At 35.1% G+C, this 72,089-nt stretch overlaps 1 protein-coding gene and 3 non-coding genes across 6 annotated transcripts; 3 read left to right on the top strand and 1 right to left on the bottom strand.

Annotated features, from left to right (window-relative positions):
- The first annotated feature begins 17,373 nt into the window (after positions 1-17,373).
- On the top strand, positions 17,374-17,479 carry LOC121213362 (small nucleolar RNA R71). The gene has a single exon (XR_005908744.1). It is a non-coding gene; the product is annotated as a small nucleolar RNA R71 (small nucleolar RNA).
- An 8,483-nt stretch (positions 17,480-25,962) lies between these two features.
- Positions 25,963-26,069, bottom strand: LOC121213196 (small nucleolar RNA R71). The gene has a single exon (XR_005908567.1). It is a non-coding gene; the product is annotated as a small nucleolar RNA R71 (small nucleolar RNA).
- A 16,905-nt stretch (positions 26,070-42,974) lies between these two features.
- On the top strand, positions 42,975-43,081 carry LOC121213401 (small nucleolar RNA R71). The gene has a single exon (XR_005908783.1). It is a non-coding gene; the product is annotated as a small nucleolar RNA R71 (small nucleolar RNA).
- A 15,649-nt stretch (positions 43,082-58,730) lies between these two features.
- On the top strand, positions 58,731-64,593 carry LOC107894076 (WRKY transcription factor 72A). Of its 3 annotated transcripts, none has more exons than XM_016819281.2 (5): positions 58,731-58,896; positions 59,427-59,513; positions 61,482-62,075; positions 62,494-62,607; positions 63,622-64,593. In XM_016819281.2, exons 1-5 carry the CDS (start codon positions 58,798-58,800, stop codon positions 64,402-64,404), a joined length of 1,677 nt encoding a protein of 558 aa, XP_016674770.1. In that variant the 5' UTR covers positions 58,731-58,797; the 3' UTR covers positions 64,405-64,593. The 3 variants fall into 3 exon arrangements, with proteins under 3 accessions (XP_016674770.1, XP_016674771.1, XP_040940932.1); XM_016819282.2 differs by having other exon boundaries at positions 61,485-62,075; XM_041084998.1 differs by lacking the exon at positions 58,731-58,896 and having other exon boundaries at positions 59,498-59,513; positions 61,417-62,075.
- Positions 64,594-72,089: the final 7,496 nt, after the last annotated feature.

The raw sequence follows: 72,089 nt of genomic DNA on the forward strand, positions 1-72,089 counted from the left end.
TCCTAGCCCTGTTTTTAATGTTCTTTGTATTTTTGAAGTTGTTATCAACCGATCTTGCCATTTCTACCATTTATTTGAGCTAGGGTTCATGTTTGGAATTTGACCCATGTGTGACATACTTGTATTTTGATGTAAAGAATATGCAAGTTTGATGTGAGTGTAGCATCTTTTACTAAGTGATTTTTAGTGAAAACACTTAGAAAGGACTTATTTGTAAAAGATGTAGAAATGGGGAGTAGAAATGTGATTTAATGAGTATATGGGCTGATATGAGTTAGAATATGAGTTAGCTAGGCTTGGGTAACCAAGAAACTGCATGCATTTCATTTTACGAGCCTAGGGACTAAAATGTAAATAAGTGAAAACTTAGGGGTAAAAACGTAATTTTACCAAAGTATGAAGTATGGGTTAATTATGAATTATGGGTCATTTCAAATAGTGTGTGTATTGAACAAGCTAAATTTTGTATTATAGATCAAGAAAAACGTGATTCGGGTCTTGATCGGGGGAAAAACAAGGTTTACGAGGATTAGGCTCATTTCTATCATTTTGTATCGAGGTAAGTTCATATGCAAATTATGCAATATGTACCACATTTTAAATGCTTTAATATTGCATGTATGGTAAGTACATATATAATTAATGTGATGTTGTATCATGTGTTTAATGCTTAAATTTTATTATGAATTATGCTTTGATTATTTCATGAGTTTGATTGGTGTTCTGGATATTGAAATCAACATTACGAGCAAGTTCGACGGAAATATGGTATCGAAGAATCCCGTTTGAATTCGCCACACGGCTTAAACACATGGGCGTATGACTTAGCTATGTGATCTTATTTGGGTGATGACGTCATAGTCAGAGAGTTACAATGGTTGAGGACACGGGCGTGTCCCAAGCCACACGGGCGTGTGTGGCCACACGGCCTATCCACACGGGCGTGTGACTCTCCAAAGTAGGAAAATTTTCTAAGTTTTTCCAAAGTTTTCTAAAGTTCTTTGTTTAGTCCCGAACCTCCCTAAAAACATGTTTTGAGCCTTGTAAGCTCTTATTAGGGACTTTATGAGTATTTGCAAAATTTTAATTTGGACGGAAATTTGTGACTCAAAAATGTACATTTGCTCATGTTTAAGTCCAATAATGCCTCATATCTTGTTCCAGCGTCGAATATGGGTAAGGAGTGTTACATTTTGTGGTATTAGAGCTACGGTTTAGTTGGTTCTCGGACTAACGTAGCATGTGTACGAGTCTAGCTATACATGTCATACATATATTATGATAGTGTGACGGTTCCTAATGATTTAAAAAATGTGTTTCATATAGTAAATGGATCCCGATAGAGTAGTGGTGGATAATGTTGAAAGTAACACACCTGCTCTCGCTGAAGGAGCAGTGCCGTTTGATAGTAGACCCACAACTGTTAGGAGATGAGAAGGAGGTAGGGAAGCCTTTCTCCATATGATGGATGCCTGGTACACGAAGCTCATTCGAATAAACCCGAACGCTCAACCTCCTCCACCCCCTCAAAATCCTCAACCCGTACACCAAGTGCCTCAAGGTATGGATTTTATGAGATTTCATAAAACCCCAGATGATAAAATTCGAAAGCAAGGAGCCAAGGAGTTTAGGGCCAATGTCGATGATGACCCCGAGAAAGCAAAATTTTGGCTTCAGAATTCTATTCGAGTATTCAATGAACTATCATGCACACTTGAAGAATCTTTGAAGTGTGTTATTTCCTTGTTGAGAGATGCGACATATCATTGGTTGAAGACACTAGTTTCGGTTGTTCTGAAAAAAAGGATTATATGGGAATTCTTTCAAGAGGAGTTCCAAAAGAAATACATTAGTGAACGATTTGTCGATTAAAAGTGTAAGGAATTTCTTGACTTGAAACAAAGCCGCATGTCAGCTACTGAGTACGAAAGAGAGTTTGTCTGGCTTCGCAAATATGCTCGGAAGTGTGTATCTTCTAAAGCTAAAATGTGTAGAAGGTTTGAAGATGGACTTAATGAGGATATTAGAGTGTTAATGGGTATTCTTGAGTTGAAGGAATTTGTTGTGCTCATTAATCTGGCTTGTAAAGCTGAGGAACTGATCAAGGAAAAGAGAAAAGCTGAGGCTGATGCTAAAGATATAAGAAAGAGGCTGATGAGCAAGTCATTTCCATCTCATTCTAAGAAATCTAGAGATATGTATTCTTGTTCTCGTGTTTCGGCTGGGCATTCTTACAGAAATCGTAAGAAGCAAAATTCGGGTTTTAAATCTCAGGCTACCTCTGTGGCTAGTGTGGGTAGTGCTAGACCTTCAAAACCCGAGTGCCAACAATATGGTAGAAGTCATTTTGGTATGTGTAGGATGAATAATGGATCTTGTTTCCGATGTGGTTCTCAAGACCACTATATCAAAGACTATCCTAAAATGATTGAGAAAGAAAAATTTCAGGGTGCAAGACCGAGTAGTATGGCTACAAAAGGGAGACCCCTAAGAAATGCTGATAATGGGGCTAGTAGAAAAAATGTAACGAGGGATACAACTGTGAGATCGGAAGTTGGAGCTCCTACTAGAGCCTATGCCATACGTGCACATGAGGACGTATCTTCTCCCGATGTGATCACTGGTACTTTTTCTCTTTATGATACTACTGTTATTGCCTTGATTAACCCTAGTTCTACTCATTCATATGTGTGCATGAAATTGGTATCTAGCATGAATATGTCCGTTGAGTCTACGAAATTTATGATTAAGGTGTCAAATCCATTAGACAAGCATGTTTTAGTTGATAAAGTATGTAAGAAATGTCCCTTGATGATTAGAGGTTATTGTTTTCTGGCTGACTTGATGTTGTTGCCATTTGATGAATTTGATGTTATACTAGGTATGGATTGGTTGACATTTCATGATGCTGTAGTAAATTATAGAAGGAAAATTATTGAATTGAAATGTGAAAATGGTGAAATTCTTCGGGTTGAATTACATGAGTCAGATAGGTTGCCAATCATTGTTTCTTTGATGTTTGCTCAGAAATGTATGAGAAAAGGGTGTGAAACTTATTTGGCTTATGTGTTGAAAACCAAAGAGTCTGAATCAAAAATTGAATCAGTGTCTGTCATATGTGAGTATTCGGATGTATTCTCGGAAGAATTACCAGGTTTACCTCCAGCTAGAGAAGTAGAGTTTGGTATTGATGTCATGCCAAGGACAACACCTATTTCAATTGCTCTATACAGGATGGCCCAATTGAGTTGAAAGAATTGAAGTCACAGTTGCAAGAATTGACCGACAAGGGTTTTGTGAGACCAAGCATTTCACCGTGGGGTGCTTCGGTATTATTCATGAAAAAGAAAGATGTGAGATTGTGTGTAGACTACCGACAGCTTAATAAAGTAACAATCAAGAACAAGTATCCTTTACCAAGGATTGATAACTTGTTTGATCAATTGAAAGGAGCGACATGGTTTTCTAAAATAGACTTGAGGTCCGGCTACTATCAATTGTGAGTTAAAGAGTCAGATGTGCCTAAAACTGCTTTTAGAATGAGGTATGGCCACTATGATTTTCTTGTTATGCCATTTGGGTTAACGAATGCTCCTGCTGTGTTTATGGATTTAATGAATCGAATATTTCGGCCATATTTGGACAAGTTTGTTGTGTTTATTGACTATATTTTGCTTTATTTGAGAGATGAGACAGAGCATACCGAGCATTTGAGAATTGTTTTGCAAACTTTAAGAGACAAACAATTGTATGCTAAGTTTAGTAAAAATGAGTTTTGGCTTCAAGAAGTTGGATTCTTGGGCCACATTGTTTCATGTGATGATATTCGAGTTGATCCTAGTAAGATTTTTGCTCTCGTTGAATGGGAACAGCTAAGGAATGTATTTGAGGTTAGAAGTTTTTTTGGGCTTAGTCGGTTATTACCGACAGTTTGTGAAAGGGTTTTCTATGATCGCCACTCCTATGACAAGATTGCTTCAAAAGGATGTTAAGTTCAACTGGTCGGAAAAGTGTCAGCAAAGCTTCGAGAAACTGAAGATGTTATTGACTGAAGCACAAATTTTGGTACAACCTGAGTTAGGTAAATAATTTTTTATTTATAGTGATGCTTCCTTAAATGGTTTGGGATGTGTACTTATGCAGAAGGGTAAAGTCTTAGCTTACGCTTCGAGGTAGTTGAAGCCTCACAAGAAGAACTATCCGACACATGACTTAGAGTTGGTCACCATAGTGTTTGCTTTGAAGATTTGGCGACATTATTTATCTGGTAAGAAATGCCATGTCTATACCGATCACAAAAGTCTTAAGTACTTGATGACTCAAAAGGACTTGAACTTGTGGCAACGAAGATGGTTAGAACTGTTAAAAGATTATGAGCTTGTGATTGATTATCATCCGGGTTAGGCGAATGTGGTCGCCGACCCTTTGAGTAGGAAGTCATTGTTTACCTTGAAGGCTATGAATACACAGCTAAATTTTTTAGATGATGGTTCGATTCTAGCCAAGTTGAGAGTTAGACCGACTTTTTTTCAACAGATTTGTGATGCTCAAAAAGTTGATAAAGAGTTACAAGGTAAGAGAGTTCAGTGTGAGTCCAGAGGTGAACTGGATTTTCTGAGTGACTCCGATGGTTGTTTGAGATTTCGTGGTAGGATTTGTGTTCCAAAGGACATTGAGTTGATTCAGAATATTTTACATGAGGGACACAACGGTTGTTTGTTAGTTCACCTAGGCAGCACAAAAATGTATAATGATTTGAAGAAAATGTATTGTGGAATGGTATGAAAAGAGATATCTTAGAGTTTGTATCGAAATGCTTAGTTTTTCAGCAAGTAAAGGCTGAACACCAAGTACCATTAGGTTTACTTTAGCCCATCATGGCTTCCGATTGGAAATGGGACCGGATTGCTATGGATTTTGTGACAGGTTTGCCTTTAACTCTGAAAAAGAAAGATGCCATATGGGTTATTGTCGATAGACTGACTAAATCGGCTCATTTTATCCTAGAGAGTACCAATTATTCGCTTGATAAGTTAGCTGAATTATACATTGGTGAAATTGTTAAGCTTCATGGAGTACCTATAACGATTGTATCGGATAGAGATCCGAGGTTCGCTTCATGGTTTTGGAAAAAGTTACAAGAAGCTTTGGGTACAAAGCTAAATTTTAGCACTACTTTCCATCTACAGACTGATGGTCAGTTTGAGCGAGTAATTCAAATTTTGGAAGACATGCTCCGATATTGTGTATTGGAATTCCAAGGTAGTTGGGAAAAGTACTTAGCATTGGTGGAGTTTGCTTATAAAAACAATTTTCAGCCGAGTTTGAAAATGGCACCTTATGAGGCATTATATGGACATAAGTGCAGAACACCCTTATATTAGACTAAACTTATTGAAAATCAGATTATGGAATCTATTTGGTTAAGGAATCCGAAAAAAAGTTAGAAGTGATTCAAATTTGTTTGAAAGCTACTTCGGATAGACAAAAATCTTATGCAGATTTGAAAAGAAAAGAAATTGAGTATCAAGTCGGTGATAAGGTATTTTTGAAAGTATCTCCGTGGAAAAAAGGTTTTGAGATTTAGTAGAAAAGGAAACCTGAGTCCCCATTTTATAGGGCCGTATGAGATCATTGAGAGAATAAGGGCGATTGCCTATCGGTTGGCTTTACCATCCGAATTGGAAAAGAATAATGATGTGTTCCATGTGTCTATGTTGTGCCACTACCGATCTGATTATTCACATGTGATTTCACTGACAGAGGTTGAGATTCGACCAGATATGACTTATGGTGAGGAACAGATGAAAATTCTAGCATGAGAAGTCAAACAATTGAGAAATAAAAGCATTGCCTTGGTGAAAGTGTTTTGACAGAGACATGGGGATGAAGAGGCTACATGGGAGCCCAAGGAGGCCATGAGAAAACAATACCTAAACCTTTTTACTAGTAAGATTTTTAGGGAAAAAAATACTAAAGGGGGGAGAGTTGTAACATCCTGAATTATGGTCTAGTCAGAACAGTGGTTCCGAGACCACAAATCTGAAATAGAAATAATTATTTGAAATTTTTATGAAGAAATTTTATGCCTAAAGTGTCCAATTTGAAGTTAGGGACTAAATTGAATAAGTTGCAAAATATGAGTTCTAGAAGCTTTTAGCATGAAATTGCTATGGATTATAAATTAGAAGGTCTTAAATAGAAATTTGATCAGTTTCTATAAATTTGGACAAAAATGGACATGCATGGGAAAAAAATTTAAAGTTTAGTAAAAAGGGCATTTTGGTCATTTGGTTAATAAAAGAATAAAAAGGGAAAAATAAGTCAAAATTTGCTCATCTTCTCAAGGTGATAGCCGAATTTTGCAAAGGTTCCCTAGCTAAGGTTTTCCAACTTTTCAAATTCAATAGTAAGTGCATCCTAGCCCTGTTTTTAATGTTCTTTGTATTTTTGAAGTTGTTATCAACCGATCTAGCCATTTCTACCATTTATTTGAGCTAGGGTTCATGTTTGGAATTTGACCCATGTGTGACATACTTGTATTTTGATGTAAAGAATATGCAAGTTTGATGTGAGTGTAACATCTTTTACTAAGTGATTTTTAGTGAAAACACTTAGAAAGGACTTATTTGTAAAAGATGTAGAAATGGGGAGTAGAAATGTGATTTAATGAGTATATGGGCTGATATGAGTTAGAATATGAGTCAGCTAGGCTTGGGTAACCAAGAAACTGCATACATTTCATTTTACGAGCCTAGGGACTAAAGTGTAAATAAGTAAAAACTTAGGGGTAAAAAAGTAATTTTGCCAAAGTATGAATTATGGGTTAATTATGAATTATGGGTCATTTCAAACAGTGTGTGTATTGAACAAGCTAAATTTGGCATTATAGATTAAGAAAAACGTGATTCGGGTCTTGATCAGGGGAAAAACAAGGTTTACGAGGATTAGGCTCGTTTCTATCATTTTGTACCGAGGTAAGTTCATATGCAAATTATGCAATATGTACTACATTTTAAATGCTTTAATATTGCATGTATGGTAAGTACATATATAATTAATGTGATGTTGTATCATGTGTTTATTGCTTAAATTTTATTATGAATTATGCTTTGATTATTTCATGAGTATGCAATTGGTGTTATGGATATTGAAATCGACATACGAGCAAGTTCAACGGAAATGTGGTATTGAAGAATCCCATTTGAACCTTAGGAATAGTTTAGGATGAAAGTGACATGTCACTATGGACTATGAGATCTGAGCTCATGAGTTATGTGGTCTGAGCTCATAATATATGTGACACATGTTATGGGGTTCTGGGTGCTGGTCTTGTATGTTCTAACGGTGGCTGGGTAATCCAGCATGTGTTGCAGATACTTGAAGCTTGTGTGAGCAGCCCGTGTAGCTACATCTTGACTGAAAGCTCTAGTGAACAGACCTGTGAGTAGTTCGAAAGTAAGCAACATGTGATATGTGATATGTGATATGAGGTAGCGTTGGCTACATATAGGGCACTTAGGTGCAAGATTCCGATGTATCTGATGGTATTCCAAGTGTTCAACGGGTAGTCCAAAAAGAAGTTTAATGGGTAATCTCACTGAATACGTCTAAGATGAGAAAGTAAGTTATTATGTGCAAGTGGGCACAGGTATGTACATCGAACTCATGAGAATACCATGGGATATGATGAACTTGTGCTAAGAATATATTTATGAAGAATAAATTTAAGTGATTTGATAATAAAATGCAAGATTATGTTCATTATGTTAATTGTATGATTAATTCTTGTTTAAATTGCATTTTATTTGCATGTAAGCTTACTAAGGTTTAAAGCTTACCCCCATTTTCTTTCCCTTTTCTTATAGTGCCGGTAAGCTAGCTCGGGGATTGGAGGACGTCAGAGTTTTCAATCACACTATCAATTGGAAAATTAGGTATAGTTAGTCTCAACATTTTGAGTATGGCATGTATAGGGACTTGATCTTTTTGTTATATGTCATATTGGTTTAGCCAAATGTGTTGGCTTATGGTAATATTTGGTTCATTTTGTATATGGCCATGTGATATGGTTCATATTGATTATTTGGGTTGTAACCCTAATTAATTATGCATGCATGCAATGTGTTATACTTGATGTGGTTGCTTGTGGATGATATGTGAGATGAATGGCATATGTGCTTAATGAATGAATTGTGGCTAATAAGTATGACCAAAGCTATAGTATAATTGAGTAAATTGAAAGTAGGTTTATCATGATGAATAAATATGAATTGGTGTGGAATGCCATATGAAAGCATGATGGTTTGGATATGTGATATGTTAACATTACAAAGTCACAGATTAATCATGTTTATGAGTATTTGAGTGACTAAATATTCTATGTTGCATGCCATAAAAAAATGTATGAGTGAGTGAGCATTTAATGGTGACAAATAGCTTGGAAAATAGCCTCAAAGTTGTCCATATGGGTAGACACCCATGTGTGACACACGGACTGCCCCATGGGCGTGTGATTTGAAGGTGTGTCCCCTGCACCCTAATTAGGTGAAATAGAATGCTCAGTAGTAAACACATGGGTAGAGACACAGCCGTGTGTCTTAACTGTGTGGAGGACACGGCCTTAGAACCTGGGCGTGTGCCAAGACTGTGTGAAGGCTGCACTTAATTTTGAATTTTAATTTGCCACACGGCTTAACCACACGGGCGTGTGACTTAGCCGTATGATCTTATTTGGGTGATGACGTCATAGTTAGAGAGTTACACGGGCTGAGGACACGGGCGTATCCCAAGCCACACGGGCTTGTGTTGCCGCACGGCCTACCCACACGGGCGTGTGACTCCCCAAAGTAGGAAAATTTTCTAAGTTTTTCCAAAGTTTTCTAATGTTCTCAGTTTAGTGCCGAACCGCCCCAAAAGCATGTTTTGAGCCTTGTAGGCTCGTATTAGGGACTTTATGAGTATTTGCAAAAATTTTAGTTTGGACAAAAATTTATGACTCGAAAATGTATGTTTGCTCATGTTTATGTCCGATAATGCCTCGTACCCTGTTCTGGCATCGAATACAGGTAAGGGGTGTTACACCAACTGCCTCCAAAGCATGTTTTGGGCCTCATAGGCTCTATTGTTGAAAAGTTTTAATTTGGATGCAAAATTTATGAATCAGAATTATATGCTTGCTTGTGTATAAGTCCGGTAATGTCTCCTACCCTATTCCGTTGTTGAATACTACTAAGGGGTGTTACACTTAAAGATGCAACTTGACTTTGAATGATAGCATCATTTTTGGCCATGTATTCCTTTAATAGATCTTGATCGCGTGATTTGTAACAAGTAATAAATATTTATAATGAAGATCAGACCTAGACTAACTATTATCACGACGAAAAGGAAAGCGCACCTATCGAACAATAGTATAGTAACGGCAAGACTGGGATATCGTACCCAAGGGAACCAAAAGTACTAGTAACAACTATCTTTTTATTATCTAGCCTAAGAATAAAAGGGGTTTGTTTTAATTAACTAATTATTTAAACTAAGAACGCACAGAGAAAAGAATTGGGGAATTGCTTTTGGGAAAATCAATTGACTTGAGACAATACCTAAGGAAAAATCCACCTAGACTTTACTTGTTATTCTGGCTCCGAATCAGACGATTTATTCATTCAACTTATTTCGTAGAGATCCCTAAGTTATATTATTATCCCTATTCAAGACTAATAACGTATAATCCTTAGATTGAATAACCGAGACTTTTCTCTAATTAACACTCTAGGGTTGCATTAACTCGATCTATGGCTCCCCTTACTAGGTTTCACCCAAATCCGGCAAAATCTTGTCACCCTATTTCTAGGTGCGCAATCAACTCCTCTTAATTATGGCAAATGTACACTTAGACAGGGTCTATTCCTCCTCTGAATAAGAGCGTGTCTTGAATGAGTATCCTGGGATATCAAAACAAGAATTAAGAACACATAATTAAGAACAAGTTAAATATTTATCATACGATTCAAAAAATAATAACAAGATTCATCTTAGGTTTCATTCCCCTTAGGTATTTAGGGGATTTAGTTCATAACTAAATAAGAAAACATCTCAGAAGAATAAAGAATACAAACATAAAGAAAACCCAAAACTCCTAAAGGGGAATTGAGGAGAGATCTTCAGTCTTGATGGTGAATCCGGCTTCTGAGATGGAGCAATCAGCTTCCTTAGGGTAATTCCTTACCCCTCTTCCCTGTCTCTCCTTTTCTCCTCCTCTACTGCGTATTTATAGGCTTTGCAATGCCTAAAAACCTCAAAATGGGCTTTTTTCGAATTGGACTCAACTTGGGCTCGGTAGGGACACGTCCGTGTGACACACCCGTGTTCAATTACTTCAGGTCGTGTTCGAGCCTACCAAATTGACACGGTCGTGTGGTCTGCCTGTGTGAGGAGGTCCAGGCCATGTTGATTTCGTACTTTGGCCCATTTCTCCATTTTTGGCCCGTTTCTTGTTCCTTTCGCTCTCCTATGCTCTCCTAAGTATAAATACGAAATTAAAGCATTAGAAGCATCGAATTCACTAATTCTAATGAGAAATCATCCATAAAATGCATTAAACATGGGGTAAAAATATGTATAATTTACAGTTTATCAAATACCCCCACACTTAAGCATTTTCTTGTCCTCAAGCAAAATCCTCAACTCATAATAAAAATAAATTCTTCTCAACTTATAATTCTTATCGATAATATCTCAAAATAATCCATAGGTAATCATGCATTGAGAGTTCAACTAAAAGAACATAAAAGTTTCAAACATTCCAAGTTGAGTATTTAATCATGCAAACTTAGGTGTCTCTTCACATCTAAGTAATTACCTTTGATTCAGAATATCATAGAGTTTCACATCCTCACTAAAGATTCACTCAAATCGTTCGAGATGTTTAAGGACAATAAATGAAGCATTCAATAGTCAATAATGAAAAGTCATTACCATAAGCTTGCAAGAAAATCAAATCTCCACCACTATAATTTAAGATGATACATCAATCAAAAGGTCTTTGGAGGGTTGTAGTGCAGCTTGGTTAGGGGGTGTGGTCACAAGCTGAAAGAAAGGGTTAGAATCGAGATTGAATTGAAAAATTGCCTAACTAGAAAAAGAGTTAACCTTCACTTGCGTACAACAGAGCTTCTTCTCAGAATATGGAATTACTACTATGTATACATAGTTTTTTTTTAAGAACAAGTTAGATAAATAAGAAAAACATAGCTAAGCAACTTTTCCAACTCAGATCACGACAAAAATAGGGATCAAATTAATTTGGGGGATTTCAACAATAATGGGTTAATGGTTAATATTAAGGGTAATACAAGGAATGGCTTGTTAGGCTCAAGGGGGTTTACTAGGGGTTAATCGTGGAGGTAGGCTTTTCATGGCATGAGTGGGTTAATCCTAAGTACCTTAATCATTTTGACATATCAAATCAAACGGTGTGGTCTAGACGTGCATAATCAAGCAAGTTCTAGAATAACAGTTCAATACTGACGCACTCAAAGCAATAATAAAAGTGAGCATGAAAGGAAGAATAGATGCTCAAAAGGCTCAAAAATCTCACAATCATTATGGCTTTTTGATGTTTAGACTCATGAATTCTAATTCAAAGTAATATCTAGACTTGGGGAAACAACCTATAATTTTAATTTCTTAAAAATCAACTTATCATGCTTGATTCTCTAATGTCTGAAAGTTTAAACAATCAACGCATAAATCCCTATGTTTTAATTCAAGATATATCAATCAAAATCATAAACCAATCAAAATTTAAATAAGATATGAGAGGTTTTTCAAGAGAACAAGGTAATCATTAATAAATACCCCCCACACTTAAGATGTACATTGCCCTCAGTGTACAAAGATGGATATTAGAGTACAAAAATAAGATAGGGGAGGCGTGAAACTTCCTGTATTAAGAACGGATAATATCCCTGGATTGTCGAGATCGAGTATTGGAGATAACTCTGGATGGCAAGCTTGACTCTGAAGGAAAGCCTTTTTTTTTGAAAAGGAAAACAAATGAATCTAAAAAATGATTGAGTCTTAAAAAAACTTAATAAAATAAGATAAGATAATTATTCTAATTTTTAAAGTGGCATGGCCGAGGCACACGCCAGTGTGTACCGTGGCTCGGCCGTGTTTGTCGCAAATTAAGATGTCACCACACGATCTTATCGCACGCCCATGTGTTTAGGCCGTGTCGCTACGTGATCGTATCGCACAGCCGTGTCTGGCTTTGTTCGCTTCTCCTACGCCCATGTGTTAGGGTACCACGCCCATGTATTGTTGTCCATGGCTTATCGACACGGGCGTGAGACACGCCCGTGTCGAAGAAACAAAATTGAGCCTTGTCCCTGGCACGTCCGTGGGTTTCTATTCCCATGCCCGTGTGTGTATCAAATTCACCCACGGCCATGTCAAACGGCCGTGGGGATTTATCGCATTCTGTGTTTTGGAGAAATCATTTACCCTGTTTTCACACAGCTGTATCGCATAGCCGTGTTTCCCTCCGTGCTGGTACACACGGCCGTGCTTACGGCCGTGTTACAGGCCGTGTGGTGCTGGGAACCTATGCTTCAAATACTTTTTTAGTGACCTAAATGTTTAAAATTTGAATTTAAAATAATTTAAAATGGTTAGCACTCGGGTTTCCTCTCGAGAAGCGCTTGTTTATAGTCTATGCTCGACTGTTACCTTGTTAGTATGCTCAGGGCGATTTTTGGAGTCGTAGCTCCTCTCCATCGACTTTAAAATCCTCACCATTATAGAGTTTAAGATATTATCCGTTTACTTTGAAAATACCATATGATGGGTGACCTACCTCTATCATGCCATATGGATGAACAGATTGAATTACGAAGGGTCCTGACCATTGTGATTTTAGTTTTCCGGGAAACAATTTGAGTCTTGAGTTGTATAGTAAGACAAGATCCCCAACTTCAAATTGTTTCTGTTGTTTTAAACGAACGTCATTGCGCCGCTTTGTTGCTTCCTTGTATAGGCGTGAATTTTTGTATGCTTTGGCTCGCCATTCACCTAGTTCGTTCAGCTGCATCAACCTATTTTTTCCTGCAAGTTCGGGATCAAGGTTTAGAAATTTAATAGCCTAAAAAGCTTTATGCTCTAGTTCGAATGGGAGATGACAACTTTTTCCATAAACAAGTCTGTAAGGTGATGTCCCTATAGGAGTCTTAAAAGCGGTTCTGTAAGCCCATAAGGCATCGTCAATTTTTGTTGCCCAGTATTTTTTGTTTGATTCTACTGTCTTTTCAAGGATCCGTTTGAGTTCTCGGTTTGCTACTTCAGCTTGTCCATTAGATTGAGGATGGTATGGGGTGGCTGTTCTATGATGAACTCCGTATTTCTTAAGGGCTTTTTCAAATTGGGTATTACAAAAATGAGTGCCCCTGTCGCTGATAATTGCTGGTGTTCCAAATCTCGAAAAGAGTTTTTTAAGGAAACGTACTACCACTCTAGCATCATTAGTAGGTAGAGTTTGAGCTTCTACCCATTTGGATATGTAGTCATCTGCTACTAAGATATATTTATTTCCAAATGAACTGGGGAATGGGCCCATGAAATTGATACCCCACAAGTCAAATATTTCATAAGAAAACATATAGTTTTGAGGCATTTCATCACGTTTAGATATGTTACCTGTCCGTTGGCATTTGTCACATAAAGTAACATACCTGATAGCGTTTTTGAATAATGAAGGCTAATAAAAACCTGATTCAAGTATTTTGTGTGCAGTCTTTGTTCCACTATAGTGTCCTCCGATTGACCTTGAGTGGCAGTGTTCCAATAATTTTGATATTTCTGATCCTATAACGCATCTTCTGATGACTTGATCTGCACATCTGCGAAATAGAAATGGATCGTCCTAAAAGTAGTTTTTTACATCATTAAAGAATCGCTTCTTTTGCTGGTGTGTTAACCCTTTTGGGATAATGTTAGTAGCTAAAAAATTCGTGATGTCTACAAACCAAGGTACCTCGGAGTCAAATATAGCGAAAAATTGTTCTTCAGGGAATGAATCATTTATTTCCACGTCATCTAGTTCTCTGGTATTGGTTTTCTCGAGCCTGGACAGATGATCAGCCGCTTGATTTTCAGCTCCTTTCTTGTCCTAAATTTCCAAGTCAAATTCCCGCAAAAAGAGAATCCATTGGATGAGTCGAGGTTTTGCATCAGTTTTAGTTAAAAGATAGTGAAGGGCGGAATGGTCAGTGTAAACAACAACTTTAGACAATATGAGATATGATCGAAATTTATCAAAAGAAAAAACCACAACTAGCAACTCTTTTTCCGTGGTAGTATAGTTTTCTTGTGCACCCGTTAAGGTTTCGCTGGCGTAATAGATAGGTTGAAAATGCTTATCTCTTCACTGTCCCAATATTGCACCTACTACAAAATCACTCACATCACACATTAGTTCAAATGGCCAGTTCCAATTAGGTGCAATTATAATTGGAGCATTAATTAATTTATCCTTTAAAGTATTAAATGCTTCTAAACATTCCTGATCGAAGTTAATTGGTATATCTTTTTCTAGCAATTTAGTTAAAGGCTTAGCTATTTTAGAAAAATTCTTAATGAATCTTCTATAAAAACAAGCATGTCCTAAAAAGCTTTTAATAGACTTAACTGAACTAGGAGGTGGTAATTTCTCGATTGTTTCTACTTTAGATTTGTCCACCTCAATCCCTTTACTAGAAATTTTATGCCCTAGTACAATACCTTCTTGATCCATGAAGTGGCATTTCTCCTAGTTAAGCACAAGGTTTGTTTCTTCACATCTTATTAAAACTCATTTTAAATTTTTAAGGCGGAGATGGAAAGAGTTACCGAATACCGAAAAATCATCCATGAAGACTTCCATGATATCTTCCACGAGTTCGTCGAATATAGCTTTCATGCAGCGCTGAAAAGTAGCAGGGGCATTACATAATCCAAAAGGCATTCTACGATAAGCGAACGTACCATATGGGCATGTGAATGTCGTATTTTCTTGATCTTCAGGAGCTATTGGGATTTGGAAGTAACCAGAGAGTCCGTCTAGGAAGCAGTAATACATGTGTCCGGATAATCTTTCTAACATTTGGTCAATGAATGGCAAGGGAAAGTGATCTTTTCTTTTGGTGTCATTTAGTTTCCTGTAGTCTATGCAAACTCTCCATCCTATAACTGTTCTTGTTGGGATTAGCTCATTCTTCTCGTTGGTTACAACCGTCATGCCTCCTTTCTTGGGGACAACCTGCACTGGACTTACCGAAGAACTGTCAGAAATAGGATAAATAATTCCAGCATGTAGAAGTTTAATTACCTCGGCTTTTACAACTTCCTTCATGTTAAGGTTCAGATGTCTTTGAGCTTGCACACATGGTTTGTATTCATCTTCCATTAAAATTTTGTGGGTGCAAAAAGAAGGACCGATTCCTTTAATGTCAGAAATTTTCCATGCTATGGCCTTCTTATGTTCTTTTAATACTTGGATTAATTCCTCTTTCTCCTTGGGTTGCAAATTAGAAGCAATAATAACTGGTAATGTAGAATTATTTTCAAGGAATGCATATTCTAAATGGTTTGGTAATTGTTTAAGTTCCAGTTTGGGAGGCTCCTCAATCGAAGGTTTTTGCTTAAGTTCATCGTTGATCTTAATACCCTCGTATTCTACTTGCATTGGCAGATGGTTATTAGGTTTCTCACCTATCTCCTCGTCTTAAGCTGGACATGGTTCTCTCGTCTCCTCTTGTACAATTTCCTGAAAAGAGTCTTGAGTAATATGATCAATAGAGTCAATGAAATAACATGAATCATCTTGTTCTCTAGAGAATCTCATCACATCATAAATTTTAAAGATCATTTCCTCGTCACCTACTCTAAGTACCAATTTACCATCACCCACGTCAATCACGGCTCTAGCAGTGGCTAGGAATGGGCGCCCTAAAATTAAGGGTACTTCCACATCTTCATCCATGTCAAGCACAACAAAATCAACAGGGAATATAAATTTACCTAATTTTACAAGTACGTCTTCTATAATACCCTTGGGATATTTAACAGATCTATCGGCTAATTGAATACTCATCCTAGTGGGTTTAGGTTCCCCAAGACCAAGCTGTTTGAACATTTTATAGGGCGTCAAATTAATACTAGCGCCTAAATCGGCTAGTGCTTTTTCAATATTCAAATTACCAATTAAGCGAGGGATAGTAAAACTTCCTGGATCTTTTAGTTTTGTTGGAAGCTTATTTTGGAGTATGGCAGAGCACTCCTCGTTGAGTTCTACTGTAGATAAGTCCTCAAACTTCCTTTTATTTGTTAAAAGCTCTTTTAAAAATTTTACGTATGTAGGCATCTACAAAATAGCTTCAACAAAAGGTAAGTTGATATGTAATTGCTTAAAAAGTTCAAGAAACTTATCGAATTGTGCATCAATGCGATCTCTTTTTAATTTTGCTGGATATGAAACCAGTGGTGAATATTCATCCGGTACTAGTTTATCACTATTTTCAAGTTTTTCTTCCCTCCTTTCGCTTTCCACGGCTTCTTGTGCTAACTTTTTTTCATATTCCGCTAACACTTTCCCACTCTTTAGTGTAACTGCTTTGACATGCTCTCTAGATTTGGTATTACTAAATAAATTTTTTGATGGTCTTTCCGAGATTAGTTTAGACAGCTGGCTTATCTAAGTTTCGAGTCCTTGGATCGATGCTTGTTGATTCTTAAGTGCTGTCTCGGTATTTTGGAAACGGGTTTCTAACACCGAGATGAATTTAGAAGGCATCTCTTCAAGGTTTGGTTTCTTCTCTTGTTGATAAGGTGGCTGTTGAAATCCTTGAGGATTTTGTGGCTTTTGATTCCCTTGACCACCCCAGGAAAATTTGGGTGGTTCCTTCAACCTGCATTATAAGTATTACTGTATGGGTTATTTTGAGATCTAAAGTTATTGTTACCCATATAGTTGACTTGTTCCTCTTCGGTTGTGGGATTGAAGGATTGGTATTCTGTATGCACACTTCCTCCGCTTGAGTCACACCTCATTACTGGATGTACCTGCGTAGAACCAAAAAACTATCAATCTTTTTATTGAGAAGTTCTACCTGATTTGAAAACATAATAACTGAGTCGACGTTATAAACGCTGATTGTTTTCGTTGGCTTTGTCCTCATAACTTTCCACTGATAGTTATTTAGTGACATCTCCTCTATAAATTCATAGGCATCTTCTGGTGTTTTATTGTTGATGGTTCCACCAGCAGCTGCGTCAATCATTTGTCTTGTCGAGGAATTCACACCATTATAGAACGTTTGAACTTGTAGCCAAAGCGGTAACCCATGGTGAGGGCACCATCTCAGTAAGTCCTTCTATCTCTCCCATGCATCGTAAAGTGTTTCTAAATCCATCTACACAAAAGAAGAGATATCATTATGCAATTTAGCTGTTTTAGCCTGTAGAAAATATTTTAGTAAAATTTTCTCGGTCATTTGTTCCCAAGTATTGATAGACCCTCGTGGTAACGAGTTCAACCACTGTTTAGCTTTGTTTCTCAGTGGAAAAGGAAATAAACGAAGACGAATGGCATCATCAGAAACGCCATTGATTTTGAATGTATCGCAAAATTCAAGAAAATTTGCCAAGTGCGTGTTGGGATCCTCATCCTGCAAACCATCAAACTGAACAAACTGCTGTGTCATCTGAATTGTGTTAGGTTTTAGCTCGAAATTATTTGCAGCAATAGCAGGTCTAACTATACTAGACTCAGTTCCTATTAAAGAAGGTTTAGCATAGTCATACATAGTACGTGGAGCAGGATTTGGATTAGCTACAATTGCAGGAGGCAGCTGATCGCTTGGATTTTTGGCCATCTCTTCGGTTGGGGTTTGAGTATTCTCTTTGATTTTTTCGAACTGTACGATTGATTTCTTCATCAAAAAGTAGTGGTCCTGATGGGTTTCTTCTAGTCGTAAACTATAAAAACCTGCCAAGAGAGAAAAAGAGTAAATTAATAAATAATAAAATAAAATAAAATTGCAAGAAAAATAAATGGTTGTAATAAAAATTTAGTGCTCCTAATATTTCAGTTCCCCAGCAACGGCGCCAAAAACTTGATCGCGTGATTTGTAACAAGTAATAAATATTTATAATGAAGATCAGCCCTAGACTAACTATTATCACGACGAAAAGGCAAGCGCACCTATCGAAAAATAGTATAGTAACGGCAAGACCGGGATATCGTACCCAACGGAACCAAAAGTACTAGTAATAACTATCTTTTTATTATCTAGCCTAAGAATAAAAGGGGTTTGTTTTAATTAACAAATTATTTAAACTAAGAACGCACAGAAAAAAGAATTGGGGAATTGCTTTTGGGAAAATCGATTGACTTGAGACAATACCTAAGGAAAAATCCACCTAGACTTGTTATTCTGGCTCTAAATCGGATGATTTATTCATTCAACTTGCTCCGTAGAGATCCCTAAGTTATGTAATTATCCCTATTCAAGACTAATAACGTCTAATCCCTAGATTGAATAACCGAGACTTTTCTCTAATTAACACTCTAGGGTTGCATTAACTCGATCTATGGCTCCCTTTATTAGGTTTCACCCTAATCTGACAAAATCTTGTCACCCTATTTCTAGGCTCGCAATCAACTCCGCTTAATTACGGTAAATGTACTTTTAGACAGGGTTTATTCCTCCTCTAAATAGGAGCGTGTCTTGAATTAGTATCCTGGGATATCAAAATAAGAATTAAGAACACATAATTAAGAACAAGTTAAATATTTATCATACGATTCAGAAAGTAATAACAAGATTCGTCTTAGGTTTCATTCCTCTTAGGTATTTAGGGGATTTAGTTCATAACTAAATAAGAAAACATCTCAGAAGAATAAAAAATACAAAACATAAAGAAAACCCAAAACTCCTAAAGGGAAATTGAGGAGAGATCTTCAGTCTTGATGGTGAATCCAGTTTCTGAGATAGATCAATCAGCTTCCGTAGGGTAATTCCTTACCCCTCTTCTCCGTCTCTCCTTTTCTTCTCCTCTAGTGCATATTTATAGGCTTTGGAATACCTAAAAACCCTCAAAATTGGCTTTTTCCGAATTGGACTCAACTTAGGCTTGGCAGGGACATGCCCGTGTTTGATTACTTCAGGCTGTGTTTGAGCCTGCCAAATTGACACGGCCGTGTGGTCTACCCGCGTGAGGAGGTCCAGGCCGTGTTGATTTCGTACTTTGGCCCATTTTCTCCGTTTTTGGCCCGTTTCTTGTTCCTTTCACTCTTCTATACCCTCCTAAGTATAAAATATGAAATTAAAGCATTAGAAGCATCGAATTCACTAATTCTAATGAGAAATCTTCCATAAAATGCATTAAACATGGGGTAAAAATATGTATAATTTACGGTTTATCAGATCTTCCATAGGTGAAGAACTCGAAGTTGAATTTTTCTGAGCATTTTGCCATGGCAAGGGTTAATTATATCCAGATGGTGCACTTGCAACATTCTGTCGAATAGTATTACTAGAATTTCCCACCCCTTGACTACTCCAACTGAAATTGGGATGTTTCCACCTCGGATTATATATTTTAGAATATAGGTTGTTGTTGAGACTAAAATTCCCCCATATAATAAACTGAGGTTGGATTCGATAAACATTCATAAAAAAACATGATCTTCTCCACAATAAACACATGCTAACTCAAATACTTTCATTTCTTGTACTGCAATTGGTCTTTTTAATGTTTTAATCATATTCGTTAAAGATGATACCTGAGCTCTTAGGGAAGTAATTGTAAAACCCCCCAAAAAAATCTCTCTTATATATTTATTTATGTGTGTTTGTGACACAACAGTGTATTTGCTTAGGTGGTTATGTGTTCTAGGAGTGTCTAAGAAGTCTTGGGTTCAAGCCTTGTCTTGAGCTAATTTTTTTGTTTTAATTGAATAAAGCCTTGCTTTTGTGTGGGAGGCTTATAGTTAAGAGTTGGTAAAAATATGTCAGAATGGGCCTATTGGTATAGTGGTTAAGAGGAGTGTCAGTGTACTGGGAGTCTTGAGTTCAAATTCCTGTACGTGTAAGGGGGATTTTTTTTGTACTTGTATCGTGAAAGAGTTTGAAATATGGTAAAATACTGAGCGTTTGAGATGTGTGGGAGGTGGTGGATGGTTTTGGTGGTGTTTGAGTTGTAGTAGGGGAGTGTGGGAACAAATTTAGGGATAAAGGGGGAGAGATTTTAGGAATTGTAATCAGATTGTGTAACTTCCTGAAAACTTTTTCTTTTCTTTTGTTCTATTCTCAAAATATCGATTTTTCTTTAGGGTATTCTGACGTTTCCTCCTTTCCATCATTCTTACTGCCGAATTTTTCGTCTTCTCCTTATTGTTATTTCTATTTTTCCACCCCTTTCTCTTCTTCAATTCTGTTTTCAATCCACTTTGATTGCACAATGTAGTTCTGCCCATTCGGTAATTTGGGCATTTTTTCTTCTTTTTCTTAACTATTTTCTTGATTTGATTAAGAGGGGTTCAGCTGGTTTTAGGTGTTAATTGAGAGGCTGAACAGTGGTCTTCGACAATTTAAGTGTATAGTTTATCGACCGAAGGTAAGGGATTTTTATGATTATAGTTGGTATACCTCGCTGAATTTTGATAAATTATCGATTAAAAGTGACTGATTGGAGGTTACTATCGTCTTGATAGCAAGGAATCATTGGAACGAGATCCCTCTTCAGTGGAGTTTTAGTTTATTCGTTCAGGGTTTTAAGGTAGGTATCGTGCGATTAAGTTGGAAGTATATTCGGCTTTATGTTGTTGTGCTAATCATGAGTTAAGTGTAACGATTAAGTTAAAATGTTCAATTTCAAGGTACTACTGGTCTCGGAAGTGTTTTTGTTGCGGAACCATAAAAGTGTGTAACCATAACACTGTAGATGGAAATCAGCGAAAAGCTGAAAGGTGTGGTAGGCTGTGTGACGGAATACAGGCGTGTGATCGACAAGGTAGGCCGTATGCGGCACATGGGCCGAATCGAACTTGGCCATGTGGGCCCACACGAGTGTGTGGAATTGTTGGGCTAGGCCATGTATCCACACGACCAAGGCCATTTTGGGCCATGTGGGCCCACACGGGCAGACAACATTGGCTTGTGGGCCCATTTCCACTGTTTAATTAACTAAAATGATTGTATGATTGATAAAATTATGCATGTTATTAAGCATGATGATGCCCCACTAATTTGATATTGTATGCACTGATTCTATACTTGATATTATGTGATAGCATGTCATAATTGTATATTGCATTACATTGGGTTGGGGGTTGATATTGTTCGGATGAAGTGCATTGAAAAGGCCTCAAGCCTACTCGCAGCTTAGCTGTAAACTACTGTCTAGTGCCACATTCGGTACTTTTTAGAGTGTAGGGATGAGTGGGTTGATTATATCCCCAAATAGAGTGTAGGGTTGGACGGAGATGGTATGTAGAGGTTGGTTGGGTAGGATTTGTGACTGCATAATCGTACTGTTTGCTATTACTACAATGGGCCAAGGCCTCACTGATTACTGATATTGTGATGGGCAAATGCCCTACTGCATGACTGGTTATGTTTTGAAATGGGCTAAAGCCCAAACTGGTATTGCTTCTAAAAAGGACTTAGGCCCAGACTATTAATATTTGCATACTGACTAATTGCTGGTGTGGGGATTACACACTGAGTTTTTGTAAACACACCCTTTTGATTTATTTGTACAGGTAATCCCCAAACTTTGGCAGATCGGAGTGGCGGAGGACTCAGCGATGGCCACACGCCCCTTTTTTACACTGTTTTCGTACTTAAGTAGATTTTTTAAAGTTTTATTTGGGGTATTTTAATGTAATAATGGCCTCTATGGATTTTTTCTTTAAATTTGGATTTTATACTTCTTTATTTTTATATCTGCTAGAGGTAGGTAATACATAGGTTTTTTTTTTAAGAAATGCATATGTTTCAGCAAAATACCTACAAGGACACAAACTGTTTTAAAAAGTTTCCGCACCGTATAATATTTTGAAAACTAACAACTGAGTAAAAACCTTGACTTTGGAATTAATAAAAGATAATGACGAGTTCTAAACGGAAAATGTTTTAAGCAGAGTTACGAGTTTTTAACACAAGTTACAGTTTTCAAACACACTACCATGTGACATCACCAGATTCGACCATAACATTCAGGTTGGGTTTGGGGTGTTACATTTAGTGGTATCAGAGCCAGGCTGGAAAATTTGGCTTTTAGTTTGGGTTTTAAGATTTGATTTTCTAAGAACTATTTTCCAGTTTTGAAATATTTTTACCAAATGTATGGTACACTGAGTCTTCGGTGCCGATCCTGTAAGTCCTCTGAACTGTTATCTGTTTAAAAACTGAAAATACTATAGATAATATGTACTGAGACTACTATAGATAGACTGTACTCAAAACACTTAAAGTAGTGTATACTGAGACTGTAGTAAAACTAATAAACATTAATTGATATTGCAATGAACGAAACAAACTACACTTCTGATACTGTTTTGATAAAATATCTATTAATAAACACTGGAACTGTAAACTGATACATAAAATTATTAATACAGATAAAACGCAATTAGACAATGAGCACCAGAGGTACTCGCGGACGGGGTACAAGAGGTCGTGGTAGAGGCCGTAGAAGTGCTCGAGTAGGGTCTTCATCATCTAGCAATCTGCTTAATTTGGATACTGGCGAGACATCGGCTTCACTTGTGACTAGACTGGGTCCCATGATCGAGCAGCTGAGGACGACGCATTGTCCCAGGCCATGTTGCAGAATTTAGAGAGGGTTGTTGGGCCCAATACTAGAGCTGGAGGCTGCGGGTCAATTACAGAACGACTCTGGTCTAACAGAGCTGAGCTTTTTAGGGGTATTGCTAGAGTTTCCCCTAATGCCGCTGAGTACTAGATAGAGGCTAGAGATAGGATTATGGACAATCTGGACTGCACTCCCGAGCATAAATTAGAAGGTGCTGTATTGTGCTACGTGATGAGGCATATCAGTAGTGGTTCACTGTTAAGGAGGGCATTCAGCCCAATCGACTGACCTGGGAGTTCTTTAAGACTGCCTTCCAAGGGAAATATATGGGGGCCAGTTATGTGGATGCATGTAGGAAAGAGTTCCTAAATTTGACTCAGGGAGATAAATCGGTGGTCGAGTATAAGGCCAAATTTTTAAGACAGAGCCGCTCTGCATGAGGTACAGTGGCAACTGAGTACAAGTGATGTGTTCGCCTCGAAGATGGCCTCAGGGATAATCTAAGGGTTCTGATAGCTCCACAGAGGGAGTGGGACTTTGCTGCACTAGTTGATAAGGCGAAGATCGCCGAGGAAGTGAAGCTGTAAACTAAAAAATATATAGGATTTTTTCCTATATAATTCATCACCTTTTTACTTAAATTTGTTGTTAAAACCAAGTAATTGCTTAATGAATTAATGAAATATAGAAAATATGAAATTGGGACATGGAAATTATTAAAATGTGATTTTATGCTTTATTATATAGTTTTCATGCAGAAAATGGCTTCTTTTATATTAATTTGAGCATATTATATTTTCAAGCTATAAAGTGGGCCATGCATGATGAAATTAAATAATAAAATATAAAGTTATATTTAATAATTTATTTTAATATGTTTCATTAATAAATTGGGTTTTAATTAATTAAGTAAATTGATTAATTAAAGTGGTTTAATTACATTCCTTGGTCTTCTAAATTATCTACTATTGCTGGACAGGTTTAAGAGCTTTATGTTGATTACAAAACCATCCAAATGGAGGACCAAGTCAACCCAGAATTCGGCTGCATGTGGATGTTCATAAATCAAATTTTGGTTTTATTACACAAGGTCCTTGAAGAGTTGAAGAAATCAGAGTTTTACCCGAAGATTTGCAGTTGACCGAGTCCTAATCTTTATGATGTTGTGGCACTTAAATCAAGCAAAAATCAGCCACATTTCCACAAATCATGGCCGACCACCCTTGGATGAATTTGCAAAAGATGGACACTCCTATTTTTAGCAAACTAACTCCCTTGCCTCACCTATAAATAAGACCCCATTTTTTACTTTTCTAATCATCCGTCATCCCTCAATCATCCCTCACTCATTCATCATTCTCTCCTCTCTCAACTCTTTTAGCCCTCACGTCTATCACCATCTTTGCATAAAGATATTTAGAAAATTAGCCTCTTAAAGAGCCCTTGGTTGGCCACCTCAGAGAGCCATCAGCAAAGGAGCAAAGCGAAGGAATGAAGGAGCCCTCGTCAGTTAGAGTCTTGGGTGATAGCCACTTTGAATTGGGTTTAATCTTTATTTTCTTTAATTTAATTCAAGAATGTTTGCTATGTGTTCACTGTTCTTGTTTACAACAATGATAGCTTAATTTTATTTAAGCTAGGATGATTATTTTGATTGAATAATATTTATTTGATTCATGCTTATAATGTTTGTGCCTCAATCAATCATGTTTTCAATTAAAATCAAGTCTGTATTTCGCTCATATGATTGAAATGCACTTGAATTAGCTGAGCGGTCCTAACCAAATGACAGTTAATGGACACATAATTGAAATGTGCATGCTTAATTTTGGATCCTAACCTGATTAAATTGTAGGTTACAGAATAACCCTAACCAGGTTCTATTATCTGCATAGTTTTTAGATTTGTGTGATTATACTGATTCAAACCTAATATGTCCCTGTTACCTTGCAGGAATACTAAGAAACCCTTAGTAAATAAGGATTAGTAAACTTTGTATTTACTAAGTAAAGGATTCTGAAAGGACCTAATGTGGTTTCCAAACTCTTAAAAGATCGAGTTGCCATGGAATGTTTTTCCAAATATTTTTAAGCATGTTGATAATAATTTGAGTTTAATTAAAGTAATTATCCTAGCTGATTTATGTTATAATTGTGGCTTATTGTGTTAATTCTGCTAAAATCTATTTCATTCCTATAGTTGCATGTTAGGATAAATCACATCAGGGATCATTGCATTTAGTTTAATATATTTTAATCATCACTTCTCAACTATATTGTTTTTATTTATCAAATTGTTAATATAATTTTATAAATTAATTGACTTAGCACAAATACAATCCCTGTGGAGATGATAACTCGATACTTACTTATTACTTGATAACGATAGTGTAAACTTGCACAAACTCAAGTTTTTACAAGTTTTTGGCGCCGTTGCCGGAGATTGTCAACTATTGCCATAGTTATTTTTTTGAAATTATTTATTTTCAATTTGGTTATTTCCAACATTACTAACTTATTCTTTTCAATTTTGTGATTTTCTTCTCAGGTGTTTATGAGCATAGATCGAATTATCGATTTACTCCCAGTAGACCCTGAAATTGAGCGAACTTTCAGACAAAGAAGACGTGAACGAACAGCTCAAAGACAGAACGAGATAGACCTTGGAAATCAGAATCAAGACCAAGGTAATGAAGCCGAACATGTATGAAATCCCATCCTCATTGCCAATGATAGGGATCGATGCATCAGACAATATGCTGTGCCACTTTTCAATAAGTTAAATCCAGGGATTAGAAGGCCAAATATTGAGGCAACACAATTCAAATTGAAACCAGTGATGTTTCAAACGCTACAAACAGTGGGCCAATTTAGTGGTATGCCCATGGAAGATCCACATCTCCACCTTCGATTGTGTATGGAGGTGGGTGATTCATTCAAGATAGCCAGTGTGACTGAAGATGCACTAAGGTTGAAGTTGTTTCCATACTCGTTGCGAGATCGAACACGAGCATGGCTTAATTCATTGCTACCAAGTTCCATATCTACATGGCAAGAATTAGCAGAGAAGTTTTTTGTAAAGTATTTCCCGCCTAGCAAAAACGCTAAGTTGAGGAACGAGATCACAACTTTCCAACAATTGGATGACGAGTCTTTGTATGAGGCTTGGGAGCAATCCAAGGAGTTACTTTGTAAGTGTCCTCATCATGGGATTTCTCATTGTATCCAATTGGAGACATTCTATAATGGTCTCAATGCACATACAAGATTGATGGTAGATGCTTCTACGAATGGTGCAATTTTATCTAAGGCTTATAATGAGGCTTATGAGATCATCGAGAGGATTGCAAGTAATAACTACCAATGGCCAACAAATCGAACAACTTCAGGAAGATGTATAACTGGAGTTCATGAAGTTGATGCTCTCACTTCGTTATCAGCTCATGTATCATCTATTTCCTCTATGTTGAAGCGGTTTACCGGTAATAGTGTTAATAATTTTGTAGCTTAACCACCAAGTCCATTTGAAGTAGTTTCCTGTGTATACTGTAGGGAAGGCCATGTTTTTGAGAATTGCCCATTGAATCCCGAGTCAGTGTACTAGTGAGAAACCAACATCAAAATAGGAGTGGACAAGGACCCTTGTCCAACTTCTATAATCCTTCATGGCGTAATCATCCCAAATTTTCTTGGAGCAACCAAGGAAATGGACCAAACAACAACTTTATGCAGTATAGACCCAACCAATCTCAAGGGTTTAATCAGTAAGCTTCAAAACCACCTCAAGTTGAGGCAACAAACAGTTTGGAGAACTTGTTGAAAGCGTTCATGGAAAAAAATAACACTTTGATCCAGAGCCAAGCAGCAACACTGAAAAATTTAGAAAACCAAATGGGTCAGTTAGCTACGGAGTTTTGTAATAGACAGCAAGGAACATATCGAGTAATACTGAAATGGACCAAACAACAACTTTATGCAGTATAGACCCAACCAATCTCAAGGGTTTAATCAGTAAGCTTCAAAACCACCTCAAGTTGAGGCATCAAACAGTTTGGAGAACTTGTTGAAAGCGTTCATGGAAAAAAATAACACTTTGATCCAGAGCCAAGCAGCAACACTGAAAAATTTAGAAAACCAAATGGGTCAGTTAGCTACGGAGTTTTGTAATAGACAGCAAGGAACATTATCGAGTAATACTGATAATCCAAGGAACTTGGGTAAAGAACATATCAAGGCAATGGCATTGCGAAGTGGTAAAATTATAAAACCCCAATTGATTGATGTTGAAGATGAGCCTGTAGAAAAGGAGGAAAGTCAACCAGTTGTTGAAATTCCTACACCAAAAGAATCAGAAACTGCAAAAACTGACAAGGTAAATCCTAACTTAGTGAATTTAGATACTTTAACATCTTCTTTGGATGCAGATTTACATATTAAGAAGAGTTGTCCGGTTCAACCAAAAGTTCCATCACCTCCATATTTGCAAAGATTGTAGTAACACAAGTAGAAACATGAGGTGCAATTCAAGAAGTTTTTTGATGTTTTGAAGCAATTATACATAAATATTCCATTGGTGGAGGCTTTAGAACAAATGCTGAATTACATGAAGTTTATGAAGGATGTACTATCCAAGAAGAAACAACTGAGTGAGTAGTAGACTGTCACCTTGACAAATGAGTGCAGTGCGTTCCTACAAAACAAGCTGCCACTGAAATTAAAGGATCCAAGAAGCTTTACAATACCCTATAACATTGGTGAATCTTACTGTGGTAAAGCTTTGTGTGATTTAGGAGCAAGTATCAACTTGATGCCTAAGTCTATTTTCAAGATGTTAGGGATAGGAGAAGTAAGACCTACAGCTGTGACGCTCCAACTAGCGGATCGATCTTTAGCATACCCCGAAAGAAAGATTGAGGATGTTTTGGTAAGAGTCGATAAATTTATTTTTCCTGATGATTTCATTATTTTAGATTTTGAAGCAGATAAGGAAGTGCTAATTATCCTTGAGAGACCTTTCCTAGCCATGGGAAGAACGTTAATTGATGTACAGAAAGGCGAACTCACCATACGAGTTCAAGATGATTAGGTAACTTTTAAAATTCTTAAAGCGATGAAATTTTTTGATTCAACAGAAGAGTGTTTAGTTATGGAAGAGTTAGAAACCTTGATTTTTATGGAAAGCAATTATGAATAAGATCCATTGGAGAAAGCCTTAGGGTTTGATCCTTTGGAGGATGAAGAAAGTGAAGAAAACATGGTTCGAGTGGAAGCCAATCCGAGAAATTTTATTCAATCCACATGGTTTGAATCGTTAGAGTTGGAATTCAGAGAATTTGTACAACCCAAATTTTCAATCGAAAAACCACATACACTCAAACTAAAGGTACTTTCTTCCCATTTGAAATATGTTTATTTAGGTGATTGTTCCACTTTGCCTGTGATTATTTCAGTGGAATTGACAAAAGATCAAGGGGAGCAACTAATTATTATTCTAAAGAAATTTAAGAAAGCAATTGGTTGGACCATAACTGATATTCGAGGTATAAGCCCTTCATTTTGTATGCACAAAATTATTCTGGAGGAAGGTGAAAAAGCTCGAATTGATGGGCAAAGGAGGCTCAATCCTATTATGAAGGAAGTTGTGAGAAAAGAAGCTATCAAATAGTTAGATACATGAATCATCTATCCTATTTCAGATAGTTTGTGGGTAAGTCCAGTGTAGTGTGTGCCTAATAAAGGTGGAATTACGATTGTTGAGAATGAGCGTAACGAATTGATCCCAACAAGAACTATTACTGGTTGGAGAAATTGTGTTGACTACATAATTATGATTGTCGGAAGGGCCATTTTCCATTACTTTTTATGGATCAGATGTTAGATCGACTGGTAGGTAATGAATTCTATTATTTTTTAGATGGTTATTCGGGATATAACCAAATAGTTATAGCCTCGGAAGATCAGCATAAACAACCTTTACTTGTTCGTACGATGTGTTTGCTTTTAGGTGAATGCGTTTTGGTTTATGCAATGCACCTGCAACCTTTCAACGATGCATGATGACAATATTCACTGATATGGTTGAAAATTTTGTTGAGGTTTTCATGGATGATTTTTCTATTTTTGGTAACACTTATGATATTTGTTTGAGTAATTTGGCTAAGGTACTGAATAGATGCGAAGAGATGAATCTTATCCTTAACTGGGAGAAATGTCATTTTATGGTCAAGGAATGGATTGTCTTAGGGCATAGAATTTTAAAAAAAATGAATTGAAGTTGACAAAGTAAAGGTGGACGTAATTGAAAGATTACCAACCCCAATGAATGTGAAAGGAGTCAGAAGTTTCTTAGGGCCATGCCAATTTTTACCAATGGTTTATCAAAGATTTTCCAAAAATTTCTAAACCGTTGTGTTTTTTGTTAGAGAAATATACAGTGTTCGATTTTAACAAAGCATATTTAGAAGCTTTTGAAGAGCTGAAAAATGGTTAATCTCAGCCCCAATAATCATTACACCCGATTGGAGCACACTTTTTGAGTTGATGTGCGATACAAGTGATTATGCTGTTGGAGCTGTGATAGGTCAAAGAAAAAATAAAGTGTTCCATCCCATTTACTATGCAAGTAGAACCTTGACAGGAGCCCAACTCAATTTACAGTAACTGAAAGGGAACTATTTGCTATAGTCTTTACTTTTGACAAATCCCGCTCATATTTTATAGGCACCAAAGTTATAGTATTTACTGATCATACAGCCACTAAATACTTGCTCACGAAGAAAGATGCAAAACCAAGGTTAATTCGTTGGATACTTTTACTCCAAGAATTTGACCTTGAGATCCAAGACAGAAAAGGTGTTGAAAATCAAGTAGCTGATCATCTGTCGAGATTGGAGCAAGATGAGGTAACTCGATAACATGTGCCTATCAACGAGAATTTTCCAAATGAACACTTATTTGAGGTGATTCAAATTCATGAAACACCTTGGTTTGCTGATTTTGCCAATTATCTTACATATGGAATAATTCCTCAAGAAATGACATACCAACAAAGGAAGAAATTCCTTCATGATAGTCAGTATTATTTCTAGGATAACCCGTTCTTATTTAAACAGTGTGAAAATAATATAATCCAAAAGTGTGTAGCTGAAAGTGAGATTGCTAAGATCTTATATCATTTCCATTCATCTCCCAGTGGGGGACACTATGGTAGTGCACGAACTGCAGCAAAGATTTTGCAAGTAGGTTTCTTTTGGCCTACACTATTTAAAGATGCTTATACTTATGTGAAGAACTGTGATAAATGCCAAAGAATCGGGAATATATCAAGGAGGAATGAGATGCCCTTAATAAACATTTTGGAGATTGAATTATTTGACGTATGGGCCATTGACTTCTTAGGCCCGTTTCCTTCTTCATATGGGAACAAATACGTCTTAGTTGTTGTGGATTATGTATCCAATTGGGTTAAAGCTGAAGCATACCCTACAAATGATGCTAAGATAGTCATGCAATTCCTACATAAGCATGTGTTTACAAGATTTAGGACACCAAGAGCTATTATTAGTTATGAAGGTTCTCACTTTGTGAACAAATGGCTTAAGTGGTTGCTTGACAAATATGATTTGAAGCACAAGATTGCTACTCCATATCACCCCCAGTCCAATGGGCAAGTTGAAAGAGTGAACCGTGAAATCAAATGTATCCTTGAAAAGGTAGTACACCCTAGCAGAAAAGATTGGTCTCGAAGGCTCGATAACGCATTATGGCCCTATCGAAAAGCATTTAAGACATTGTTAGGAATGACTCCTTATCGGTTAGTTTTTGGGAAAGCATGTCATTTGCTATTAGAGTTGGAAAATAGAGCTCACTGAGCTTTGAAGCAGTTGAACTTTGATCTTAAGTAAGCCGGTGAGAGAAGGATGTTACAACTTGATGAGTTGGAAGAGCTGAGGTTGTTTTCCTATGAGAATGCCAAAATGTGGGCATGATAGTCATATACAACCTCGCGAGTTTAAAGAAGGTCTGAAGGTTTTGTTGTTTAATTCAAGGTTGAAGTTATTTCCTGGGAAGCTTAAATCCTGATGGAAAGGACCCTATACCATATGCCGAGTTTATCCTTATGGAGCTATTAAATTATACGACAATTGCGAAGGTACGTTTAAAGCCAATAGTCAACGTCTCAAACATTATTGGGATGGTGACGTTGAGCGAGTTGAATTCTCGTTCAAATTAACAGACCCTTGATTTTTCATAAACTTGTTCTGTAAATAAATAAATGATTAGGATTTATTTTCTTAATTTAGTACATTTAATTAATTCTATCTAAGGAGATTGGAACTTAAGTAGGACCACTGTAACCCCTCCAACCTTTCTTGGGAATTAATTTAATTTAATTTATTGAGAAGAAATTTTCTAATTAAGATTTAAAATTTTTTAGTTTCATTTTTTTGTTTAAATTTTAATTTTTATGTTAATAAAGGGGGCCAAATTTGGCCCAAGTACTAATCAGTTTTTTTTTAGTAAGATACAGTCTGAATTTGAGGCCCAAGACAGCAAAAAGAGGAAAAACTCCACACCTATTGCTGCCACTTCCATTGCTTGCCACCCAAGTAACCTTAATGTAGCTAAGTTTTTGCTACATGTTACCCTAATTTTTCCTTATATAAACCCCTCTCAATTCTACTATTTTTCATATCCCTCAAATTTATTTACTTAAACCCCAAAAATCCTTAAACTTTTCTCTTGTACCGTCAACCTCAAATCCCGAAAAAAACCCTAGTTCTCCTCCCCTTTTTTTGAAATCTCCTACAACCATCGTAAAAAGATCACCGGAGCATTAACGTCATTGCCGCACGTAACAACTATTGCTGTGGCACACTACTATTGCTGCCACACGCTGCCTTCGTCGTTGTAACCTCTTCATTGTCGCAAGGTTCGCCAAAGCAGATCCTACCACTTGCCGATTTCTCTTTTTCCCCTATAAGCAGAACTTTGCCAAATTTTCGGGAAAATACAATATCTCGCAAAAAGAACTAGATCGTCGAAGACTACTCCTGAAAACCCAATTATGATTGATGAAGAAGTGAAGGAGAGATTTGATTCAATTTTCAAGCATCAATCTATGATGCCTGAAAAAGGTTTTAACTTGAAGAGTAATGATTTGATTATTGTCCCTGTACCAATTAGAAAGACAATCAATGCTCTCAAGTGGGAACGATTTTGTGATGCTCGTTTGCTTCTCGATAATGAACTAGTTTGAGAGTTCTATGCAAGTTTGACCACACAAGATGCTACTGAGGTCATCATTCGGAAGAAAAAGGTACCTCTTACTTCTAAGTCCTTCAATTGATTTGTTTAACTTACCTGATGTTGAAGAAGATGAGTACAACCCTATGATGAACAACATAAATTGGGATCTTCTTCAACAAGTACTTGATGTTGTGATAAATTCGGGATCCCAATGGATTATAAGAAAGTATAGAAGCCATTCTTGCCGAAGGGAATACCTAAAACCAGTAGCAAAGGTATGGTTTTGTTTTGTTTGCTACAGCTTTATGCCTATCTCACATAGTCCCACCATCTCGATGGAACTGATGCTCTTGTTATATGCAATCTTGAAAGAAAAGTCCATTAATGTTGGGAAAATTATTCTCAAGGAGATTTATGACTATGCTAAAAAGAAGACTAGAAGAGCTTATTTCCCATCATTAATCACTTCACTTTGCTTAAGGGCCCGTGTTAAAACACAAGCGAATTTGAAAGGGCAATATGTCCAAGGGTGCATTAGAAGTCATGATTTTGAAAGGTTAGTACAGAAGGTGCATGAGCTAAATCAAGGCGAGCAAGAAGAGCCAACTGAGTCAGATACTGAGGAGTTAACAAATGAAACTGAAACTGAAGCTAATTCAGTCACAGACACTAAAGAAGAAGAATCTGATAAGGAACCAAACAATTCTAAACTAGTTGAAAGATCTGAAACTCTGGAAAAAAGGGTTGAGCCAGAAGAAGAGCCAGTCAAGCTAAGTGTTGAACCTGAAGCTACAACTCCTATGCCGACTTCTGCAAGTGCTTCAAAGAAATCAGAGTTGTCAATGTTGACGGAAATGTGTAAGTTCATGCATAATCAACAACAAACTTACTGGATATATGCAAAAATTAGAGATGATTCAATTTGAAATACTTTTAAGAATATTAACACTTTTGTTCCTAAGTTCCCAAATGTTATCTTTGAGACATAGACGGAAGATACTGATTATACAAGTAGAGAATGAGCTAAAGAAGACAAGGGGAAAGAGTCAGAAAAATAAAATGGGGGATTCTTGTCTTTTTATTTATTTATTTGAGGTCTTTAGAAATTTGTTTCTTTAGTAACTAGGATTTAATTTCTGCAAAATAAACATAGCAAGCATGAATAAATGCTTCTTTAAAAAGAAAAATACTAAGTGATGTGGTAATGAAAATGAACATGTCTAGGGTTGGATTATGAGGAAAGAATTGGTATTTAAGCAGTCTTAATGACTCACCTCTCTTTCTTTTTAACCCTACCTGGTGTTTAGTTTTCATTCATTACTTTGTTCTTGCAATTTCTTCTTTTTAAAGGAGGTAAGGAAAATAATTGCTCAAAATTTTTAAAAATTTTCAAGTATGTTTCAATCATTTCTTTCATGAGTATGTTTTAATAAATGAATGTTTAGAGAAATTCTTTGTTAATGAGATAGCTTGTATGCGAGCACGAATGATGATTTTATCTGAGTGATTGTATGTTATCATGAAGAATGGAATGATTGTATGATATTAGTCTTAGGTAATGTTTGCCATGAAATCTTAGTTTCTTTTGAGATTAGACATGCATGAAGGTTTATATCTTTAGAATTGACTTAGTAACTTTCTTGAGGCGAAATCCTAGGAGACATAAAAATCTAAAATGATATAGGCACTACTTCTTTGGATCGTTTGAGCCTTTTCAAGCCCACCTTATGATATTAGACCCTTGAAACTATAATTTTGAGCTTAAAAGGCATGTTCGTTTCAATGAACCTACATTACAAGTCATATCTCCATCTTTTGAAGTTATCCTAATTTTATGCACCCGTCTTAATTAAAGTTGTCTTGGTAAATGACATTTGAGGAAATTTTCAAAGGATGTACGTGTTCATGCTAAAAAAAAGAGTAAAGAAAAGTTTGTTGAGTTTCCACAAAGAAAAAATGTATGAGCATGAGTTCAAAATAAGTTTGGGGGTATTCCAAAGGTTAACTTAAAGAAAATGTTGTATTTCAAAAAATCCAAGACAAAATTAAAGGTTAAGATTTTGAAACCAAAATGTCTCATCTCTTAAAATTCCTACCTTTAACCAAGCCCCATTACAACTTTATAAAGGACCTATTGATTTGATGATTATGTCGCCTACATTAGTGGAGAGGGAGTTCTAAGTTCAACATATAAATATCATAAATAAGCTTTATATTGTATTGCTTAATTGGGGAGAAATTATGTTGAATGAAGAATATTAACTATGGCTGTGACATATATACATACTATGATTCATGTTCGCATATCTTGAAACTTAGTATAAAATTTTCAAAATGTGATTTACTTATTAATAAAGAAGATCTATGAGCATGAATTTATTAATACATGATTACGGAGCAATGATTGATGCTGCTTACACTTTTAGCAATTTTTCTTTAGCGAAACCTTGTGCTGTGCATGAACATTACTCGAGACGAGTAATGATTTAAGTTTGGAGGTGTGTAAACTGAAAAATATATAGGATTTTTTTCCTATATAATTCGTCACCTTTTTACTTAAATTTGTTGTTAAAACCAAGTAATTGCTTAATAAATTAATGAAATATATGAAAATATGAAATTAGGACATAGAAATTATTAAGATGTGATTTTATGCTTTATTATATAGTTTTCATGCAGAAAATGGCTTCTTTTATATTAATTTGAGCATATTATATTTTCAAGCTATAAAGTGGGTCATGCATGATTAAATTAAATAACAAAATATAAAGTTATATTTAATAATTTATTTTAATATGTTTCATTAATAAATTGGATTTTAATTAATTAAGTAAATTATTTAATTAAAGTGGTTAAATACATTCTTTGGTCCTCTAAATTATCTACTATTGCTGGACAAGTCTGAAAGCTTTATGTTGATTACAAAACCATCCAAATAAAGGACCAAGTCAACCCAAAATTTGGCTGCATGTGGATGCTCACAAATCAAATTTTGGTTTAATTACACAAGGTTCTTGAAGAGTTGAAGAAATCGAAAATTTACTTGGAGATTTGCAATTGATCTAGTCCTGATCCTGATGATGTTGCGGCACTTAAATCAAGAAACAATCAGCCAAATTTCCACAAACCATGGCCGACCACCCTTGGATGAATTTGCAAAAGACGGACACTCCTATTTTTAGCAAACTAGCTCCATTGCCTCACCTATAAATAAGAGCCCATTTCTCACTTTTCTAGTCAGCCCTCATCCCTCAATCATCCCTCACTCATTCATCATTCTCTCCTCTTTCAACTCTCTTATCCCTCACACCTATCATCATATTTGCATAAAGATTTTTAGCAAATTAGCCTCTTAAAGAGCCCTTGGTTGGCCACCTCGGAGAGCCATCAGTAAAAGAGCGAAGCGAAGGAACAAATGAGCCCTCGTCGATAAAGTCTTGGGTGATAGTCACTTTGAATTAGATTTAATCTTTCTTTTCTTTAATTTAATTCAAGAATGTTTGCTATGTTCACTGTTCTTGTTTACAACAATGATAGCTTAATTTTATTTAAGCTAGGATGATTATTTTGATTGAATAATATTTATTTGATTCATGCTTATAATGTTTGTGCCTCAATTGATCATGTTTTCAATTAAAATCAAGTCTGTATTTCATTCATACGTGATTGAAATGCACCTGATTTAGCTGAGTGATCCTAACCAAACGACGGCTAATGGACACATAATTGAAATGTGCATGCTCAATTTAGATCCTAACCCGATTAAATTGTAGGTTACATAACAACCTTAACCGGGCTCTGTTATCTGCATAGTTTTTAGATTTGTGTGACTAAACTGTTTCAAACCTAACACATCCCTGTTACCTCGCACGAATACTAAGAAAGCCTTAGTAAATAAGGATCAGTAAAATGCGTATTTACTAAGTAAAGGATTTCGAAACGACCTAATGTGGTTTCCAAACTCATGAAAGATCAAGTTGCCATGGAATGTTTTTCTGAATATTGATAAGAATGTTGATAATAATTTGAGTTTAATTAAAGTAATTGTCTTAGCTTATTTATGTTATAATTGTTGCTTATTATGTTAATTTTTCTAAAATCTATTTCATTCATATAGTTGCATGTTAGCATAAATCACATCAGGGATCATTGCATTTAGTTTAATATATTTTAATCATCACTTCTCACTTATATTGTTTTTATTTATCAAATTGTTAATATAATTTTACAAATACAAATTAATTGAATTAGTACAAATACAATCTCTGAGGAGACAATAACTTGATACTTACTTATTACTTGATAACAACTGTGTACACTTACACAAACCTGAGTTTTTACAAAAGCGTGCTGAGCGCCAGAACTGAGAGAGAGGTAGGAGCAAGAGGGAGTCAGAGCCCTCAAGTTTCGTTCAGAGGCCTAAGAAATGGCCAGAGTTGATGGAGCGATCAGAGTTGGGGATCCTATTGCTGCTACTGGACAGCCGTCATTTATTGACTGTGGTAGACGCCATCGGGGCGAGTGTTGGAAAAGAACTGGGGCTTGTTTGAGGTGCGGTTCATTAGAGTACCATATTAGAGAGTGTCCGCGGAGGTCCGATCAGATGCAAGCTTCTCGCATGGGTATTATACCACAATCGAGGGTAGTTCAATAGCCATCGAAAGGCTGTGGTATGGCCAGAGGTGGTAATGGTTTAGGCTGTGGTCAGAAAGCACCGGGCAGAGGTGCTGGACATACTGAGGCAAGGCAGCCGGCTTTAGTTTATGCTACACGTCGTCGAGAGGATGGAGATGCTCTGGATGTTATCATGGGTACGTTTTTTAGTCATAATGTACCTTATACTGCACTGATAGATATATGATCCACTCACTCCTACATAGCCCGTACTATTTCCGAGAACTTGGGTATCTTGGTTGAGAGCCCTGCGAGTGAGGTGACTATATTGAGTCTACTGGGACAACCAGTAAGGGTAAATAAGTTGTTTAGAGACGTTTCTTTAGATGTTCGAGGGGCTATTTTTCTAGCTGATCTGATGGAATTGCCTTTTGAAGAGTTTGATCTGATACTGGGAATGGACTGGTTGGTTAAACACCGAGTGAGCTTAGATTGTGCCACAAAAAGTGTTGTACTAAGAACTGAAGAGGATAGTGAGGTAGTCGTAATTGGTGAACGTTGGAATTACTTATCGAATGTGATTTTTGCACTAAGGGCAAAAAAGTTGGTTGGAAAGGGATGCAAGGCATATTTGGCCTACATCAGTGTTTCAGATTCTGGGGATTCTCCGATTAAGGATATCAGGACGGTTAAGGAATTTCCAGACATTTTTCCTGAAGAGCTACCTGGGTTACCTCTGAATCGTGAAGTAGAGTTCAAGATTGAACTCCTTCCTGGTACAGCTCCGGTGTCCAACTCTTCCTATAGAATGGCACCGGAAGAGCTTGTGGAGCTTAAGGCTTAAATTCAAGAGTTACTGGATCGTGGGTTTATTCACCCTAGAGTGTCTCCGTGGGGAGCACCAATTTTGTTCGTGAAAAAGAAGGATGGATCCATGCTTATGTGTATTGACTATCGACAATTGAACAAGTTGAAAATCAAGAATACGTATCCCTTACCGAGGATAGATGATCTGTTTGACCAATTCCGAGGGACTTTGATATTCTCCAAGATTGACCTCTGATCAGGGTATCACCAGTTGAGATTTAAGGAGGTTGATGTGCATAAGACAACGTTTAGGACTCGTTATGGACACTACGAGTTCCTAGTAATTCCATTTGGACTGACGAATGCACTGGCAGATTTTATGGATCTAATGAATCGAGTCTTCCAGCCCTATCTGGATCGGTTCCTAGTGGTATTTATTGATGACATACTGGTGTACTCAAGGACTGAGGATGAGCACAATAAACACCTCATAGTGGTTCTATAGATCTTGCGAGAAAAGCAATTGTACTATAAGTTTAATAAATGTGAGTTCTGGTTGCGGAAAGTAACATTTCTGGGCCATGTGGTTTCTGCTGAGGGAATTAAGGTCGATCTTCGAAAGATTGAGGCGGTGTTGGATTGGAAACAACCTAAGACTGTATCTGAGATTCATAGTTTTTTGGTGCTGGCAGGGTATTATTGATGATTCGTAGAGCGTTTTTCACTGATTGCAGCACCCTTGACTAAGCTACTACGTAAGGGTGTGCCATGTAACTAGACTGATACGCAGCAAGAGAGCTTTGAAAAGCTCAAAACTATATTGATTAAGACCCCTGTTTTAATATAGCCTGAGTCTAGAAAGGTGTTTACTGTTTATAGTGATGCATCACATGTTGGTTTAGGATGTGTGTTGATGCAAGAGGGTAAGTTAGTAGCGTATGCATCTCGTCAGCTTCAGAATTATAACGCAAATTATCCGATGCATGACTTGGAGTTGGCCGCTATGGTATTCGCACTGAAAATTTGAAGGCCTTACTTGTTTGGTGAAAAGTGTATCAACTACACGGATCACAAGAACTTCAAGTATCTCCCCACTCAGAAGGAGCTAAATCTTAGCTAGCGTAGATGGATTGAGCTGTTTAAGGACTATGACTATACGATTGAATATCACCCAGGAAAGGCCAATGTAGTGGCCGATGCACTGAGCCGTAACGTTATGACTGATTTGAAGGCGATGTTTGCTCACCTCAGTTTATTTAATGATGGAAGTCTACTAGTTGAGCTTTAGGTTAAGCCTACATGGATTCAGCAGATTAAAGGTAAGCGGTTAGAGGACGAATCTTTAGGTCTTCATTTCTGATAGATTAAGGGTGGGCATACTGAGGACTTTGGACAGAATAGCGAAGGGGTACTCTGTTTCCGTAGGAGAATCTGTGTACCGAAAGACACTAAATTGAGGCTATCGTTACTAACAAAGGCACATAGTAGCCCCTATGCTATGCATCCTAGCAGAAATAAGATGTACCAAGACCTTTGTGAGTTATACTGGTGGCAAGGACTTAAACGAGAGGTTGCCGATTTTGTAGGTAAATGTCTGACTTACCAGTAGGTTAAGGTTGAGCATCATTACCTTCGGGTTTGTTACAGCCAATTAAGATTCCATTTTGGAAGTGGGAGCGAGTGACTATGCACTTTATTAGTGGGTTACCCCTCAAACCCACTAAAAAGGATTTTGTATGGGTCATTGTGGATCGATTGACCAAGTCCGCCTATTTCATACCGGTTCGTACTGCTACTAGCTCAGAAGCTAGCTAAACTGTATGTGTTTGAGATAGTGGGACTGCATGGGGTACCGATATTGATCATATTAGATAAGGATCTTTTCTTCACGTCTCGGTTCTGGAAGAAGCACATGAAGCTCTGGGTACAAGGTTGAACTTCAGTACTGCATTCCATCCTTAAACAAATGGTCAATTTGAGAGGGTGATTCAGATACTAGAGGACATGTTGAGAAGCTGTGTCATTGACTTCTAAGGCAGTTTGGAGGATTACCTACCACTAGCAGAGTTTGCTTATAACAATAGCTATCAGTCTAGCATTCAGAAGGCACCTTACGAGGCATTATATGGTCGTAGGTGTCGCACTCCTTCATTTTGGACTGAGTTGGGTGAGCGACGTGTTCTAGGCCCTGAACTGGTTTTTGATACTGATGATAAAGTTAGACTGATTCGAGATCGACTGAAAGCGGTATCTGATAAACAGAAGTCCTACGCAAACCTGAAGTGTCGTGAAATCGAGTATTCTATGGGAGACTCCTTTTTTTCTTAAAGTCTCGCCATGGAAGAAAGTACTGAGCTTTGGTCACAAGGGTAAGTTAAGCCCTAGGTTTATTAGGCCTTACCATATTCTGAAGCGAGTAGGACAGGTTGCCTACCAGTTGGAGCTACCTCCAGAGTTGGATTGGATTCATGACGTATTCCATGTCTCGATGTTGAGGCGTTACAGCTTTGATCCCACACATATTATTCCAGTGGAGGAGATTGAGGTTAGGCTAGATCTGACTTTGGAGGAGGAGCCGGTTCAGATATTGGATCGTGATATAACAGTCCTAAGAAGAAAATCCATACCACTGGTTAAGGATTTTTGGCGTAATCATAGCTCTAAGGAGGCCACGTGGGAATCTGAGGATGCGATGTGACAGCAGTATCCTCATTTGTTCTGATCAGGTAAAATTTCGAGGCTGAAATTTTCTTTTAGGGGGTAGAGTTGTAACGCCCAAAAAAAATCTCTATTATATATTTATTTTTGTGTGTTTGTGACACAACAGTGTATTTGCTTCAGTGGTTATGTGTTCTAGGAGTGTCTGAGAAGTCTTGGGTTCAAGCCTTGTCTTGAGCTAAATTTTTGTTTTAATTGAATAAAGCCTTGCTTTTGTGCAGTAGGCTTATAGTTAAAAGTTGGTAAAAATATGTCAGAATGGGCCTGCTGGTCTGGTGGTTAAGGGGAGTGTCAGTGTGTTAGGGCCCTTGAGTTTGAATCTCTGTACGTGCAAAGGGATTTTTTGTACTTGTTCCATGAAGGATTTTGAAATGTGGTGAAATACTGAGTGTTTGAGATGTGTGGGAGGTTGTGGACGATTTTTGGGGGTGTTTGAGTTGTAGTGGGGGAGTGTGGGACCGAATTTAGGGATAAGAGGGGAGAGATTTTAGGAATTGTGATCAGATTGTGTAACTTCTTGAAACTTTTTCTTTTCTTTTGTTCCATTCTCAAAATATCGATTTTTCTTTTGGGTATTTTGACGTTTCCTCCTTTCCATCACTCTCACTGCCGAATTTTCCTTCTTATCATTGCTGCTATTTTTGTTTTTCCTCCCCTTTCTCTTCTTCGATTCTGTTTTCAATCCGTTTTGACTGCACAACGTAATTTTGCGCATTCGATAAGTTGGCATTTTTGTTTCTTTTTCTTAACTATTTCTTGATTTGATTAAGAGGGGTTTTTCCTTGTTTTAGGTGTTAATTGAGAGGCTGAACAGTGGTCTTCGACGATTTAAGTGCATAAGATCTCTGTTGATGCACCGAAGGTAAAGGATTTTTATGATTATAGTTGGTATACCTCAACGAATTTTGATAAATTATCGATTAAAAGTGACTGATTGGAGGTTACTATCGTCTTGACAATAAGGAATCGTTGGAACAAGATCCCTCTTCTGTGGAGTTTTAGTTTATTCGTTCAAGGTTTCAAGGTAGCTATCGTGCGATTGAGTTGGAAGTATGTTCGGCTTTATGTTGTTGTGCTAATCATGAGTTGAGTCTGACGATTAAGTTGAAATGTTCAATTTCAAGGTACTACTGATCTCGGAAGTGTTTTTTGCTGCGGAACCATAAAAGGTGTGTAACCATAACACTGTAGATGGAAATCGAGGAAAAGCCAAAAAGTGTGGTAGGTCGTGTGACGGAACATGGGTGTGTGATCAACGAGGTAGGCCGTATGTGGCACACGGGCTGAACTGAACTGGGCCATGTGGGCTACACGAGCGTGTGGGCCCACACAGGCAGACAACATAGGCGTGTGGGCCCATTTCCACTGTTCAGTTGCTAAGGTTGCACGGGTCACCTGAGTCGACTGTGGACCTACAATTGGGTCGGTAAGCTTACCTAGACCCCTAATTAACTGAAATAATTGTATGACTGATATAATTATGCATGTTATTAAGCATGATGATGCCTCACTAATTTGATATTGTATGCATTGATTATATGCTTGATATTATGTGATAACGTGCCATAACTGTATATTGCATTACATTGGGTTGGGGGTTGATATTGTTTGGAGGAAGTGCACTGAAAGGCCTTGAGCTTAATTTACTAGTAGCTCAGCTACAAACTACTGTCTAGTGCCGCATTCGGTACTTTTTGGAGTGTAGGGATATGTGGGTTGATTATATCCCCACATAGAGTGTAGGGTTCGACGGAGATGGTGTGTAGAGGCTGGTTGGGTAGGATTTTGTGACTGCATATTCGTACTATTTGCTATTACTGTAATGGGCCAACGCCCTACTGATTATTGATATTGTGATAGGCAAATGCCCTACTGCATGACTGCTTATGTTCTGAAATAGGCTAAAGCCCAAACTGGTACTGCTTCTAAAAAGGGCTTAGGCCCAGACTGTTAATATTTGCATACTGACTGATTGCAGGTGTAGGGACAACACACTCAGTTTTAGTAAACTCACCCTTCTGATTTATCTGTACAGGTAATCCCCAGACTTAGGCAGATTGGAGTGGCAGAGGACTCATCGATGGCCACACACCCCCTTTTTACACTGTTTTCGTACATAATTAGATTTTTAAAGTTTTATTTGGGGTATTTTACTGTAATAATGGCCTCTATGGATTTTTTATTTAAATTTGGATTTTATACTGCTTTATGTTTATATCTGCTAGAGGTAGGTAAAACATAGGTTTTTTTTTTAAGAAATGCATGTGTTTTAGCAAAATACCTACAAGGACACAAACTGTTTTAAAAAGCTTCCGCAACGTATACTATTTTGAAAACTAATGACAGAATAAAAACCATGACTTTGGAATTAATAAAAGATAATGACGAGTTCTAAATGAAAAATGTTTTAAGAAAGGTTACGATTTTTTAACACAAGCTATAGTTTTCAAACACACTACCATATGACATCGCTAGATTCGGCCATAACATCTAGGCGGGGTTTGGGGTGTTACAGTAATTGCATCAAGTTCCATTGCTCCAGCAACTCTTCTACCAGTCCTTACTCTTGTAGTGGGGTATCGATAACCATTGTTTGCTATCCTCTCCAGAATTTCATATGCCTCATTATATGATTTACCAATCAAAGTCTCATTGGCAGACGTGCCAACCACCATTCTTGTATGTGCATTCAATCCATTGTAAAACATTTCCATTTGCTTCCAATGTTGAAAATCATGTATTGGACATTTTCTAATTAAGTCCTTGAATAGTTCCTATGCTTCATATAGTTTTTCATCCTCAAATTGTCGAAAGGACATGATATCATTCCTCAAGTTGACATTCATGTTTGGAGGATTATATCTTAGCAGAAACCTCTGACAAAGTTCATTCCAAGATGCCACCATCCCTGACGTTAATGCATTTAATCATGCTCTGGCACGATCCCACAATGAATAATGGAATAACTTCAGCCTCAGTGCATCTTTAGCAACACCCTGCTGCCTGAATAAATCATAGACTTCCAAAAAGAGTCTTAAGTGCAACTGTGAATCCTCAGTAGCAATCCACTAAATTGGCCTATAGTTTGTAACATTTGAAACATCACCGGCTTTAACTCAAAATTTTGAGCTTGAATATGCGGCCTTACAATCCCTAGATTTAGATAATCCAAAATCAGCACTACATGTTCTTTGATGGGTCTGTCTCTGTCATCTATTATTCAAGGAATATCAGTATCTCTTCCATCTTGATGTAATGGCTCTTCTCTAACTTGATCATTTCTAATTCTTTCCATTTCTCGCAATTCTTTTCTCCTTCTTCTAAAGGTTTTCTGAATTTCTAGATCAAAATAATACTCTTCAATCGTAGAAATATCTCTACTCATGCATTAAAAAAATCCTAAAAATCAAAACAACTAATTAAGCTAACTAACAAAATTAAAGAGGTAATAACACACCAAAATTTTCACCAATATTGCTAATCCCTAGCAATGGCACCAAAAATTTGTTGCCTATGAATGTGTAATGCAAATGCGCAAGCATACAAGTCAAATCAAGTAATAAAGTGATAAGTGAGTATCGTCTCCACGGGGATCGGAATTGATTAAAGTAATTGGTTATGCTATTACTTATGAAATTTACTAATTAAATTGTGCAAAAGAAACAGATGACAAATTGATGAAGAGATTTAATGAATGGATTAATCAAATCAATTATGAATGAAAAAAAATGTTAGGGCAATTGAAATGTTGCTGGAATTCTCAAAAAATAAGTAAGAAGGATTTGTATTGTTGAATGATGAAGGTTGGAATTACTCAGGATTTATTCTTATACCATAATAATGCCATGACAAAATCTTGACCATTCTACTGCTTAAGGATTCACTACTGTAGTCTGCTTCTATTGAAAGCCAGACTTTGAGCTACCATTCTAAGTTTTTTTTTTGTATGTCTACAAAACTTAAGAATGATATCAAGACTGTTCTTGCTTTCCCTATATAGATCGCAACTTCTATATCTAGAGTGCTGCAAATATTCTTTTGAATACTTGCCTATATCAACTGATAATAATCCAATCTATTTAATCTTTTCAAAATTAAATTAGATCTAATAACATAACATACAATCATCTATGTCCAAAGCTTGCATGCATGCATTTAAAATAATCACAAATTGAATGGAACAATAATCTACTCAAAATCATACCATGGGCATTAAAGATAATAAAAATTCACCCAAATAATTCCAGCCCATTGAGATATAGCTCATGGATTAGGCATTCAAATCCAAAACAAAACCATTCGAGATCATTATTTAAGTTCACAAATCAAAAAGTTTAAATAAAAAAATAAATGTAGAACTACAGGAAGCTCTCACTACTCCAGCTTTCACTTTAATAATGAGATTTGATGCAAAACCCAGGGCAGATTTCTCTTCCCTTTCTTTGCGCCTGTGACTTTTCTGCTCTATAAGCTGCTACCCTCTCCTCTCATTTTCTCTGAGATTTTCCACGAGAATTTAATGCGAAGATAAAAACTGCTCTCTAATTCTTTTCTTTCCAAAAATCCTCTCCTATTTTCTTTTCTCTTTCCTCCTTTATAGGGTAGGTCCTTCCCTCTCAGCACACATCTTTTGCTTCCACTTTTTCAGGGTGGTTTATCTGGTACAAGTACAGCTGGCTGAGAGTGACTTGGGCTGAATGTTGGATCATTTTTCTAGAATTGCTATGGCATTCTTGTTGGCAATCTAACTAGCAATTTTCCATGACAATATTTCACTTCCTTCATTTTCCTACTATCTTTTTTCCTCTCTTCTTCATCCTACACCTACTGCCAACCACAACCAACACCTTTCTTCCTCAATAATAAAAGTAACAAATAATAGCATTTATAGTACAATCCAAGCTTTGTTATGCGATGTTCTAAAAATATCCTAAAAATGCAAACATATTTAATTAATTACAAACAATTAATTCACTTTAGAGGCTTGAAAAATAACTCTTTTAAAGAGTTATCAGTCCTTATTGTACGAAACTAACAATTAGACTTTACAATTAAGTTGTTTTCTTAAACTATGCTTAATTTTTATCAATTTAACACTTAAATCATTCAATTCACAATAATGGAATCTTATAAAAACTTCACCAATTGATCAAATTGATTCTTAGGTTAGCTTAATCAAGCTCTCAAGATAAATATATAAAAAAAATGGCTTGGGACTTACTTGAATTAGGGACCAAAACCTTTAAAAAATCTAAAATGGCATGAAGCTTCTTCTTCTTTTCTAATAGTCTGTTGGAGAAAATGGAGTTTATTCTCCATCCACCAAATTCTCATTTCTATAATTAGATTATGGCTTAATTAACTTTAATTAATCATGATTTAGCTTAAGAAAAGCTTGATGATAAGAAAAGTAAACATTTTTATACTTGAATAATGTTTTAGTTTAATTAAAGCACCCAAATAAGAAAAGTTAAAAACACTCAAAAATAAATATTTTTATACTTGAATCAAGGAACAAAATGTTTGGTGATAAGAGGTTGAAATAAAAAATACTCAAATAAGAAAAGTTGGTCAAAGAAATTTAAATCTCACCATTATGCACTCGAAATAAAAATAAAACAATTTTGAGAGAGAAAAAAAAAGTTAAGATTTTCTCACTTGTAACTTTTAAAGAGTAATCAAACTCAATAATATTCAAAAGATGTGGGATCACTCTCAAACAAAACTAACTTAAGGCTCTAAAAAGTCAAAGAAACACTCAACTCCAAAGGAAGTAAGTTGCGCGGAGAAAAGAGATGCAACTCTTTTCGTACCTATTAACACAAGAAGCAAAAATGTATTTGAATGCGCAATAGAATAAGAAAGCTAAAAAAAGAAATCTTAATGCTAGAATCAAAGAAAATAAACTACCCAATAGAAAAACCCGAAATAATGGAAAATAACTTGAATTTTTCGTTCAAGGTGTTCCTTATGTGCTAAAATCATGAAAATTAAATTGGAGCCTCTTTATATGATAAATAAAAAATTGGTCTGGAAATTTTTGGCACAAATTTTCACCCATGAAATATTTTTCTATTTTTGTCACTTGTTCCATTTGTTTAGAGGTTTTTTAAATAAAATCGATGAAACACTTTATTTAGCAAATGGAAACAACTCAAAATGCTCAAATCTAATACCAAATGATAAAAGGGCAGCAAAAGAATATCGTATTCAAGTTGTTCAACTCGAGAAATAAATATTTGAATCTAACCTAAAAAGAAAAAACCAAACAAATTTTTAAAAAAAACTAAAATAAAAAATTTAAGAATAAAGAATAAATATTCAAAATAATAACTAAAAAAGAAAAATAGAATAAAAAGTGGAAAATGGATCGAATAAATCGATGAATATTTGTATAGATGGATAAGTGTCCAATTAAACCCTTTAAGATATAAAATTCAACAACCTCTATTAAGGACTCTAATCAACCCTCCAAGAAATAATCTTTACAAAATTGAAGGATGAATAATGAATTCTAATGACTCCCTGAAGAAAATCGAGAAGAAAAATACTTTTAAAAATCACAAGAAAACAATCTTGCACAAAAGAAACTAACTCCTAGAGTTAAAAATTTTATTAATGAAAAACAATTGTGTATCTAATGAACAATGAAGAGGCCTTTATATAAGCTAGCTAAGTATATCTAATTAAAAATCTCAAGTATACTGAAACTTTAATTAATCTAAATAAGAAATATTATTAAATTAAACTTTCTTGTTGACTAAGAAACATAAAACTCCAAAATAACTTCAAATACTTAAAAAATATCCAAACTTCGGAATAAATAAATAATAACTAATAAAACCTAATAAATATAATATTGGGCTCATATAGAATAAAAAGTAGGCGTAAAAATTGAACCCAATATGATTTAAACTCGAATTAAAAGCCCAAAACTCGTAATTTCCTTCATAATCCCATCTAGAAATTCTACTCACGCGGTCTTCACTAAAACGGTTATTGCTTGATCTCTCAAACTTAAAATCGAGTGATTCAAAGTGAGTTTCAAAGATAGGAGATAGATATTTGAATGCTATGAGACATCCTAACCCAAAAATGTTTGGATTCCATCCAAAAAGTCACCTCAAGTTGATTGATTTTCCAAATTTGAAAATTGGTAGCTTTGATGAATTGAATTTAATAAATTTTACCCAATCCGTGCCTGTATCAATTTGACAAGGTAGGGAATAACAACTTTTCTAGAGAGTTTTCTAAACAGGTGAAAACTAATGAGAATCCTAAACTTCAGAGCAAACCAACTTGATCCACTAGGAGAAAGATCATTTACCACTAATATGGTGTTCTAGGTCATATTAGGCTCTATTGTTTCAATATGCTCAGATCTTTGATGGAAAAAATAATGCCACAAATAGTGCCCACTACTATGGTTTTGTCCTTCCTTTCTACCACTTTATGCTGCTGAGGAATCTTGGTAGCAGAGAATCCATGAGCAATGCCTTCCTCATCACAATACTTAGCAAACTCTTGATTTTCAAACTTCTTGCCATGATCATTTTGAATCCTGACAATGGCTCCAATGGTTTTCCCTTTCTCGATCATATGCCTTTTGTAGAGTTTCTTAAATTCATTGAAAGTGTCTTATTTTTCTTTCAAGAATCACATCCAAGTGTAATGAGGGAAGTCATCAACACATACCAATACATGTTTGTTACCTACAATGCTCTCAGTTTGCATTGGTCCAAAAAAGGTTTATATGAAGAAGTTGAATTAAAGTTGTGGTTTGAATCTATGCCAAAAGCTTATTTTGTTTCCCTTTGGGACAATCTCCACAAACTTAGAGATTTTTCTTCCTAGTTTTGGAAAGCCTCAAATTGTATCATAACATACCAATATTAGCATGCCTTAATAATGAATGTGTCCCAACTTCTTATGCCACAACTTTAGTTCAGTCACTTTTTCCTTGTTGCACCTGGATGGTAGGACTTTATAGCAGTTGTCAAATGTCCTAACACCTTCCATGACCTATTTATTCTGCCTTGAAGCTACCACACATTTTTATTTTGTGAAGTTCACAAGCATTCCCTAATCACAAATCTAACTAATGCTAACCAAGTTAGCTTTTAGGCCATCAACATACAAAACATTATTTAAATCAGACATTCCATCAATTGCCAGTGTCCTTTTCCCACATATGTTCCCCTTTTTTTCCCATTGCCAAAAGTGGCACGTTGGATCTAATATCCTATGTGTAATATTTTCGTCTAAGTAAATGTGGTGCCCCAAACCCGATCGAGATGGTTTGACCTGAATTTTGAGGGTCATATTAGTTGCCGAAGTGACTCTCCATCAAAACACCACAAAACACACCATCAACCAATCACACCTTACATAATTATTCATTTAAATATGAAAAGTCCTAATGTCATGCTTTCGCTTTGCTACTCTAATTAACAATCAACAACATGTCTAATTCACAACTTCATATTTAACAGACATTTCCTTTGAAAACTTCAATCAACATACATGCATGCAATAAGTTTAAAATGTTGTATTAGTAAGGACTTTAGAAATCATTTTATTTAAAAAAAAGTATTTAGATTTAAATCATAATTGATTAATAGTTAAAAAAACTCCATTTCACATTGTTGAAAATAGTATAGTAGAGTAATACGTATAAATCTTGTTTAGGAAGATTCATTAAAACATCTTACATCTCTTCACAGAATCATCATCATTTAATTAGTTCACAGGCCACCTACTATTTATGTAATTTGTCTAGTTTTATATTCCATGAAACTAAACTCATGATGAATTTCCAAATCACACATAAAACATATAAAACCTACCTCAATAACTAGCGGTTTTTCAACCTATACTTACAAGTTAGTCAAATAATTACTCATACCATTCATCAAGCATTCATAATCTACCATTCAATCATTTATCTAAAACAGTAATAAAAGTTCCAAATTAAACCAATTAAAGAGTCCATAATGTCTAATTACAACCCAACAATTATAACTAGTTCTAATTATAAATCCCATAATTTGGTCCCACATTGCCTTACTCAATTGGATTTGGGAACACATCAACATACCAAGGTATAGCTTCGTTATGGATCACTTGGTGGCTCACTTCCCCACCTCTTTACAAGCTAAACCATTGCAATGATATAAAAGAGTGGGTGAGCTTATGAAATCTTAGTGCGTGCTCAAACATACTACAAATAAACACATCAATTAGGTTAGGTGAAATAGGCATACTTAAACGATTCACTTTTTATCACAACTTACACAAGATAACAGTTCACACGAATTAAACGATTCACATAGAATAGTTAGTTCGCATAAAATAACAGTTCATGCATAATCATAGTTCATTCAATATAATAGTTCATACAATATAATAATTCATCCATCCCACATCGTAACTCATATATCTCAAATATTGATAAATTGGCATTTTTTTTATTATGAAATATATAAGGGACTCTATCACCAGCTATAAGTAGACTCTATCACCACACACTGGATAAAGGGATCTCCTTATAACGCTTCACTTTTGGACTCAAAGAGCCCTACGCTGTCTCCGATACAAGTGTAGGACGAATGCTCACACTCTCCAACAATCTCGACTCATAGAACCCTATGCTGTCTCTATTGAAAGGAGATATGCTTGACATTCCCTTATCTCTCCAACGCTATCTTCAGGCACAATGTTATGGGCATGCCAACTATATCCAATGGTTCCCATAAGGTCACAATATCAAAATATCTCTTTAAAACATTCACAATATTTAGTATAATAGGCTTGCAATTAAGCAGAGCTCACGCATTATAACATAGTTCACAATTCACAATTCGCAATAGAGCTTGGTTCGCAAATAATATAACTTTCATGAAATATGTATTGCGCACATAACACAGTTCACATATCATTCATGAGATAGCTCACATAAATCATTGTTCACGTCTTTTATTTAGCATAGGGCGCGAAATAGCTTAGCTTACATACAATACAACTCAAAATCTCACAATACACAACCTGACAAATTAATACAGAGCACCAAATTAACACAGTTCGCCATAATAATATAATTCGCCAAGTTAACATGGTTCACAATATAACACAAGGCAAAAATATAATTGGCTCACACTACAGTTGAGCTCACACTTAGTATCTCACAATAAGATAATTTTGCACTAATCAAAGCTTGCACTACTGTACAGTTCATAATTCACATATTGGTTCATGTATGCATAGATGTACATTATTAGTAAAATTTGCATGTTTTAAGAGTTTACATTATATATATTTTTATTTTATTAGTTCGCTAGCATTACAAAACCCATATACATATATATTATATAAAACAAGACCCATATATGCATATATATTATATATAATCAAGACCCACACATATATTATATATACATACCTTTTTGGTACATTAGCTCGCCTTTAATATTATGCTCTCACACACACATAATAATTAAATGCACAATTCACTCACACTTACCATGTCAACTACAAGGTTTATAGCTTCAGCCTACCTATTTTATTCCTATAACTACATGCACGTTTTTAATTCATGCATTTTGCTCATTAAAATCGCACAACATGTATACCCTACACTCAAACAAAATTTCAATGGTTTGCACTAGGAGAAATCAAGGTTTGCTTATTAATTAAGCAGGGGATTCGTATATGTTACCTTAGCCTACGTACTGGAGTTTAAATGTAGTATATTAGACCACTTACCTTAGCAACCATTGCTTCAACTACCATGCTCAAGTAAGCTTTAATTTGCCTTTGTCTGTGCTTTTGGATGTTCCCAAATGAATTGGCACTTTTCATACACATCAAACACATTAAAAATGCATTACTAACAACAAAAAACACCATTAAATCATTTCAAAATCATAAATCAAAGCCTTTTAACCTCTATACCGAAAACTTAACTACTTTTGCCAAAATAAGTGTTTAACCACTCAAATCTCACTTCTAAGCCTAGATTTCAACTTCATACATCCTAAATATAATCTAATGACATATCCAAAACATCAATTTCATCCAATTTCACCAATCTAATTTTTTCGAAAAAAATCAAGCTTATGTGATCTTTTAAAAGGGAAAAACATTCAATTTGCTTAAATTTATTAAGGATTTTTTAAATTAAGATAAAATACCTTATAATTAGATCAAAATGAGTTAGAAATCACTCTAAAACTGAAGCTTAGCTCAGAAATATGGGATCCACCATTTTCAAGCCAAAAATCAACTCATTTTGCCAAAATATAAAGTTTCCTCACTCGATTTTTGTTCCTAAACCTTAATTAAGTTTTAAAACATCCTAGTTAACATATTATTACAAATATAAACCTTTAATTTTATCTAATTTCATGAATTTAAAATTTTCAAAAAACTAAGTTTGTATGAAACATAAAAAGGGGGAAACTCGAAATTCATTAAAATTGGATACTGGTCTATCAAATTGAGTTCAAATACCTTCTATCTAGTTAAAAATATATTAAAAATCAATCAAAAATAGCATGTTTACTCATTATTTCAAATTTCACCATTTTTGAACCAAAATTTAATTAAAAATGCTTTAGATCTTAAAAACTCTCAACAAACTCAATTAAATTCCGAATTAGAATTACAATAACTTAATCTAATCATAATAAGTCAAGAAATTACCTCAATTTGAATAAAACAATAAGTTGTGGAGCTAATTGGAAGTTGAACATGGGAAGAATAATGACAAAATTGATGAGGATTTAATGATTTTTCTTTAAAATTGGAACGTGATAAGGTGTTTGAATAGTTTGAAGATCACAAAGGATGAGTTAATTTTGAGAGAAAATATCAAATTTGAACTTGGGGAAAAATTTTGAAAGTGAAACTAAGTGGGAGGGAAGGAGACTAGTTGTTTAAAGAAGTAAGGAAGATGGAGAGCTTTTTTTTTAAATAAGGGAAAATTACCTTTTAAAGATTCTCTGTTTTCCTTTGTTTTTCAAATCAATTATTAGTTTAATTAAAACACATTTTTCTCAATTATTTTCAAACTCGATTTTATTTTTAAAATCTGTTTTACGTTATTTAATGACCGACCACCTAATCCTAATTTTTACCTCCTAATTTTAGACCCAATAATCATTTTAATATATTATTATCATTATTATTTATTTAATTATTTTATCCTATTTTAATTTCTATGATACTAAACCAAATTTTTCTCTTAAGCCCACAACCTAATACCCAATTCTACTAACTCGATTTTTGGGATGCGACAGTAAACTTGTAATTTTTTGAACAAATTTATTAATAAAATTATTCTTAAATTACATTAATATTTTGTATTATTGTCCTTAAATGGTTTTTTCACGTAAAGCAAACTAGAAGCAAATGTTGCTCACTGGTTGTCTAATGCTTAAATTGATACAAAGAGGTATTACATGGTCGATTTGTAGTATGGAAAGACAACTTGTATTAGTAAACGAAACTAAACATGTTCTTAGTCTAATTGAAAATGCGTAAACCAATTGAAAGACTAAAATAACGTCTATCAAGTCCAATTGGGGAGATGTCTTGTCTTGGGCATCGGAGCAAATGATTCTCAGAAGATAGAGACATAGATGTGATTGACTGGACTGACAGTATATCAGACAGGACCCAACTAGAATAGATCCTGAATCTGTTTATGGATCTATTCGCTTGTGACGTTTATAGCGTGACATACCTAAATCTTGAGTGGATGACGGACTATTTATGCGTGACTCGTACACTTTGATGTAAGTAAAAGCCTGAGTTGAAATAGATAAGGAACCGAAAGCTAGTGTGTTGGGTGTACGACTTCTACAATATGTAGCCTCATTCTCAATAATGGAATTCATATCTCGAGACATGATTAAATGATATCCTCTCATTAACATTACATGGTTGATTAAAGGTAAACATGGCCACGAGTTGTTCGTCTTTGTGATGAATTACTTGATTCTATTTGATAGTAATTGAGTTTTCATGAAATAAGATGTAACGATTACCATGAGATAAAATAGGATCATATTGGGAGAACAAATATTATCCCAAAGAGATCAAGGATATCTTATAAGGGTAACACACTTATGACAAGGTCATTGAACGAGCATTAAGTAGCTGCTTTCATAATGGTAAGTCATTAGCAAGAGCTCAGTCATGATACTATAGTGGAATGACTTCATAACTAAATGAGTTTATAATTAATAGGTGAAAAGTTGAAACTTAATAATAAATCATTTGAGCTCAATTACATATGTCCAATCACTCCCTCTACTAGCTCGTTGAAACTAGAAATGAATTGCATGTTTGAATCAAAATAAATAGAATGAATAGAAATGGAGGAATGAAAAACATTTAGAAATGGTTATGGTTTTATTTGAGATGGAGAAATGGAATCTTTTGGAAATGAATCTAGTTTTCTCAAAATGGAAATGAGAATGAGAAATGATTCGTTTGCAATTGTAGATAAATCAGTTAAAAATAATCGGGAGAATGAGTTTATATTTTTTGAGCTATTTTAAAGCCTGAAAATGAAAATAAACCATTCGATCATAGTGAAAAAGTTGAATTGTGAATTATTAAATATATTTTTTTCAGAAAATTTACCAGGGGTAAAATTGTCATAATTTTATCGAAAGTAAAATTGGGATGAGAAAATTATTTAATTTAAAAATTAATGTTTATTTTAAAAAATATAAAAATATATATTGGGTTGGATTAAATTATAAAGTCTTAAGTTAAAAGTCTAGAAAACACATATAATTGGGCTAAATACAATGAAAGGCCCAAATCCCCATCATAATACATATGAGGGTAAGCACATCCTATTAGCCCCTCTCCCACTCCTAGTTGGACTAGGAAGTTGTTTTAATATTTGAAATAAATATCTACAATTCAACAAGGTTACTACCTTTTCTTCCTATAAATAGATGGCCTGGTAGGGCTATTAAAACAACTTTGAGAGATTGTTACTGTGTCGAAAAATAGAGAGAGTTTATCATCAACTATTAAATATATTTTTCTAGAATAAAAATCCTACCGATTTCTATTAAAAGAGAAAGTATTTTCATTTTCACCCCAAAAAGTAAAGAAAATTTTTTCTAGTTTTGTGTTTTGATTCGATTGGTCTGAGTCCACACTTGAAGCAGTTCGTGGTACGAGAATAGGGGAGTAGATCATTTGGTTGAAAGCTGAAAAACATCAAGGATCCGTTTATCCGAAAACATAAGTATGATTTTGGTCTAAGGTTTATTGCTATAAATATCACAAATAAGGTCAATTTTCAAATTTTTAATTTTTCATTATGCAAGAAAACTATTTTCAAACCGAAATTTTTCCAATAACACTGCCCTTATAGCTTTCAAAAAAAATTACTTCAGCATGAGAGGTTACCATTCATATGACGTGAACAATCATTGTTAAAGTACCATATATCATTAATTGAAGCTTTGGGTGACCAGTGTACAACAAACACTGTTGATCTTTTCTTCTCCACACAAGTTTTCTTCTTTTTTATTTTTTCCATCATTTGCCAAACTCTGTTATTTCAAGTATGGGTTCGAACCAATCAAATCAAAACACAGAACTAGAAAAAGTTTTCTTTACTTTTTAGGGTGGAAACGAAAATACTCTCTTCTTTAATAGAAATCGGTAGGATTTTTAATTTAGAAAAATATATTTAATAGTTGATAATAAATTCTCTCTATTTTTTGACAGAGTAATAATTTCTCAAAGTTGTGTTAATAGCCCTACTAGGCCATCTATTTATAGGAAGAGAAGGTAATACCCTTGTTGAATTGTAGAGGTTTATTTCAAATATAAAAACAACTTCCTAGTCCAACTAGGAGAGGGAGAGGGGCTAATAGGGTGTGCTTCCCATCATATGTATTATGATGGGGCTTCTAGCCTCTCATTGTATTTAGCTCAATTATATGTGCTTTCTGAACTTTTAACCTAGGACTTTATATTTAATCCAACCCAATACTCATTTTTATGTTTTCCAAAATAAACATTAATTTTCCAATTAAATAATTTTCTCATCCCAATTTTACCCTTGATAAAATTATGACGATTTTATCTTGGTAAAATTTCTGAAATATATTTAATAATTCATAATTTAACTTGTTCACTATGACCGAATTGTTTATTTTCATTTTCAGGCTTTAAAATAGCTCAAAAACATAAAATCATTCTCCCGAATCATTTTTAACTAATTCATCTACATTTGCAAATGAATAATTTCTCATTTCTTATTTTCATTTATATTTCTATTTTGAGAAAACCAAATTCATTTCCAAATAATTTCATTTCTGCATTTCGAATAAAACCATAACCATTTATGAATATTTTCCATTTCTCTTCATTCTATTCATTTTGATTCAAACATGCAATTCATTTCTAGTTTCAACGAGCTAGCGGAAGGACTGATTGGGCATATGTAATTAGGGCTCAAATGATTTATTATTAAACGCTGACTTTTCGCTTATTAATTATAAACTCATTTAATCACAAATTTATTCCACTATAGTATCGTGACTGAGCTCTTTCTATTGACATACCATTATGAAATCAACTACTCGATGCTCATCCGATAACCTTGTCATAAGTGTGTCACCTTCATAGGATATCATTGGTCTCTTTAGGATAATATCCGTTCTCCCAATATGATCCAATTTTATCTCATGGTAACCTTTACATCTTCCTTCATGAAAAGTAAATTATTATCAAATAGTAATCAAATCATTCATCACAAAGACAAACAACTCATGGCCATGTTTACTTTTCATCAACCATGTAATGCCAATGAGAGGATATCATTTAACCATGTCTCGGGATATGAATTCCACTGTTATGAATGATGCTACATATTGCAAAATTTGTACACCCAACGTATCAGCTTTTGGTTCCTTATCTATTTCAACTCATGTATTTACTTACATCAAAGTATATGAGCCACGCATACATAGTCTGTCATCCACTCAAGATTTAGTTATGCCACACTATGAACATCATAAGCGAATAGAACCATAAATGGTTTCAGGATCTATTCTAGTTAGGTCATGTCTGATATATTGTCAGTCCAGTCAGTCACATCTATATCTGTATCTTCTAGGAGTCATCCGCTCTGATGCCTAAGACAAGGTATCTCTCCAATTGGACTTGATAGAACGACATATTAGTCACTATGGAACTAGCCAATTCCATCCTAACCAAACTAGAATTAGAACTTATCAGTTTACTCGACAGTTCCCAATTTTTCCCAAAATTCCTAGTAGAGTCCACCAACTCTTTACTTTGTTCAATTAAGTCCCAAAATTCCTCTAAATTCGAGTCTTTAAAGATATCCGGGTGTGACATAACATTGTTGTATACTAAATTAAAGTTTATTCCTTGACATAAATTCTTGAAAGTTTGAATTTTCTTAGTAACAATAATAATTAGATTCTAGTGTTCATTCTTTTAGTACTGTGAGTAAACACGATTGAAAGTGTAAGTTAGGCCATAGGTTGGGTTGTGACATCTTATAGTCCGAACCCAGCGATTGGTTCGAATACGAGGTGTTACATATATAAATTTGGCCTATTTGAATTTTCTTAACAAAGTTGGTGGTTAGTCAACTTGTGACACTATACTAAAAAATGGGCTTTGTTATAGTATAGATACCTATGTAACCCTAACAATACTTATATAAATTTGGTCTATTTGAAATTTCTTAACTAAGTTGTTTAGTCAACTTGTGACACCATACTTAATAAGGCTTTATTATAATACAAATTATAGTATATATAGATAACCCTAACAATAATTTACTTACGTTATTTAAATTTGGCCTATTTGTAATTTCCTAACTAAATTTATGTCAAGTTAACTCGTGATACCAAACTTAATAAAGAGCTTTATTATAGTATAGGAGTATAAATACTAAACTAAATTGTCTATACTATTATTTAAAGAGTTGATTGGATTGGTGTCAACTATTAATTGAACCTCAACTCAAATGAGAAATTATTGAAAACTCATTCCTTTTATAAAATATCTGTCAATTTGGCCATTATTTTTTTTACTTAAATTTTATCATTAACCTTTCAAAAAAGAGCCAAATTGTTTTTTTTAACAAAAGCGCTGACCAAAACATTATTTTTAACGTTGTTGGCATGACAACTCATATGGCTGCCCTTGTGCTCATCATGTTGACATAACATCATTTGTCTTATATGCCATGTTAACAAATAATTCAAAATTTATAAAAATAAAAAATTAAAATCAAAATTAAAAAATATAAAAAGTTCATAAAAATTCAAAAAAAATAATATGGAGTTCATAAAAAAAAATATTGAGAGCATATGGATTGTTATGCAGGCTGTCATGCTAAAAATTTAACATTTTAGTTACTATTTCCATTAAAAATACACCATTTCAACTCTTTTTCAAAAGATCAATGGTCAAATTTGACTCTTTTTAAAAGGTTGAGGGTCAAATTTAGTTAAAAAAAATAAAGGCCAAATTGACGAAAGATATAAACGTTAAAAGCTAAATTTGACATTATGTTTAAATATTTTATAAAATATTAAAAAATAAATTACTTCTATAATAAGTTTTACTTAAATATTATCTCAACTTATGAATAAAATTATTCTTAGACCATAAAACATAAAAACCTTATAAAATAAAAAATAATATAAGATTTAGTAGGTTTTTTTTAGATGAAGGAGCTCTTAGTATTATATATTTTTTAAAATACAAATTATTTGTAATGAGTAAATTTTTTTATATAATATTTATTTTTACTCATAATTTTTTTTTGTTTAAATGAAATTTTCTAGAATAAATTACATGAGCATCCTTAAATTCAGCTAATATGGTATATTAAATTTATTTTTATATTTAATTAATTAAATTTACGTCCTGTTAACTCTTAACTCTAATTCAATCGGGCTTTTTAATATCATTACAGATCAATATAAAGAAATTTAGATTATTTTAATAAATAAATAAACAGAAAATCAACGGGTGCTTTCCACATAACATTCAAATTGCATATGATTAAGTCAAGCGATAATTAAGAGCGCAATCCTCTTGCATAAATAACATGACATGGCTCTTACCAAAAACGCTGACATGGCAAGCTACCATTGGGTGGTATTTGAAGAATAATTAAGGTTTTTATGGTCATCACCGTCAAAAAGACGGCTGCTGATTTCGGAAGTCGCATGACATCTTATGCACGCTCCTACCAATCTTCTTTGTGTAAGAAAAAAAAGAAGGGGAAACACAGTAGCTTCTTGGATTGTATAAGAGACACACAATTAGCTAGATGTTTGACATTTCTCTATGAATAGCAAATTAAAAAAAAGGGAAAAAGATGGTTTTAAAATTCTTTTTTATATTATTTTGTTTGTTTTTTTTCAAGTCAAAATCTAGAGCCTCTAAAGCTGTTTCTGTCCTTACATAAGACGCCATGTTCCTACATTTGTTTGAAGATTGAAAAATCAGAGAAACCATCATTTCAACAATGGAGAACAAGCGAATTCTTGGAGATGAAGAAGAGAAGACAATAAAACCTAGCAGCTCTAGTGAAGAAAACCATGATTTTATAGCAATCAACAATAAGGTGAGAGCTTGTCAATATATATATATATATAAACAGCCAATCTTTCAAATCTGATTAATATCTATCTATAGAAAAAAAAAATAACTCTGGTTTTAAAGATACTTTAAACTTGTAACTAGCAGGTTGGAGTTTAGTACACATATTCATAAATTTTGCAGTATGAATCTAAAATGCTTTGAACGAAACCAAGGAGAAATCATTTATAGAAATCATATTCACTTTTTTCCTTTATATTTTTTTTATTAGAGGTTGGATTACGATATTTGTTGTTATTTTGTTTGGTTAAAGAAATTTGAGTGGTTTTATGGTGTTGGGTGCTTTTTAAGCTGCTTGAATATTGGTATGAAATTACTTGTTCTTCATGTTTAACCGTCTGTTTTTGTACTAAGGTGTTATATAAATTAATTAAGATGTGAGTTAAATAAATTATTACCTTCTATTTTTGAATTTAATAAAAAAATTTAATAAGAGTGAGAGGAAAATAAATTATTTTACATCTAAATATCTCATTGTTGTCTGTTGATGTGCAGGAAGAAAATCAAAGTCTTGTAAAACAAGAAGATGACAACTCCAAGGTTTGGATTAGCAAAAAGGATAACTCCACCATCATCAAAGAGGTAAGACCAACTTCATTAATTAATCTAACAAACACACCTTGCCTTATTATTTTACTGATTTCTATTTTATATATATATATTAGTTTTTATGCCCGCAGAGTTGATCAAGTGTACTAAGTAATATTTATTATGTAAAATATGTATTATTTATTTATTTAAAATTGATTTTATAATTGAAAATATAAACTTCACTTAAAAATTTGTTTTAGAAAATAAAAAAAATAAAGTTGAAATATTTTTAATGTAATAAAATGATAATAATCATTAATTTATGTAAAAACAACAATCTATTTTTAAACAAACATTATTAACTCTAAAATTTTATTCCAATTAATTGAAGTCAAAATAAATGATAGATAAGTTAAACTAAAACAAATAATTTATTAAAAATTCAAAAGAGAAAAAAATTAAAAGATCGAACTTTATAAAAGTATATTAAATCATTTCGTTATTCAGTAATCATATTTATATTCCAAATATAAATTATAATTTTATTTTATTTATTTTTATAATATTTTACATTCACGTCCAAATATTTACACACCATAAATATTAGAATTAAAATGCAGTTAAAAATGAATTTCATGTGATGGCCTAATGGTTAAATGTATTCACGGTTCCAATTGTAATTTGAATTCGAGTTGCGTTAATTGCGTTAATTGTTCAAGCTTTGCGCTATAATTGTAATTCACCAAAAAAAATACAAATAAAAATCAAGAGCTATATTTTGAGGTTATAACATTATATGCAAGTATTCACCATGTATTTTTAAAGTTAAAGTCACATCCATAATTGTGGAATACATGAAAAGACATCTATAATTATAACAAAATAGGTTTTTTATCTCCCTAAACATATTTAAAAATTAAAAGAAATTTATTTTTAAAAATATAATTTTTAAATATTTTTTATATTTTTTAAATTTTATACAAATTATTTAAAATTTTAAAATGTCATGTCATCACACCTTAATGAATGAAATTTAAATTTAAAGATCAAATTAAAAAATAAAAAAAATTCTAAAACTGATGTGAAAAAAGAATAGAAATCAAGCTAAAAAAATTTCCAATAGACGCTCAACTTGCATGCAGCGTTGAAATTCATCCATTATATATACATATATATTGCTGTCATTAGGTAGTGGCTAAGGCTCATGATGCTTATTTCTTTTATTCCCACTGGACAACATAGATCAGAATTAACAATGAAAATCCATGCATCCTGCCAGGATTAAATAAGCATTGCGAATTTTCTCAATTTTTATTTCTGGCTTGATTACAATGATGAAAACTCAACGCCATGTGGTAGATTTTCATTCAACAGGCCTACCAAGTCACTCATATAAGCATATAAAATGGTGTTCCTCCATTCTAGTTGGCATCAGTTCTGTATTAACTATATCCCTCCGTAGATATCATTTTGGTTGTAAATTAGTATTAGTTAGTTTTAAGTTTTGTTTTGTTTATTTTTTATTTTTTACTTTATATATATATGTATAATATTTATAAATTTAAAACGGTATAGCAAAAATGACATATCCATTAATACAGTACTAATAATCTTGGTTTCTCTCCTTTTATATACATTTTCTGTGTATTTTGCTTGCAAATGCTCAAGATATTTTTACATTATAAAACTTGAGAAGATATTTTTTATATTTTAATTTCTTAGAATTTGATTCTCATATTTTAAAAAAAAATTAAAAAAATTAGTCTAATTTAGTAACACTAATAATTCTTGCCATTAAATCATTTACCTATAAATTAACAGCTCAATTATTAATATAAAAAATTAGTAAAAATCAATAATTTAGAAATTTATATGCAACAAATTAGTAAAAATCAAAATTTAGATTTATGTGTTTACCTAGACTGATATGAAGGGACTCATTTCTCATTTTTAGTAAAATAAGAAGGAAGAAATTGACAACTAACCCATACGAATGAGGAATGGAATTTGATTTTGAAGCAGGAGAAAGAAATTGAATCAGCAAAAGCGAAGATGGGAGAAGTTAAAGAAGAGAACGAAAGGCTAAAATTGTTACTATGTCAAATCGTGAAGGATTATCAGTCCCTGCACACGCGTTTCCTCGATGTTCTTAAAAAAGAAGCCAATAAGTCCACCACTACCCCCATAGTCGGAAGCCATGAAGAAAATAATGAAGAACATCACCAGCTTATCTCCCTTAGCCTGGGGAGAAGCTCAAGCAACGATCCTCCCAAGAAACAAGAGAAAACGAGTAGCAAAGAAGATGATGATGATGATGATGATGATGATGATGATGATGATGGGAAACATGGTGATGATGGAGGTGGACTTGAGCTCGGGCTGGAATGTAAATTTGAGCCGGACGGTTCGATTGAACCGGAGAAGAATAATAACCCGAGCTGTGAAAGTAGCTTGGGAAAACCAGAGGAGGAGGAGGAGAAGGAGCCGACTGAGGTATGGCCGCCAAGTAAAATTCTCAAGTCTATGAAAAATGGAGACGAAGAAGATGTTTCAGAGCCAATGCAGTTGAAGAAAACTCGGGTTTCTGTGAGAACTAGATGTGATACACCCACGGTATAGTACTAAACTTTCTTTTGCTAACAACAATCGGTTTAATTAATTTTTTTAAAAGCTTTGACAGTTCAATTATGAGAATTTAAAAGAAAAAATAAACAGGCAAGCCTTGACTCCATGATCACCTCTTTTGATGGCAATTTTTATCCCAACTCAAAACTTGTGATTTGTTTATAATAATACACCCAATTTTGAATATAACTTGAACGATGAAAATAAATAATATGTAATTATACAAAATTTAAAGTAACAATAATTTGATATCTAAACTCCAGATAATATGACTTGAATATTTTGAAACTCAAATCAACTCAAATTAAAAATATCTGCAATCGAAATAATATCTTATATTTAAATTAACCTAATCTAAAATTGTCTTCATATGTATGAAATCGTTGGTTTGGGTAAATGCGCGCAGATGAATGATGGATGTCAATGGAGAAAATATGGGCAGAAAATAGCGAAAGGAAATCCATGTCCTCGAGCATACTACCGTTGCACGCTTTCACCCACTTGTCCAGTGAGAAAACAGGTATCTTCCACCCTTTTGCCTGCTTGATTTCAATTCTTATATCCAAATCATTCATGCTAATTAGTTCTTTCTTTGTTATTAATAGGTTAAATTTTGTCATTAAGTTGATGAATTTTAGTTTTTGCATTTTGTACTTTAAATTTTTAAATTTTTAAATTTTAGTTATATACTATGTACAGTATTGTAGATTTAATTTATATTTTTTAATTGATGAATAATTTTTAATCTCTATCTTTTTCAAATTTCACATGCAAAATGTTAGTAATATGTAAAAATGTACTAACTTAATTAAAGTTCAATTGACACATTTAATGTTTATGAGAATAAATCTTTAACTCGATTAATATCGATATTATTATTGGTATAAAAAATGCGATAAAATAAATTTATTAATTAAAAATTGAAACGACTTCTAACTTTTAAAAAACATTAAAAGTCGGAAATAAAATAGCACGATGGAAACGTGCAATATCATGTGCTGAGAAATTTTACCATCAATAAATCAACTTGGTTTTGCTTACTTCAGATACTTGGAAGATTTATATTAGTATAAAATTAAACTATGCTTCATATGTTTTTATATTTTTAGGACTAATATTTAATAATTTGCAATATAGTTAAATTATAAATAAATTAAAAATATTTAATTATTTATTTTATGTAAAAGAATTAACTGTTAAATAAATGTTATTAAAGATAATATTTTGTATCATGATTCATACCAATATGGAATTGTCATCGGTGGTTAAATTTGTATCAAACATTAATGAATAGGAAAAATCATGGTGGGAATCTTAGAATTGAATCGGTCTTTTGATCCTAAAATTATTAGTTTAACTGATATTATAAAATTGAAGTGAAATAATGCTTGGTAAAAATTAATTAAAAATTATTTAAATTAGATTTAAGTTAATTTAATATTTAATTTTATTGTTATAATTTATAAAATGAAGGTTTAATTTATTTATATTTATGAACTTCTCTTGCTGGCCTGAAGTATTTGTGAAATGGCAGGTACAAAGATGCTCCGATGATATGTCCATCTTAATCACAACCTATGAAGGGAACCATAACCATCCACTGCCTCTAAGTGCAACAGCCATGGCTTCCACCACATCTGCAGCTGCTTCCATGCTCCACTCCCAATCATCTACCTCCCAACCTGCCCTCCCTACCTCTCTTTCTGCCCCCACTGCTTCCCTCTCTATTTCCACCACCCACCTTCATGCTTTATGCTTCAACTTTTCCCAAAACCCAACCCCATCTCACCATTACCATTTCCCCAACTCTTCAATCTCAACCCTTAATTCTCACCCCACTGTCACTCTTGATCTCACTGCTCCGCCCCCACCACACAATAACAACCCTTCATATTTCAGTAGATTGTCTAATCTACCCACATATTCATCATCATCATCATCATGCCTCAACTGGAAGAAAACTAGCAGCCACTTAACCTTTGGGGGACCATTGAATAATTACCCTGCAATAAGGCAGTCACCACCTTACATGCAAATTACCAACCACCAGGCTTTATCAGAGACCTTAACAGCTGCTGCAACCAAGGCCATTACTTCAAACCCAAGCTTTTGTTCTGCCTTAGCTGCTGCTCTCACTTCCTTTGTTGGAAATAATGGAAGTGGTGGTGGTACTGCAAGTGAACTAGGCTTTGCATCAAGCTGCTACCTGCAGGGAAAAAAACCCTCATCCATGGTTAATCCTCACCAGCAACAAAAGCAAGGTAGTTTGCTACTCTTCCCACCATCCAACACTGCTTCAGATCCTCCTGCAGATTAATAGCAATCTTAGTTAAAAGTGATGATACTTTACCCCTTCAAATATTCCAATTAATTTCTTTTTTTTTCTTTTTTTTTTTTGCCGTATGAGTAAAAGATTCTTTTCTATTTAGAGTAAGTAATAGCTACTAAATATGAATCTTACTTTGGGTTTTATTTATATTGTTTACCTGCTTAGGTAATTTGTTTATGATTAAAATGTGCAAGTTTTGTAATTTTCAAATTTATTTTGTTAAATCCATTAATATCACATTTTAAAATAAAAAAAATATTCATTAAAAATATTTTAACAACTTTAATAATAATTAAATTTATATTTTTAAATTTTAAAAAAATGAAGTTCTAAAATATTCAAGGTTGTCTTTGTTTTGTACCTTTTTACTAGGGAGTTTAGCGCAAACTATTTAAATTTACTGAATTGATTATGACATTGTAATGTCTTGAATAAATTACTAAATTTGTTGTGATACGAATTATATAAATTAAATGAAAATTTTCACATAAATCATTTAGAGAATTTTCTTTTTTAACTCATAATATTAAGAATTTTTTTCCTACTGTTTTTGTCGTTTTATCCATTTGAATTTGTTTTTTTAGAGTTATTTATGTATCAAGTTGGATCAAGTTCAAATTGAGTTTAACCATAATATTAACACATTTTATAATTGTTTAAGCTCGGTTTGACTTAAAATATAGTTTTAAAATTTTTTTCAAGTTTACCCATATTTATAAATGGTTAACTCAAATCCATTTTAAGTTTACCAACATCATTTTTAAAATTTCTTTGAAAAACATTTATTTTAATTTTAATTTATTTTTTAGCAATTTATATATTTTTTATTTATTAAAATTTTATATTGATATCTTAATATATAGATAATATATACATTGTAATATTATATATTATTATAAATTTATTTTTTATATGATATAAATAACATAATATAATAACTTACAAACTTAGAAAATTGATTAGACTAGACCAAGCTTTGGCCTTAAATATTTGAACTAATAAATAAATTTTTTTCTTCAATCTCATTTTTCAATCATAATATTTTTTATATAAACACTTTCAAATTTAAAGTGTAACTTTAGACTAAAATAAATAACCAACATTTAAACATGTCTAGTTTTGAGTAATATTTTACACTAGAACGAAGACAACAACATAAAAGAAAAGTAGTTAAGCCTAGTATTATGAAGCCCTGACAAAGCCTTAGGTGATTTCTTTGCTTTACATCCATTTAAGTCAACCTTGCTCTTGAAAATGAAAATTCACAAAGAAAATTCTCCAAGACACCAAAACAAAGCAGAAGCAACTCAAAAAAACAAAGGGACTTGAATCGAACAAAAAAGACACAAGAAACTAATAGCACACCAAGTGTTTGAGGAAATGCTCTCAATTATATTCAACAACTTTGAATAGAGTATAGTGGGATGAATACAAATGAGGGGAAGGCCTCTATTTATAGTCAAGCTCCCTTAGATCCAACGATACATATTAAATTACATCAACGACTGAGATTAGTAACTAAAATATGAGAGTCATAAGGGATTTAAACTCTATACAAGCTTATCCCTTAGGATTTACATTAACCATGGTAACTCTAATTTTACTGGAGTATTTCATTAGGTCACCAAGGCTTCAAATATATAGGCTTCTCCATATGTTTCACAAATTGGACCAATTCAGTGGATTAAATGAGCCCTATTTGATTAGTTGATCTCATAAGATAGTCTATGTGCATTCGTCGCGGGCTTTGATCCTCAACCTATGACATTCTCCCCCACCCATTCGTGCGATGCTCTCATTGCGTCCTCTAAATGAAATTGGTTTGACTTGTCTTGGAACCACCTCAATGCCTCAAGTAATCCCCAACTAGTTTGTTAGCCCTTTGGCTTACCCACTTCAGAACTTTGAAAGGGCCCCTCTATGGCTTTGCTAAGCTAACGGTAAGTCATAATGGAAAACATTAGATAGGGCCGATTTCAACACTTAATACATTCTACAAGTATGGTCACTTGTATTGACTAAACACCCTTTTGTTTCAAGTTCAAAACTTGGCTAATACACACATATACACACTAGTAAAGCATCCTCTCCCTTTCCATCAATTTAACACATGCATTGCTCATTAACATGCAAAAGTTGTATTCGGCCTTAGCACACAACTTGCTAGCCGATTCTTCTCCATTTAGCAAGCAATGCACATATATGCTCACTCAAAAATGCTAAAAAGGAGGTTCAAGAATCATCAAGCCACAATCACATGCATCATTAACAAGCTTCATATTTAGCATGCAATGGCATTAACACAAACCCCACCTAGGCCGAATCTTAACTCATCTTCATGCCTCATCACCACAACATCAAACATCAACCAAGAATGATGCATCCATGGCCGAGTGTCATTTCCATCACATAGCAAGATTTAGACCATGGGCTAGGTAGAACTCAAGCTAACAACTAAAACATGCATGCATCTCATGGAACATCATCAAACATACCTTAGCCTAGCTACATGCATGGCCGAACCTCTTCAACCTTTCTTCTTCCTTCCTCCTTAAAATTTTTGGCCAAGGATGAACCAAAGGATGAGCATTTTTTTTTCTTTGTTTTTTTCTTTCTAGTTTCGGCTAAATGAAGATGAGAAAGGATGAACAAAAATTTTCTCCTTTCTTTTCTTTAGCTCACGGCAATGGGGGGGGAAACAACTACACACATTTTTTTTTGTATTCATCATACTCCTTTTCATTATTTTATGCCCATGCCCCTTATTTTATTTTTTCCTACATACCTCACTAGGCCAACATGTTCCCAACATGTTTCCACCCATAGCATGGCCAACCACTAGCTCAAATTTTGGGTAATTTGACATGCAAACCCATCATTTTCACAACATGCATTAATAGACCATTTTAAATTAGCCTATCATATTTTCACCATGTCTCATATCAATCCCTATTTAATAATTTCTCATGCAATTGGCAAAATTGGAGAATGAAACTTCCACATACTCATGTACACACATAATAAGCATAGAATATGGAAATTAATTATTTTTATGACTCGGTTTTGTGGTCCCGAAACCACTTCCCGACTAGGGTCAATTTTGGGCTGTCACAACTCTCCCCCACTTAAGAAATTTTCGTCCCCGAAAATCTTACCGGTAAATAGGTTTGGGTATCGTTCTTTCATCGAGCTCTCGGTTTCCCAAGTAGGTTCCTCGATCCCGTGTTTGAGCCATAACACCTTAACTAACGGAACCCTTTTGTTTCGCAACTCTTTCACTTCACGAGCTAGGACACGCATCGGTTCTTTTTCATAACTCATATCGGCTTGAATTTCAACCTCTGATGGGCTAATTATATGCGATGGATCAGACCGATAGCGTCGAAGCATCGAAACATGAAAGACGTCGTGAATCTTTTCAAGATCAGGGGGCAAAATCAATCTATACGCAACCGGACCAACTCGTTCGGAGATTTCGTACGGCCCAATGAATCTCGGGCTCAACTTGCCCTTACGGCCAAACCTGAGTACCTTTTTCCAAGGCGAAACTTTAAGGAACACTTTATCTCCCACCTGATATTCAATGTCCTTTCGTTTCAAATCCGCATACGATTTTTGACGATCTGTGGCTGCTTTCAGACTTTCACGGATTACCTTTACTTTCTGTTCGGCATCCTTAATCAAATCAACTCTGAAAATTTTACTTTCACCGAGCTCGGTCCAAAACAATGGTGTACGGCATTTACGACCGTACAAAGCCTCGTAAGGTGCCATCTTAATACTTGATTGAAAACTATTATTGTAAGCGGATTCAATCGAAGGTAAATACCGTTCCCATGAACCACTGAACTCGAGGATGCAACATCTCAACATATCCTCAAGTATCTGAATTATCCGCTCAGATTGACCATCGGTTTGGGGATGAAAAGCAGTGCTAAAATGCAGCTTGGTACCCAAAGCTTCTTGCAATTTCCTCCAAAATCGTGAGGTGAATCTCGGATCTCTATCCGACACGATAGAAATAGGTACCCCGTGTAATCTCACAATCTGAGAAACGTACAATTCAACTAGTCTATCCAATGAAAAATCCATACACACGGGGATAAAGTGAGCCGACTTAGTCAGTCTATCGACAACAACCCAAATCGCATCCTTCTTACTTGTTGACAATGGCAGTCCGGACACAAAGTCCATTGTGACTCGATCCCATTTCCACTCGGGTATCATGATCGGCTGAAGTAATCCTGAAGGCACTTGATGTTCCGCTTTCACTTGTTGACATATTAAACATCTCCAAACAAGGCCGGAGATGTCTCGTTTCATACCATGCCACCAAAACCAATGTTTCAAATCGTTGTACATTTTCGTACTCCCCGGGTGACTTGACATTCGGCTACAATGGGCTTCGTTCAGAATCATCGAAATGAGTTCCGAACTCCTTGGAACACACAAACGACTTCTGAACCTCAAACAATCATCATCATCAATTTGAAACTCCGATTCCTTGTTCGGAGCACACTCAGCCCGTTTTGCAACCAATTCATCATCAACTTTCTGGGCTTCACGAATTTGATGAATCAATAATGGTTTGGCTTTTAATTCAGCAACTAACACATTGTCAGGTAGAACAGACAAATGCACATTCATTGCTCGTAAAGCAACCAATGACTTCCGGCTTAAGGCGTCCGCAACCACATTAGCCTTTCCCGGGTGGTGATCAATGACAAGCTCGTAATCTTTCAACAACTCAAGCCAACGTCTTTGTCGCAGATTTAAGTCTCTTTGAGTCATCAAATATTTGAGACTTTTGTGATCCGAAAATACATGGCACTTTTCACCAAATAAGCAATGTCGCCATATTTTTAAAGCAAATACGATGGCAGCTAGTTCAAGATCATGGGTCGGATAATTTTTCTCATGTGGCTTTAATTGTCTCGATGCATAGGCCACAACTCGACCTTCTTGCATCAATACGCAACCCAACCCAAGTAGGGATGCGTCACTATAAATCACAAACTCTTTGCCTGATTCGGGTTGCACTAAAATTGGAGCTTCAGTCAAATGAGTTTTCAGTTGATCGAAACTTTTCTGACATTTCTCCGTCCATTCGAACTTAACATCCTTTTGAAGTAGCTTCGTCATTGGTGTGGCTATCATCGAGAAACCTTTGACAAATCGTCGGTAATAACCGGCGAGCCCCAAAAAGCTCCAAACTTCGGTAATATTTCTTGGAGGCTTCCAGTTAAGTATGGCTGAAATTTGCTCGGGTCAACTTGAATACCCGATGCGGATACCACATGACCCAAGAAGCTAACCTCTCTTAACCAGAACTCACACTTACTGAACTTAGCATATAACTGCTTATCCCGCAAAATTTGCAACACCAGTCTCAGGTGCTCAGCATGTTCGGTCTCATCTCTTGAATAGACCAAGATGTCATCAATGAACACAACTATGAACCGATCCAAATATGGTCTGAAGATCCGATTCATCAAATCCATAAATACCGCAGGGGCATTAGTGAGCCCAAACGGCATCACTAAGAACTCGTAGTGACCATATCTCGTTCTGAAGGCAGTTTTGGGTATGTCCGAATCTCGAATTCGCAACTGATAATAGCCCGATCTCAAATCTATTTTTGAGAACATTGAGGCTCCCTTCAGTTGGTCGAACAAATCATCGATACGCGGTAACGGATATTTGTTCTTTATCGTCACTTTATTCAGTTGACGATAGTCAATGCACAACCTCATGGTTCCGTCCTTCTTTTTCACGAACAATACTGGTGCACCCCAAGGTGAGAAACTTGGTCGAGCAAAACCTCTATCCGTCAATTCTTGCAACTGAGCTTTCAACTCTTTTAACTCGGTTGGTGCCATACGATACGGAGCTATCGAAATCGGCGTAGTCCCAGGTACAAGCTCAATACCAAACTCTACCTCCCGAACAGGTGGTAAACCCGGTAATTCTTCAGGAAAAACATCCAGGTATTCACAAACCACCGGCACAGATTCGGGTTTCTTATCTAATTCTTTGTCATCCAGTACATACGCAAGGTATGCTTCGCACCCTTTTCTTACATATTTCTGGGCCAACATTGCTGATATTACAGCTGGCATCCCCTCCAAGTCCGTAGACTCAACTCGGATTACTTCGTTATTTGCGCACCTCAAATCAATAGTCTTGCTTTTGCAATTCACAACCGCATCATGCGCGGTCAACCAATCCAAACCAAGAATAACATCAAATTCATCAAACGGCAAAAGCATCAAGTCCGCCGGAAAACAGGAACCTCGAATTTCTAGGGGACATTTCTTACACACTTTGTCGACAAGCACGTAACGACCCAAGGGATTTGACACCCGAATTACGAACTCAGTAGACTCAATAGGTAAAGTCTTACTGGATGCTAAGGTTTCACATATGTAAGAATGAGTAGAACCGGGGTCAATCAAAGCAATTACATTAGTATCCAATAGAGTAAAAGTACCGGTAATAACATCAGGCGAAGAAGCATCCTCGCGGGCACGTATAGCATAAGCTCTAGCAGGCGCACGAGCCTCGGATCTGGTCGTAGCATCTCTAGATCCTCTCTGACCACCACCAGCATTGCCCGTATTTCCAGATGGTCTACCTCGAGCAGTGGTAGCACCCGGTTTCCCACTCTGATTTACATTCTGTTCAGACAACCTCGGGCAATCTTTAATGAAGTGGTCAACCGATCCGCACTTGTAACAGGAGCGGTCAGGGAATCTACAACTCCCCGAATGCCATTTACCGCAATATTGACATTTCGTTCTGTCTCGATGTTCATTCCCAACACTGGCGACCGAAGTGCCTCGTGTACCCACAGGGGGTCGATCACGATCTCGTCTAAAAAGGCCCGAAGTGCCTCTCGACCAGCCCACATCATCTCGAAATTTCTTCGATGCCTGTTGAAGAGACTTTCCCGAAGATCTTTTACGAAACTCTCCAGTTCCCTCATCAACTTTTTGTTTTTCTTTTCTAAGCTCTTCGGCTTTACAAGCTCGCTCGACAAGTACTACGAACTCTCGTATTTCAAGAACACCAACGAACATTTTTATATCTTCATTCAGCCCATCCTCGAAGCGTTTACACATAATAGCCTCGGACGAAACACATTCCCGAGCGTATCTACTAAGTCTAACAAATTTTCGCTCGTAATCAGTAACTGACATAGAACCTTGCTTAAGCTCAAGAAATTCCTTCCGTTTTTGATCAACAAATCTCTGACTGATATACTTTTTTCGAAACTCAGTTTGGAAAAACTCCCAAGTTACTTGCTCTCGGGGCACAACAGAAGTCAGAGTACTCCACCAATAGTAGGCAGAATCGCGTAGCAAGGAGATAGTACACTTTAGGCATTCATCGGGTGTACAAGATAGCTCATCGAGTACCCGGATAGTGTTGTCCAACCAAAATTCAGCTTGCTCGGCATCGTCGCTATCCGTAGCCTTAAATTCAGTAGCCCCATGTTTTCGGATTCTGTCAACTGGGGGCTTATTTGACCTTATTTGGTCAGTTACCGGAGGTATTGTAGGTGCGGGGGTGGTATTAGTCGGGAATGGAGGTTGTGGAACAGCCGTATTAGTTCGAATGTATTGGTTGAACCAATCATTCATCACGCTATAGAAAGCTTGTCTAGCTTCCTC

This window comes from Gossypium hirsutum, chromosome A13 (assembly GCF_007990345.1).
Source record: "Gossypium hirsutum isolate 1008001.06 chromosome A13, Gossypium_hirsutum_v2.1, whole genome shotgun sequence".
NCBI lineage: Eukaryota > Viridiplantae > Streptophyta > Magnoliopsida > Malvales > Malvaceae > Gossypium > Gossypium hirsutum.

Bases quoted from the DNA above. Each gene is read 5' to 3' on its own strand.
- LOC107894076 (XM_016819281.2), top strand. From the start codon at position 58,798: ATGGAGAACAAGCGAATTCTTGGAGATGAAGAAGAGAAGACAATAAAA. The intron at 58,897-59,426 runs GTGAGAGCTTGT...GTTGATGTGCAG, and splicing joins TTATAGCAATCAACAATAAG to GAAGAAAATCAAAGTCTTGT. The intron at 59,514-61,481 runs GTAAGACCAACT...TTGATTTTGAAG, and splicing joins ACTCCACCATCATCAAAGAG to CAGGAGAAAGAAATTGAATC.